The sequence below is a fragment of the Cryptomeria japonica genome, chromosome 8 (genome assembly GCF_030272615.1).
Source record: "Cryptomeria japonica chromosome 8, Sugi_1.0, whole genome shotgun sequence".
Classification (NCBI taxonomy): Eukaryota; Viridiplantae; Streptophyta; class Pinopsida; order Cupressales; family Cupressaceae; genus Cryptomeria; species Cryptomeria japonica.
In genome coordinates, this window is record NC_081412.1 from 314,378,636 (window position 1) to 314,450,724 (window position 72,089).

Here is a 72,089-nt window from a genome sequence, read left to right on the forward strand (position 1 = left end):
TTCTATGCTTAAACATTTTGCATACATGTTTGCCACGACTGTTGCAACTATGCCATCTGACAAAATCCTTTTACTTTATGATAAATAGTGTCATGGTATCATGCTCTGCCTCTTCCAAAATTAGTTGTGAGGTCCCGAGAACGAATCATGTTATCTCCATGATGAAGGAATGAATTTTGAGCCCATATGTGGCTACAACCATAGTGTCTCTCTATCTTTTGTTCTTGATCAAAAAATGCCAAGCCTCTTTTGGGTGTGTATTCTATGAAGATGTTATCTCCAACTTATAAAACCAACAATAATATGTATCACTATAAAAGAAACATTACTAAGAATGCAGAAAATAATTCACAATTTTTAATTTTTTATCAGCAACCTCTAGTTTCAATCTTACAAACGAATAAGAGACACTTTTAATAGAGTTGCCAGATATGCCAGGATATCCTATCTGGGTATATTTCAATAATAACCCATATCTAGGTCATATCCAAATGCCCATATACAGGACAATTTACCATTAAGAGTGCATTGATATGGGTATTAATGAAAAGTGGTGTGTACTAAAAAAATAAATAAAAGATATTCCAATTTGATAATAAATTTCCCCCCATGGCAAACAAAATATGAAGGATCGGTAATTTTTAGTCACAAATTTCCTCAACATGAGAAAAATGAAGAAGATTGTGGTGAATGATAAAAAATATTGGAAAGCATGATGAATGCAGGAAACCAAACAATGACCAATGGAAAGTGATGTGCAAGGTCGTTGGTGTCACAAATCGCATCATTTAATTCTTTTAATATAAAATAGGGTGTGTCTTGGAGCTGTATGCGATAAGGATGAGTTTAAGTTGGGGGGTTTTTGCACTGAGAACAATGACTTTTGCTTTGGTCATGCTCTATCAAGAGCTCTCAAGATCTCTCCCCAAGAACTAAATCCTATGCTAATGACACTTGTCTAAAACTGAACCAAAGATACGAAATTTGTTCTAAGGAAGACTCTAGTGCTTTAGGTGCAATATAAACAAGACGTTATTAAAACTTAATTCATGAAATTATCTAACATATCAAACTACAACATAAATTCAAATTCTATTTTACTTATTGAAAAATGAAATCTATTTTATGCTTGTAGGAAAATGAAATCTATTAGATACGGAACTTTTAAAGCAAACTAAATCCCATCAAAGAGTTTAACAAAGCCTTTGTCTTAACCATAACTTTAATCAACATTGTCGTTTACTCTAACAAGATTAATATGAAACTAGAATTCATCCACTTAACAAAGTTGATCTTAACTAACAAAGCATGAATCTGAACTTATATTAATGAATTGATCTATTTTAGAAAGCTACTAAATATGAGTAAATAAAACTACTAATTGCAATTAATTTTTTATTCTTCAAATTACCATGAACGCACAGAGAAAATGTAACTAAATTAACATGCAGAATTGAAATGAAAAATAAATCAAACTAGGATCACCTCCCTTCAGTTGAGAGGGCCCTGCTCTTCCTCTGGTGGGATCCATGAACACGGATATCTCATATCAACTTCAAATTTTCATTGCAATTGGCTCCTAGGAGGGAGTGAAACAAGTTTTGGAATTACAGACAAATGAAACTCTAAACTGACGACTAACTTATGATCTAGCTAACTCCCTTTCTAACGAAAGTCATAGGATTTATATACATATCCTTATTTAAATTCAAACAATGTTACCCACCTAGAATGAGTAACAACTACTAACTTAAACTATAGAAGAATTTACAATGCATTTATTATTCAACTCGAAACTTTAAGTTTCTTAGAACAGCCAATGAAAACAGACTTGGAGAAAATAGAGGAATCATCCACCTAGAGCGATCAAGAGTGACCAAGTATTCCATGTTGTTTGAACAAGAAGTTCATGATTCCACGTCTCACAATTACTTTGATTGATATCTGAAACATATCCAAGAAAGACAGTATGAGATATAACAACAAAAATTCAAAAGATCAGTTGTTTCTTCATTAATTGATCATAAAGTAATACATTTACACAAAATATTATTTTTAATATATATCATCTAATTAGAAGAATATAAAGGCAAAAGTAATAAACATGCATGCATATAGTCTGCTCCCAGGAACATTAATTAACAAAATATTAAGTGTTTTAAAGCATAAATTATTATTAAAAATGTCAGATTCAGGCACTCATTATCCTCCCCCTCCTATTGTAAATCATATCCTCATGGTGGTGGATCTGGTAGATCTCTGTTTTGTACCTCAATCGAGAGGACTAGATCAAGCCAATTAAAAGTATACTCATGGTAGGGTCTAGAAGGAACACATCCATTTCATTCTTCCACTATGTCTGTCCAGTCCCTTAGAATTTCTCCTACAAAGCTAACTGGTGCATTCAACCTTGGTGATGGCATAAGAATCAACGGTGTTCTAAATCTCATCCCTATCCAATCTATTTGTTTCTCTTCTATAATTGCAACTACTAATATCACTCTAGTCAAACTCCAGGTGATATTATGAGGCTAAATAGGTTCCCTCCTTCTTAATTGAACTGGAATACTACTATAACTCACCCTAGATGCTTGTAGAGCTCGATAAGGAAGTTGATTTTGCATATCCCTAAAAGATTGAACACTTGCCACAATATTTTTCTTGTAGATTTGTTTTACCTTATTAAGCTGAGAAATGGAAGTAAATTTACTCGTGAATGTTATAGATCTAAGTGTTTTATCTCTGATGGGGAGGCCTAATTTGTTTTGTGCCTCTCTATATTGATTTAACCCGTTCTCCCACTAAACTTGGTTTTGTAACAAAGAGACAAATGCCCTGATCTAAATTTCTCAGCAAATATATTTAGGAAAGATTGAAAAAAAGTGACCTAAAAGAAAACCATGCAAATGGTAATCACACATTTTATTTTGGTAGCTAGGGTCACTTCTATAGAAGTCCTCAATAAAATCATCATATTCAATTTTTCTGCCCAACACTAATTTATTGATCTTTCATTATAAAAATCTTTCCATTAAAAATAGAGCATAAATTCTAGAAGGTTTTCTCATTGCCAGTAGTGTTGAGGATAATTCAGACACCTGTTCTAGTCTTTGTGTGGCATCAATTTTCTGTTTCTCCATTTTTGCAAGTTGCTTAATTAATTTAGAATTTTTTTGTTTGTACTTTATAGTAGTCAAAGAGAGATATCTAGGGGTAGCAAAAGAAGTTGAGGCTTCTTGGTCATGAGTCTGAATTATTTGTCTCTTCAACTAATTTTCTTTTTGTTCCAATTCTTCTCTCGCCTTCCTTAATTCCTGAATATTTCCAATTCTTGAGCATTATCTTGGCAGATCGCCTCCTTTGTTTCCATTATTTTCTTTTTCAAATTATTTTATTTTTCATCTGTCTCTTTCTAAATTTGTTCTGTTTGTTGAATAGTTTTCTGAAGTTCTTCATTTTTCTATCTTAAACTCTCTTCAAGGAACCACATTTTTCCCTTGGCTTTAGTGAGCTTAGCTTCTACTTTGGACAATACCATTGCTTTCACCAACTCCACATCTTTCTCCATTCTTCCCTTATTTGTTTCCACTAGAACTTCTTCTTCGACCATAACTTCCTTACCCTCCCTTCTAATAAATGACTAAGGTGATGAAGGTGGTAGGGTTTGGTCTAGAGGTTGGGAAGGTGATGACGGATTTTGACTTGCTTCAAATTCCTTAGGAGCTTCAAGTATTTATGTTCCTACTCCTAATGGTGAGGAGGACTAGGGTAATTATTGCATTTCAAAATCATCTGAAGATTTGTCATCAATAGAAATAATTTTAGGTTGAGATTCTTCAGGAGGAATTTTATTTCTTTGCTCAGCAAATGTCACATCAGCAGTTTTTGATTTAGGAGCATGAGTTGATATTGGTTTTTGAAATTTAGTAGGCTGAGAAGCATCAGGGGTTTGTGAGATAGGGTCACAAGGAGTTTGAGAAGATGGGGCATCAAGAGCTTGTTGGGTGGAAAGAGTAGGACTATAATTTTCTTCTATATGCTCCTGAATTACCCTTTTCATAAAGCTACGAGTAATTCTAGTAGTCCTAGACTCGTCAATTTCTATTTTTCTTTTCTTGTTTGATGTTTCCCTTCTAGTGGGCCTAGGATTTTCAATTTCTATTTTTGTTTTCTTCTCTAAGGTTTCCCCTTTTTCCATTTTAATTTTAACATGGGTCTCTTTTTGCCCTTTTTCTTTGTAGGAGAAGAGAGAAATTCCAACCACCCTTCTTTCCTTGATTCTTTTCTTAATAAATGATGTTTTATGATTAGATGAATCAGACCATGATATCTAATTGAATTACCCTTATCCTTGACCCTAGATATCATAGTGGAAATTTGAGAAAATACGAATGCTAGAAGATCAATTCTAGCCTCGGGTTAGGTATTTACATACCTCAAATGTGTCAATAGTTGCATACCCGTTCCCAGCACTGTCTCATACTGGCCCTCATAGGTGTAAAATTTCATCAACCATAGTACGGTTGTCCTCCAGGGTTCTTCCAAGCTATTTTGGCTTACTCTCTTAGTGCTTTCTTTATGGACCTGCAACTCAGGTTGTCGTTCATTACCCTCATGAAATGAAATAATTAGCTCTTCAAAGTTAATTTGCACTTTATTTACTAGTTCTCCTTCTATTGGAATTCCTTATAATTCAGTGATAACTTGAGGGGTAACTTCTATTACTTCTCCACCGACTCTGGTAACATTTACATGAAAATTTCTTACAAACTCCTCCACCATGTCTAGCCCAAAACTCTCATACATTCTTATAAAATTCAGCTAGACTACTTCTTCTAACAGTCTCTCTGTTTGAGGGTCTAAACTAAAATTCTTTAGCTTTGTTTTTCTTTTTTTCCCCACTTTTAGCTCTGCAACTTTCAAAAGAATGCTTCTATGACTTTGGATGTTCAAACTTGATTACAAAAAAAAATGATTAATTTTTGCTTTTAAGAGCCAGAATTTTAGCACAAGTAATGGTTTATTACACATGTTCTCTCATTAATTTTAGATTTAACTGGATGATCCACATACCACCTTTGTAAGCTCTTCTTTAATTTTATAGGTTGGCGACAGTCATGGCATGTGTGTAATCATTTCACAATAATCATTACTTAGAATTGAAATGACAAGTGATGTCATTCAAATTTAAATCTTTTTCTCTCTATCAATCATTAATTTGGTACTGGAGGTTTCTATTCAAATAATATTTACAACTTCTACTTTATCCCTACTAAATTAGAAAAAGAATACTTTGAAATTAATACTTGCAATAAATGTATACCTTTTTTTCATATTTGATGCACATTCTGTCAAGAACTTCTGAGCATAACTGATTAAATTGTGTTAATTAGGAGCTATCATGCAGTATTGACCATTTTGCCAAAAGACAGTGGCATACCGATTAAGACCCATCAAGAGCATATATATCAACTCAATCGGTAAAGAACCAATAAGCTGATTAGGAGTTACTCAGGGCTCATCATACATTGACTAAATGATGCATTAAATAATCTGGGACAATCTTCTTGAAAAAAGAGAGATTCCTTCCTCTAAGGGAACAATCCGGAGCATTTTGGAGACATTCATTGAGATAGATACCTACAAAAGATTTATTTGAGGATATTGGGAGCCATTAGAATCATCAAGAGAAAACTAAAGTTGATTTGGGTAAATTTACCGTTGTCAGTTTTCAACTTTACTATATCAAGTTCGGACCGCCATTTTTGATTTTCAATTCACCTCTGGGGTAGATTGCAATTTCTGGTTTTCAATCATCCCTTTTTTTCTTTTTTCTTTTTTTAGGAGATGAACTGCGATTTCTGGTTTTCAATTTACCTCCTTTATTTTGGCTTCTTGCTAGATTCACTCATAATTGAATTTCACCACAAAAGTGATATCTTCCATGATGAAATGTTCGATTTTGGATTGCAACTATAAAAGAGAGTCATCTTTGGAGGTTGGTTTATGATTAATTTCAAATGATGACCATTAACCAGCATAGTTCTTCTTTCTCCATCTATAGGTACCAATTGAGCTGATCCATTATCAAAAACTTGATCAACCTCATATGGTCCTAATCATCTTGTATGAAACTTCCCCTTGAATTCTTGGAATCTAGAGTCAAATAGTAACGCCCAATCTCCTTTTTTTAATTTTCTAGAAGCAATATGTTTATCATGGCATACTTTTCTTTTCTTTTGTACCATTTTTGTGTGTTGCAAAGCTTCCATACTCATTTCATCCAATCTATTCAAATGTAGAATTATGGTCTTCTCTACTTCAAATAAATCAATTCCTACTTCCAATGTTATTCTTAATGTCTACAATTCAAATTCAATAGGAATAACAAGAGTCTTTCCATACACTAACTCATGTGGAGAGAAACCTATGGTAGTTTTCCATGTTGTATTGGAGAGAAACACAGTCTTATGGGAAACTCAATGTTAGGGAACTTGCACGTTTTCATTGAGTAATCTGTGGGATTTTAGAAGTTGACTCTTCATTCATTGAGAAGGAAAAGGGAAATAAGGAACATAAAAGTAAATATAATCTAAGGTGATACGCCTGAGTTGGTATTTATGTCAAACAACTAGCATAGAGAACTTCAAATACATGCGATTCTAAGGCCCATTCAACAATCTACATGTCTTGTGGACAAACATTTCTCAAGATAAATTTAAAGATTCTTTAAACATCAAGCAAGGCACACATAAAGCATCTACCAGAATGAAAGAGTGTATAACATGATTCAACTAGCAAAGCTTAAGTATACATTACTAGAGTTAAGATTGAATTTGAAATTGCATAGAAAACTATCAATGTGCGCTGAACAAAATAGTCCAAAAGGCCTGAAGCACAATTTGATTAATTCAGAAGAATAATGACAACCTTGAGGCTAAAAATCCTATCTATAAATCTTATTTGTCTTCTCTAGAATCCAAAATTTTTGAAGCCCTACTCTTACAAACATTTCCCCTTAAATAGAAGAGGGCCTAACTGCCCGATACTTAGGAAAACAAGAACGCATCATATTATAACACCAGCTGGCACCCTATCATCACTCTATGCAAACATCAAAAATATTGAAAGCAATAACCATTTTCAGCCCCTAACATAGACCATTCACCCACAACAACTTCTTGAACATATCTGGAACAACGCCCCAAAATTGGTTCCTGATTAATCATTACATTGTTTGCCTCACGAGAAGTGCCCTGCCATAATTTTGTTAATCAAGCATGTGGAGCTACCAGTAACTGCCTTGGAATGACACGTGGTGGCAGGACGAGGAGTCTCTCCTTGAGGCAAAACTACAACCAAAAATATCTTGTGAGGCTACCACGTGTCTTCAAATATGCATCACACCAAACTATGGGTAAGGCTTCACGGGAAAGAAAAGACAATGTCACATGTCACCTGGGCGGGGCTCCACGGCCAATAGAAAAGAAAGCCATCAAAAAGATGCATCATTCCAACACGTGGTAGGCACGCACAATTTGCAGCCCAATGCATCTTCGACCGAAAAGAAAGCCACACTCAAACAATGAAAGGGAAAACCTTTGTAGAGGCAATGTGAATTATAAATTCATAGATTTTTGGTGACTTATGGGGACCCAAAATTTTTGGTTTTGCAAACCAAACTTACGCATCTGCTCTAAAGAGTTGATCAAGGGCCCCCTGCAATGGTGCAATGAAAGCTAATCATCTTTTGAGGGTAGATCCTGGTATTTAAGACTGACCATTCTGATCCAACTCGATGATTTCCTTGAAAGGCAAATCACTTAGCTCATCATGGATTAACTTAAAGAGAGTGTAGAGCCAAACTAGTGGGTGGATCATTTCCTTAACTTCGCCTACATTAGGAGGATTGCTTAGAGCCTTGATATATGACTGATCTCATTGTTGCTTCTCTATCAGGTTTATAACTTGCTTGGTGCTCATGATTGAATCATCAGGAAGAAAAGGCGAGGATAGGCTAAGACTTAGGAACCGTTCAAAACGTTCCCTTATATGCGTGGCTGAGGATTTCAACATTGTCAAACTAGACATGGCCTTCATTGTCTCTCTATTGCAATTTAAGAATTCGTTATCTTTCCTAGCCACTTCTTTGTGATATCCAATTCTCACAGTAGCTAATTCCTTATCAGAGGCAATATATAACCAATTTACTAGCTTCTAAGAACTAGGAACTTTAGGTGCAATGGACTGCATGACCTGATCAATAGTGTTGTTTGCTTCCTTGCATAGGGACTGGGCGTCAGCTAAGAACTTAAGGGCCTGCTGCAAAAATGGAAAGAATTGCTTCAATTTCTCTCAATAAGAAATGTAGAGCTCCTATATTATAGGGGTAAAGTCAACAGGGGGGCAGTAGAGAGTGCAGAGGGCTTCAAGAAGAGATTGACCGTTTCTTCTTTTGATTATATCTTCTCATACAACTCTTTCATCTTCTGAGTTGCATTAGGCACTTGATGTTGTAACACTATGACCTGCATGTCTTTATCCTGCACTTCTTTCTACAACTGCCTGTGATTGCTACGTTCATTCTGCAAAGCTAGACTTCTGAAGCTCTTTATCAAATTGGACCTTCTTGTCTTGTAATTCTTGCAATGCTTGTTCTTTTACCCTTTTCTCTTCTACAAGGAGAAGTTGCACAGTATTCATCTCCTGATAATATTAGTCCTTTTCTGTAATGGCGATCTACAGTTGGACTTGGATTTGGGTCATATTCAAGAAACTTGTCTGAATCTATAGAAACTCTTATTCCTTATCATGGAACTCTTTGGTTAACTTGTTTTGTGTGACTTGATCGGCTTGCAACTAGGTTGCCAAGTTGTTCAATGCACTCTGGAGCCTTTCTTTTTCGACTTTCTCTTGTTGCACGGTAGACTGGAGTCAAGCGATTTCTGCCTCTCTAGCCCTTTCTTCTTTCTACAAACGCTCGACTGTAGCTTTAACCACATCCAATTTAGATGTGACTTTATCCAAGTTTGAATTCTGCTTCAAGTAATTAGATGACACCACTCTCCAAGTTTCCTCCATGAGTTCCACTTTATCATGTGTCCATGCCTGCTTTAAGTTGATGCCAACAGCATGCACTGCATAGTCTTCCAGCTGCATTTGTCCCGCCGATTCGATGATAGGCATCATAGTTGCAAATAACGGATTTTCATGATCTTCACTATAAAGTGTCTATATGCTAGGCTCAATAGGCTTTTGATAATCTTTTTCTTTTCTTTTATGTGCCCTTTGAGCTCGAGCAAGCTCAGCAAAACTTGCATGCTACATGAAATCTGATGGAGAAGGGATTGCTTGCCCCATGAAGGGAGCCCCGGGTGAGAGAGAAAATGGAATTGGGGATATAGGGTCTCACGACTGAGTCTGCATGGGCAAGGTGAGAGTAGTAGTAGAGAATGGAGGGATTCCTTGCAGAGAGCCAATAGGAGGGGAGAAAAGTGGATCAACACTTGATGATACCATAGGCATTGAGCTTGCAAAACCTAAAGCTCACGCTACTGAAGGCACAATTGTTGACTGACCTGGGGTCATTGTAGATAGGGAAGCACTTACTATCGTGTTTGATGTTGCAACACTATGCTGGGAGGAGACAACAAAGCTAGCAGATACAAAAGTTGATTGGGATTGCATAATGATTGTAGACAATACTATCACGATAGGGGAACTGGATACAACAATGAAAGCATGCAAGGACGAGGCTGCTAATAAAACTAGAGACTGAGAAGAGAGAAGAGGGGGAGAAAAGTGCACCTGAGCCGAAGAGGCTATTGATGCGGTTGAAACTTGGGTTGAAGTATGTACTTGCATTTGAGAGTCTCCCAGAACATTTTTTGTGTTCTGTCTCTTCCCCTAGGGAACCATGTCAGCACTTGGAGGACTCTAAGACTTGAATGTCTCATTGGGCCACTTCCTCAACACTTGAGAGTAGGTCCTTCTTATAGGTTTCTTTATAGCCTCATATGTAGTCATAGGTCCACAGACTTGTGAAGATGGTCTTAATTCAACCTACTTCCCTTTTCCCTTTTGCAACCCTACTTCTTGTAAAATAACTAGATCTATTGGGTTAGTGCTAGCTGGTGGAGGACTATAGTCGGCCTCTATACTTTCATCACCCTTATACTTTTGCCATTCTTCCTCAAAAGTTGTGTTTGACTTGATATTGCCCATTCCTGTTCTGAGTTGTTGAATTTCTTACCTGTACGTCCAAAAGGCTAATCTCTTTTCTTCTAGCCAACTATATTCATCCTTTTTCCTCTATAGAATGAGAGGTAACTAATTTGCAGGGTCTACTCTCCATGTTGGTTTATATAATTTCAACCACGATGGCCCTCTGCTATGGGAATGAGATCCAGGTTCACATATAGCTTAGGATCTTCTCGAGGTGGATTTATCCAGGCCTCCTAGGATTCGCGTGACACATGCACTATGGGTATCTTCCTCTTTGAAAGGTAGCCATTTAGATCATAACTCCATCTATCATCAATAACTACGAATCCTAAATGAACTAGCTTTGAGGAAAGAACACCTTCTGCTTGAATCCTCTTCTCAAGAACAATTGGCCCTAAAATCTTACTATCTTGAGTTATGTTAGTTTCATGTCTTCCTACACCTATGTGGAGATCAACTATAACCAACTGCCTAAAAATTTCCAAAGCTAATGTACGTCTAGTGACGTAGGTTGGGAGGCGAAAAGGTTCTATTAAACCATGGACTTTGACAAAAGAGAAATCCTGACCCTAGAACCAGTCACAACGGGGTTGGCATGACATCATCCAACCAATTTTTTCTTTGGAAAAGAAGATAACAGAATCTAAGTCTTGCTTACCCAAATCTTGCAAGGCGAGAATCAAGAAGGAATCAGAGAACACATATGAATGAATGCATAGCAGACAAAATATGGGTCCAGACAAATCTATATACTGACTAATTAACTCTATATTTTAGTGTAGAAACATATGGACCAAAAATAAGGTGTACCCCAGCCTATATTACTTAGTGTAATTCACCAATTGCTTTGAAATCTCTTGAATGAGGATGTCTGCAAAGTCATACCAGAAAGGCTCCCGTTGTTTCTAAAATTTAAACAGAAACCCCATTTGAAAAGGATAGATACTAAAATCATCATCGATACCAAAAATATATGTCAGGATTGAGGAGGCGTCTTGCATGTCCTTTTCATTCAAATCACTGTATGATAAGGGAAACTTTGGAAGATCATCGATAGCTTGGTCTCTATCCTTGTGTTTTTACAAAAACTTACAACATCTCTCCTTCCTCACTAATATCCTTCTAATGTTTCTTTGCAAAAAATATTTGTGTTCTCATTGAGCAGTGGAATGCACAATATATCTTTGATAGCATCCACACTTATCACCACTCTCAATGAGTTTTCCTAAATGATCGTCGGGTCCAGCTTGAAATTCATATCACATGCATCAATGAACTCAAGGCAATGAGGGACCATTGGCACAGTGTATTTTGGGAGGCTAGAGTTCCAAAATTTGACTGTTGGCTTCGACTTTGAATCATTCTTCTTCTTATGGACCAACATCCTCTAGCAAGCACCTTCTCAGATATTATTTGGATGCTCATGCAGATCTAGGTCATAAACCTCTTCATACCTATCTATGACTACATAGGGGTTTTTGGTCATGCCTTTCACCTTCAGCTTTGTTCTCGCATGAATAGGTTTTGGGGACATGACATTAGAAGCATAAGATATGTCTCCAAACACGTCCACAAAGGAATTAGCTATGGAAGAGCCTATGATATCACCTAAAATGCTTTCCTCTGAAGCCATCCTTATGTTCTCAGTTTCAAACCTCTTTACTTCTACACAAAAAATTTCTTGCAGGATACAATGCTTTGCATGCACACCTTTCAAACCTGTTAATCTTCTTCAATATGCTACAACCCTTAATTTTTGTATTGAACGTTGTGTTAATCATGCATTTTTCCTAACACATGTGCCACCTAAGACATTCGTGCAAAATTAATTTGTATGATGCTTACACGACTACCACCTCAGCAAGCCGAAAAGCCACTACGCTTTTGCCGCCACCATCTAAATAGTCTGGACACCTTCCTTGGGAAAAGCACATTCTTCACTTGTTGCACATTTAAGACAACTTGCCAAATTTATATGAGTGAGGAGATACTCAAGATTTGCCACAATAAGGAAATTTAATGGATGGACACATGGCTCAAGCTCATGCATCGCACACTTCCCCAACATTTGTATAGCCAGATTATATTTTTTTCTTATATCTTTTCACTTGTTGTAAAAACAATTGGCACCATGGATCAACTTGCACTGATTAATGAGCTATTAATCTCATTTTTAAATCACGTCATTTCACTTCTATAAATATCCTTCAATCAAATAATCATATTCATTATGGTTTCACGGCTAAGCATAGAGGCTATGGATACTTTCATTAGGCTAGTGAGCATTAGGGCACAAACAACTTTCTTAGGCAATATTTTCAACCGTCTCCTCCACAGAATGATTGGGCATAAGAACCAAGAGCTCATTGCTACAATTAAATGGGTTTTGGGGGAGGATTTTGTGATTTTTGAAGACTGATACCATGTGAACATAGATATATGCTCATGGTTCATGGCTTCATTGCTAGATAAATCTCACCAAAGTGCTCTTCCCAGAGCTATATTTGGGTGGGTTGGAAGAGGTCGTTAATGTTGTCGTGCCTTACATGGGAATCCCCATAACCTCGAACCTAAGGCTCCTTTTTTATTGCAAGGAGGTAGTTCCATGGCTTTCTTTTATGTCTGGTTTTAAAACCATAACCTTGGCACAACACCAGGATAGAGTGTCACACACCTCTAACTTCCTACTATGTCTACACTACTTGCTGCCTTCAGATGACATTGCTTGGTATGCAAACTTCAGGGACTATATCTTCCTAGGAATTTTGACTCCAGATGAACCTCTAGTGCTCATGATGGTTATTCTCTTCTCTGACTCTGAATCTGACTATGTGGAGGAGGAAGATGATGAAGAAGATGATGACTAGAGCTCAATTGTCGCTACTTTACTTTTCTCTTTCTACTTGCAAACTTACAAGGGCCTAAGAGCCAATTTTGCGATGTAATATGTAAAGAAAAAATTAATACATAATATAATATAATACTTCTGTTGTATTTACATTAGATGGCTCTTTGCTTGAAATGTATGTCTCCCTATTTCATCATTTTACTTTATTTTTACTATTCAAAGACTCTAAAAGGCTTAAGGATAAAAAACTTCGGATTATACACTAGGACAAAAATGCGGCCTCAAGGCAAGTGAAAACACATGTTATTAACAATATTTACATACTTATCTTAAAAAGGGGGTTAATTGAAAGGCTTGAGATGGATTCCATTAACAGGAATCCCAAGTGCCTCAACTTGCATATTTTCTAGCTCAAAAGCATTAAATTCTTTGCATTCGTAAATGTGGAGAGGACCTTCCCAAAGGTTGTCAAACTTAGCATGCTAGCCTAGTTTAGCACCTTATTAGTTATACTTTAAAACAAGGTCCCCGCACTTGAAGTTGGGGTTTGAGATCCTCTTGTCAAACCATTTCTTAACAATTTGTTTACTATTTTTAAAGGAATTGAAAGCATTCTCCCTTTCTTCTTGTAATTCTAGAAGTTCTACCAATCAGACTTCCATAGGTTCATTCTCCTCTAATTCTAAAGACTTGAGCAATCGTAGAGCTGGAATCTCCAAGCGAATCAGAAATTGAGCTCCTTTTTCATAGATAAGATCATAGGGAGAAGTATTTAGTATCTACTTAGGAGTTATGTGGTCTTCCCAAAGTGCACTCCTCAAATGTTTGTGCCATTCTCTTTTGTATTATACCCCTATTCTTTTGAGAAGTCAGATCAGATTCTTATTTGTTGACTCTATTAAACCATTCCCTTGCGGGTAATAGTTAGAAGATATTTTTAGATAAATTCAATGGTTGAGGGCAAATTGCATGACCTGAGAACCTGTGAATGCTTTAGCGTTATCTGAAATGATAGTTTTCAGTAGGCCAAACTAGAATACAAGGTCTTCTAAGAGACTTAAGATCTCTATTTCTATTGTAGTTCTTATAGGAACCAATTATGTCCACTTGGTGAAATAATTCAATGTAGTAAGGATCCATTTGTGACTTGACAATAGATACCAGGTTGATCATTCCTATAAATCCAACCCCCACTGGGTGAAGGGTTCATCTAACCACTATCGGTCTCAGTGGCATGACTACATTTCTACACTTACCAACATAGAATTAGAATTCTTTGCATGCACGAACCAAAGCATGAACATCATTGAACAGGGAAGGCCAGTAATATCCTGCACGGGTGATCTTGATATTCGTTGTCTGGGCTAAAAAATGACCTCTGATGGGGCCACTGTGAAACTCGTGCAAGATCTTTTCTACTTGTTCCTTGTCTACACAATGGAGAAGAACTTCATCAAAGTTTCTTTTAAACAAAATCACTTCAACCAAGTGGTAACCATTGTTCTGCAACCTATATAACCTTCTCTTATTATGGGGAAGATCAGAGGGAAATCTCTTGGTTTGCATGAACTCCATCCTATTAGTGATCCAACACTACCCTGATGTAGACTCATGAAAATGGACCATTTCATCTTGTTCCTCTTCATGAACCTCTATTTCTTGTGCCAAGTATTCATAGAGACCTTTTCCCCAGACTGCTTTGGTGGGTTGGACATCAATATCATATTCCAGGATTTTTGTGATCTAATTGGCTCTTTTCATTGTGATATCACCTTCCATTATGTATTTCCAGACACTCGAGTGAGCTACATACACCGGGGTCTTATTACACATGATGAAATGTATGAACTTCTTAAATCCTTTAACAATAGAAAATGCTTTCTTTTCCATGAAGTTATACCTAACTTCGTAATCCTTCAGAGTCTTTGAATGGAAAGCGATTAGATGCCCTCATTTTCCCTCATCATTTTTCTATGTTAGTACCACATCAATGCTAAAATTGCTAGCATAAAAATACATGAAAAAATCTTTGGATAAGTCAAGATTAACTAGAATCGGGGCAAATGAGATGGCCTCCTTGATATTTTTGAATGCCTCCTTAGCCTCTTGGGTCCACTTGCAATGCAAATATTTTTTCAGCATTAGAGTGATGGGTCTAACCATTCCGGCGAAGTCAGATATGAATCTGATAATAAAATTGATTTTGCCTAAGAATGACAATGCCTTTCTTATTCACGGACAGTGGAAGCTCTTTAATATCCTTTACATGATCTGGATCAATGGATACCCCATCTTTGGACACCACATGTCCTAGTAGCTTTCCTTTAGGAACACCAAAGATACACTTCTTCAGGTTGAGGGTGACTCCAAACTAATAATTTATGAAAGGCAAGCTCCAAATGATCAAAATGGTCCTCCTTATTCTTTGAAAACATAGTTAAATCATCTAGGTAGATAAGGATGATTTTATTTATGAGCTCCTTAAAAGCAATATTCATTTCTCTTTGGAATGTGGCTCTGACATTTGAAAGGCCAAAAGCTATTTTGGCATATGTGAACATTCCCCACTTCGTAGTAAACATTGTCTTATGTTGGTCTTCCTGCTTAACCAATACCTAGTTGTACCCAGAAAAGCCATCGAGCATGGAAAACATTTTGGATCCATCTACTGTGTGTAAAATTTGCTCCATGGATGGAAGGGGGTAATGATCCTTTAAAGATGCTCTATTTAGATCCCAAAAATCCACACAAAGGTGGATATCCCCATTCTTTTTGCTAGCCAACACTAGGTTAGAAACCCATGTATTGTGCTTGATCGAATAAATGATCCAAGAATCAATCAACTTTTGGAGTTCCTGGGACATCAAGGACTCAATCTTAGGATCAATCGACCGTTTCTTTTGTCGGATTGGTTTTGCTCCTTCATCAAACTCAAAAGTGTGTTGGATTATGGTGAGATCATAACCTTTAAGCTCATCATATGACTAGGAAATTACTCCCTTGTATTTATCAAAGAAATGGACTAGTTTATCCTTGTCCCACTAAGGAACATTCTTACTGACTTTACGCTTTTTTCCATCTCTAGCTTGAAGCTCAGTGTAATCTCCTTTATCAGTAGCGAACTTTATTTTATCATTTCTTGCATCATCACAATCAAAAAGGTTCTCTAGTGTGATTAGACCCTTCAGGAGCTTGTTTGATTTCAGTAGAATAACCTAATCACCATATGCTTCTGCTACCTTAGGTTGCAACTATTAAGAAAACTCACATAATTGATGTATGAACATTGCTATTGGTTCATCATCCTCAAATACTTGACAATTTAAATCATTGTTTGGTATGGTTGGCCTAACAATTACTCGGACTGAGTGTTTGTTTTCTAATAAACATGAAACATGATCGAATTGGGACCCTATTGTATCCATATGATCCGCAACCTCATTCTACTTCCAGGGAATCCTCTGAATAGTGAAAGCTTCAAAATTTTTGATCAAATAGAAAACCCTGTGATTGTACGAACGCATACAGACATGATTTGCAATAGATACCTCGAACTTGCTAGACTACTAACTCGGAATCTCCCAAGACTCTTAGTTGTCTAAAGCCCAAGCATTCTGCAAGGCTTAGTCCGTGGACTAATCCTTCATATTCTGCTTCATTTTTTTAGCAGCCAAAATGGAAATGAAAAGACGTAAGGGTTTGTTCCCCAGACAAAGATGCTAGGAAGATACTTGCTTCGGATCTTGTTTTGCATCTTGCTCCATCAAAGAGTAAGGTCCAGAGCTTTGAAGTTTGGTCCTCTTCCTCTCTTTCTCTGTCTTGTGACTTTTTTGACACTTTGGAAATTATCTGATCCTCGTCAAAGATTATGTAAGTTCCAAGTCCTATGGCATGGTGATTTCCATAGGGATCTTTATCTTTGAATTCATTAAGGAAAACCTCCTAGTCCAGGGTCCGGTCACTAGTTATTTCTTTGTCTTCAAGCAATTCAACACATTTCATTTCATTTCCAGAAATGGAGGTATGAGTTGCTTCAATATTAATAATGGCCTCATTAGCTACAGGCTCTGTATGTAAGGGTTCAGACAATATTTTCAATTTAGCTCCATGCTTGGTTCTAAGGATAAGGTGAGACCAATCCAGGGAGAGGTATCCTCCTATTTTAGCAGTAAAATCTCTAGATACAAAAAGGCCGAAAACGGGGGGAATATCAATGATCACCACTTGAAGAATTGTGATGCTTGGGCAAGCAAATAAAGTAAGAGGGATGTTCTTAATTAAACCTATAGCCTAGACTTTGTTCCCATCAAGTTGCATGGCTCCTCTATTTAAGGGCTCTACTAGCCTCAAGACTTCTACTATTTTCTTAGGCATTACTGTGGTACGAGCTCTAAAATCTATCATAGAGTTATGGAGTAGTCTATCCCCTACAATGAGAGTTAAAAATAAAGGGGTAGGTTTTGGTTTACCTACCTTCCCATTATCAGGAACCTCCCCCTCATTAGTGAGTACTTCAAATGGTTGTGACTGATTTTTGGACTCTAACCCCTTGCCTTTTTCATGTGATGTAACCAATGTAGATCTGGTTATAGGCTTTTCTAATTCCCCGAGAACTTCCCATAAATGGGTCTTCTGCTCTAGAATAGTGAGAATTGTTAGGATTCCTAAAGATACTAAGAGGGGGGGTGAAACAGTATCTAACCGGTTTATGAATTTACTTGATTTAAAACATGTAAATCATATCAATACTGTGTATCGGTAAACCAAAAATAATGTAGTAAACAAGAATAACAACAACCACATGAAAAGAACACCATAACATAGTAGTTTAACGAGGAAACTAGGTGTGGGAAAAACCTCGATGGGATTTGTGACCCATAATATTCACTTACTGGCCAATAAGGGAATATTACTTTTACAAAAGGGGCCTACACATGCAGGAAGGTCAAGTGCCTAGAGCAAACTGCTCAATTACAAAAAGGAAGTCACACTGACTTACAAAAATGGATTGTATCAATCCAATGTCTTGTACTGCTTCAAAATAGCATCTGCTATGCCAGATCCAGTACCAGTTTTAGCTCTGCTTCATACATAAACCCTTAACCTATAATTCGCATATTAGGTCTGCATAATTTTGCCTATCACCTTATTTCAAAATGTTCTACAATGATCTCATACATATATGAGTCATATTACAACTCGTCATGTCGGCTTACAATGATTTTACATTTAATTACAAAATATATTATCAACAAAATTCCTGTCGGCTAGAGTGTTGGTATCCATCCTCTCACTGTCAGTGTTCTGTGTGTCGGTGTAGAGCTTGTCATTGTCGGTGCCAATATATTTGTCTTGCCGGTATCATATGATTGCAAGGTTGCCATCAATGACAAAACCTTCAATCACCTACAATTTCTCATTGGAGTGTGCATTTTCCAATAATCTCCCCCTTTGGCATTGATGGCAACACTCATGAGAAAAATCAAAAAGTGTCCAAAACTGATATCCCCAAAAAGTTTGCCAAAATTGTTTTTACCAAAACTATGTTACCAAAAAAAATATGAGCTCCCCCTGAGCTGATGGTGTCATCTGCTGATCATTTTTCTCATTGCCTTTACTCCCCCTTTGACATCAATGACAAAGGTTGTCATTTGCTATCAGTGGAGTCCTGCCTAGATTCTTGTAACGAGTGGGTTACAATCTGAAAAATATCTGTCAAAATTAAATTTATGTCATTGCTGAATGTTTTACTATCTTTTATAGCCTCTTGGGTTCTCTGCACTGTACCGATGAGTATGTGCATTTGCTCTTCCGGTGTCTTTAGTCTGGGAACCAGAGCCTCGGATATTTCTTTTCTCAAACAAATAAGATACTCTAGTCTTGGACCAAGTCTGCATTTTAAGTCCTTTGCTTCGTCTTTTATTCTTTGTTTTTCATTTTCCAGTTTCTTGATTTTCTTTTCCTGCTCTGCAATTTTCTTCTCTAATTCCAAAAATGAGTCTGATGTTCCAATCAAATTATCAGCAATATTATTAATCTTATCCTGTGATTTTCTGATTTCTTTGTCAAGATCCTCTGTTAATACATCCATTTTGCAAGTGTCCCTATACAATTTCTTGAAGTCAAAATGATTTCACTGAGTTCCGGTAAAAGAGTATCCATTTCCTCTTTGTTCTGATTCACAATTTCCATAAAAAATTTCTCTTTCTCTTTTATCATTCTTTCCTTAAATGTATCCTCATTTATTTTGTCCAGTGTTATTAGGTTGACGGTTATATCCTTAGACAATGTGTCTAATTGGCTCAAAGAATCTTTGTTGTCTATGTTACACTTTGGAGCTATCATCTTCAAAATTGGTAAAGTGTCATCTATAGCCTTATAGGCTTGTGCATTGCACTTTGTTATTTTCTTTATTGAATCTAATAAGACCTTAGTTACATTAGTAGGTCTGAATTCTATCATGGCTGTACCAGATGTTTGTCCAACAATTTTTATAATCTGTAATCCGTCGGTTGTAGTTATAGCTTTGCTTTCCTTTTTCTCTGGAGGATCTATTTGAGTTTGCATTTCTACAAACAAAATTTTAGGCTTTTCATTTTGGGTCGGTGGCACTGTCTCTATCTGTACCTGTGCTTCAACCTGTACCTATGAAGGAGCCTATTGCTGTACTTGTTTCTCTATGTTGTCCACTACTGGTTTTTCCTCTGTGCTGCCTGTTGCCGGTGACTCAGTTGGTTTTTTAGTTTCAGTAGTTGCCAGTGGCTCAGTGGATGCATCAGTATGCATATCTATGGTCTTTGCCTTTCTAGTGTCTGGGGGTTCACTTGATCCTTCAGTTTGTTTTAGTTCCCTAATTTCAATGTTTTCTACTGCAATATTTCCTACCGATGGCTCTATTGCCACATATGATTTCTCAGTTGATTCCTTATCCACCACAATATTGACTTCCTGAGTGTCAATGTTCATTGTATATAACACCTTAGAATCAGGATTTGTATCCTCATGTAGTGTGTCCATACTCTTAGTTGCCGGTTGATTGTCAGTAGTGTCTACCGGTGGAGTATCTAGAGGCAGTGGGGGTAAGTTGTCTGTTATCTTTATACTGGGAGGTCCACCTACCTTACCTTTTCCTTTGTCCCTATCTTTTGATATACCTTGAAGGTTTTAGGTTTTTGATACTCTTCCTGTTTCTCTTTTTCTACCAGGAATATGTCCCATGCATCTGTTGTTTCCTCTATTACCTAATTCACTCTTCCTGCCATTAGTGATACATGTTGGTGAGTAGTTTAGAATACTGACCGATTAGCCTCAGAGATTAATTGATCTATCTCATTAGGTGAGTTAACAGGGTGCACTGCAAGTAGTTTTTCAATCTTTATTTTCTTATCTAGCTCAATAATAGCTACTCTTCTAGCTTCTAGTCTATTATATAGATCTGTTGGTATTTCATCAACAACTTGCATCAAAAATTTCTTGAAAATATCTAAATATAAGATTACATTGCTCTCTACTTTCTCTTTGTCATTAGCGGATAGTGTGTCATATAATTTGTTGATGTTCTTCAACTTTCCATCCTCTGTAATTTCACTGAGAAGTTTAAATGGGAGCAATAGTTTGTTGTGTCTTCTTCTTAGGAGTCATCTTCTTTTTCTTTGGAGTTAATTTCTTAGCTGGGGGCCTCACTGCCTGTTTCTTCTATCTTGTCCTCTTTGGTGTAGGAGAAGGTGTCGGTGAAGGTTTTCTTTTCCTTTCAACTCTCTTAAATACAACAGGTATGTCACTTTCTGAAGAAGTTCCAACCGGTGAAAGGTGAGTTTCCGGTTGAAGTTCTTTCAACTCACTTTCAATTATACCAATTTGTTTTAGCACATCTTCTTTAATAGTTTTTTCCTGTCGGGTTCCTTTTCTAACAGTTGCCTCAACCTTCTTAACTTTTTTCCTTGATTGAATTTGGCTTTCTATAGTTTCAGCACTACCAAATACTTTTTCTTCAGGTTCCTTAGGAGCTTTCAGGAGGGCTTTTGCATAAGTTTCTATTATGTTGTCATCAGTCTCATACCCCATTTCAGTTACCCAGATGGTTCTAGGAATAACTGCCTCCATCCAAATTTCATCTTTCTTTATCCCAAAATAGATATCCTTTTGGTACTTATCCACAATAGCTTGTGATAGCCTTACTCTTGTTTTCATTCAAGCATTTAGTGCTTGAAAATGCTCATTTATGTTTTTCTCCCTGTTCTCTCCCATATTGTTCAACAATTCTGATAGTTGTTTTCCTATCAGTATATCAAATCCAAAATCTTTGGCACCAATACCGGGTACTTGTTTGGTTATGTATAGCATCAGACAAACAAGTAGGTTTCCAAATCTGAATGTTCCTTTCTTTTCCCTTTTGATCTTTCCTAGATTGTCTATTAGCTCATCTTTAAGCCATTCACATATGTCTATCCTTGCATTATCATTTACCATATCATAGGCACTTTTAATACATAGGCTAGAAACTGAGTTTAACCTATTTGCATGTGTAGCCTTATAACTAAAGATCATACTGATAAATATGATATTTACATCCTTTAGTTCGTTTACCCTTAGTGATCTCTTATCAAATGTTGCACCTGTTAGGTTTGTCACTAAGTCATTTGAGACCCTCTTAGTTTTGTCAGGTTTGTTGTCGGTGGAGGGTAACCCTATTACTACTTTTACTGCTTCTTTTGTGATTTTGTGAATAGAGTCTAACTAGAAGAATTCACCATGTACCCTGCTTAGCACAATCCTTATGATATCCTTGGGAAAATATGGGATACTAAGAATTTCTGTGAAACCTAGGGTTTCTACTATCTTATGTTCAGGTTTGACATTTCTGGATTCATCATAGATTACAGTTTTATACATATTTTTAATTTCATCATCACCTAGTTCATCAATATGACAATGTATATACATTCTAGGGTCTTCAACATATACTTCTCCTTTAGGGATTTGAGAGAATGCACCTATGCTATCATCTTTCTTAGCAATTTTGGGAACTAGCTAAAAATTGGGTCTAGGTCACTTAACAACTTCAACAATAGTAGGGTTTGCAATAAATTCAGGAGTGGATGAAGATGCCATAGCTATAAATACCTTGATCTGCCTTAAGGATGAATGATTTGATATATTGCTTCACTTCTTTTCTTGGAATGCCTTCGCTTGGGAATTTTTGCGCTCTCAAAGATTTGAATGCTTGGTGAATGAAAAATGGAGCCAAAATACTTGCTTTATAATGTTATTTTCACCAACTACCACATTTAATGCTTGCCAGTTAAGTCATTACTTAACTTATCTGCCGATATAGAAGTAATTTCAACTTTTCACCATCAACCGAGGGAATAATAGCATGTATTTCATTTGTTGCTAAACCCTCAAAGGATTTTTTTTCAGTTAGATGAGGAGTCTCCTGCTGGTGGAGTGTTACTCTATTCTATCGGTGGAGGAGTATTCTCATCAACATTCTGATCTAACTTTCTGATCCATTGTTTTGAGAATTCTTGCTTTACCTCTTCAACCTTTTCTTTACCTAGTTTGTTATTTGTCGGTGAGGGCTTGCTTCTACAAAATTTAGCAATATGTCCAATCTTGTTACAAGCATAACAGGTCACATTGTTTTTCTAAATAGCTTTTCCATATCCTATGCCGGTATGTGTTCTACATTGATTAGATAAGTGTCCAAATATCCCACAAACATAACATCTTACATTCATTCTGCAATTTTTTGAATTATGACCAACTTTGTTGCATTTAGAACATTCACCAGTGGGTGTATTAGTGCTCTGATAATTTCTAGATCTACATTGATTTCCTCTATGACCATACTTGTTATAGTTAAAGCATTTGCCATTAAATTTATAAGCATTTGGTTGCCTTACTAGTTTGCTATGATCATGTGTGTTTGCAGTACCGGAGCTTTCACCAACTTCAAAGCCAAGGCCAGTAGTATCACCAATAGGTTTTTGATTCTTTAGCATGTCACCAAGTTCTTCTAAGCTTTTCTTGAATTTCTCCTTGTATTGATTTGCAGTAGCCAATTCTCTTTCCAAGATTCCTTTATGTCTCATGAGTTCCTTTGAGTCATTTTGTGTATGTATCAAATCTGTCTTCAACATATCATTTTCATGACTAAGTCTTGTGTTTTCATTTGCAGCATCATTCAGTCTTCTAGTCAATTCTTCTTCATTTTTCTTCCTATCTTCAATTTCTTTGCAAAATCTCATAGTCATATCCTGCATCTCATTCTTTGTTGTATTGTTTTCTTGTCTTAATTTGTTTACCAGATCATTAAGAATTTCCTTTTCATCATTCTCATTCTGCATCTTTTCACAAAGTTCTCTTCTCTTATTTCTTGCAATGGTAAGATTTTCTTGAAGCGCTTGAATAATATCCTGAGTAGCCTTTAGATCATCTTCAAGTTTGATATTTTTCAACTTTTATGCATCATAGTCTAAAAGAGTTGTTTCCAATTGTTTCTTCAAGTTTTCCATCTCTACCGGTGTCAAGATCTTCCTCAAGCTTTTAGGCTTATGAAAATAGAGGACCAAGCTCTGATACCAATTTTTAGGATTCCCAAAGATACTGAGAGGGGGGATGAATCAGTATCTAACCGGTTTATGAATTTACTTGATTTAAAACATGTAAAGCATATCAATATTGTGTACCGGTAAACCAAAAATAATGCAGTAAACAAGAATAACAACAACCACATGAAAATCACACCATAACACAGTAGTTTAACGAGGAAACCCAGTGTGGGAAAAACCTCGGTGAGATTTGTGACCCATAATATTCACTTACTTTAATAAGGGAATATTACTTTTACAAAAGGGGCCTGCACATGTAGGAAGGCCAAGTGCCTAGAGCTCATTGCTCAATTACAAAAAGGAAGTCACACTAACTTACAAAAATGGTGTATCAATCCAATGTCTTGTACTGCTTCAAAATAGCATTTGTTATGCCAGATCCAGTACCGGTTTTAGCTCTGCTTCATACATAAACCCTTAACCTATAGTTCACATATTACATCTGCATAATTTCGCCTATCACCTTATTTCAAAATGTTCTACAATGATCTCATACATATATGAGTCATATTGCAACTCGTCATGTCGGCTTAAAATGATTTTATATTTAATTACAAAATATATTATCAACAAAATTCTTGTCGGCCAGAGTGTCGGTATCCATCCTCTCACTGTCGGTGTTTTGTGTGCCGATGTAGAGTTTGTCGTTGCTGGTGCTAGTATATTTGTCTTGCTAGTATCATATGATTGCAAGGTTTCCATCAATGACAAAAACTTCAATCACCTACAATTTCTCATTGGAGTGTGCATTTTCCAACAAGAATATCCCACAAGGACACATTGGCAGGAACCTTCTTTAGCTATTCTACCACATAAAGAACCATAGGAATGGGAGATTTTGATTCCTTTGGCTTGTAGGGTGTGAACTCTTTGGGTTTCTAAAAAGTAGAAGCTACAATGGGTTGTTCATTAATCTTATTTGGATTCACCTCCGACTGTTGAACCATAGGTTCTCCCATGAATCGGCGCTTCAAGTGGAGGTTATAGTCAGATTGTACCTGAGGCATCTTAGAAGATGATGCAGAAGCATCATTTGTAAACATCGCTTCTTTTCCCTCCATGCATGAGAAAAGGGTGTGATCTAGGGATATTTCCACTTCTTTCTCCAAGGACATACTCTACATTTGAGTCGTAAGCATAACATCTTCTATCCCTGGGGAAGTGTATACTCCAACATCAGGATTCACTCCTTGACTTTTTGGTTCTGTGTGGGCAATTTTGTGGCATATGAGCATCATTGTAGGGGAAACACTAAAAGTTAGTATCATCTGCCAAGTTATTGTGACCCGTCACCAATTCCCTTCTTTGATTAGGAAGTATGGCTTGCAAAGGGGTTAACACAAGTACAATCTGATTATTTGGTTGCATCTAAGCAGTCTTCGCACCTCCCTGAAACTGGTTCTGTCAATACAGGGGTCTTCCTCCTTGATAATTTTGGAAAGGGGGACTAGCAAGTGTTGCTTGTTGCCTTTTGAGGTTATTTATTTCATTCGAAAACATCCTTAGTAAGTTCTGCATGTCACCCACTTCAGCAGCTAGGGAAGTAGAAGCAGAGGCACTAGTTTGTTGGGCATTGTTTGGGTAGACATACATGGACTGTGGCATGGATGTACTTGGGGTTGCTTATTCAGGTGCTTGGCTTGTTAATTCAGGAAATATTGGCATAGGTCATCTTGGAGGGAGTTTTCCTACATCGATAAGGTTATTTTATGCTCAGATTACATGCTCATAGGCATCCGGGAGGGTACTACCACCTAAGGGTTTAATCATAACAAATATATTTGAATTGAAAGCTTCAAGGATGAAAACAAAAGCCACATCTACATAGGTATCCTCTGCCAAGTTTTTTGGAACCTGTTATTAAAATCAGTGATAGCCTCCTGAGGAGCCCATTTAATAGTTATCAACCATTGCAACAAAGAAGATCTATCTCCCTTCTCAGTGAAACATGCAAAAAAATGATCTCCTAACTGATCCTAGTCAGCTATTGAGTTTGGTTGAAGAGACCTATATCAATCCTGAGCCTTTCCTTTGAAAGAGGTTGTGAGCAGCCTCAATGCCATATTCTTCTATGTGACATTGTGTACAATACACACATCAACTACATCCTTCAAATGCTCTTCAAGAGTTTTTAAGTCCTCTCCAGTAAATTTTGGCAAATATTTTAACACAGAGGTTGGAATAACATCCCACTGGTTAGGAGGGGTAGGTGGAATAAGGGGACTCTCACTATTCCACACAACAAAATTTTGAGTAGGAGGGATTTCCATTTGCACAAGGGCATGAATTTAGGCTTGAATACCCCCTCCTAAGCTTCTAGCTTGGACTGCTACCAAGGGTGGAACCAACAGGTTTGGATTTAGAGTGGTTTGAGATTTGGTAACAAGCCTATGACTCATACACCCACTTTATTTAGAAAAAGAACCTAGTCCCACCGGTTGTACTAGAAAAAAAATTGTCGATCTCTAAAATTGCTTCTAGAAACACAGTCTTATGGGAAACTTAGTGTTGGGGAACCTGCACATTTTCACTAAGTAACCTCTAGGATTTTAGAAGCCAACTCTTCATTCATTAAGAAGGAAAAGAGAAAGAAGGAACATAAAAGTAAATCTAATCTAAGGTAATACGCCTAAGTTGATATTTCTGTCAAACAACTAGCACAAAGAACTTCAAATACATTCAATTCTAAGGCCCATTCAACAATCTACTTGCCCTGTGAACAAACATTTCTCAAGATATATTTAAATATTCTTTAAACATGAAGCAAGGAACACATAAAACATCTACCAGAATGAAAGAGTGTATAACATGATTCAACTAGCAGAGCTTAAGTATATATTACTAGAGTTAAGACTAAATTTAAAATTGCACAGAAAAATGTCAATGTGTGCTGAACAAAATAGTCCAAAAGGCCTAAAGCATAGTTTGATTACTTTGATTTAGAAGAACAATAACAACCTTGAGGCTAACACTCTTGTCTAAAAATCCTATTTGTCTTCTCTAGAATCCAAAAATTTTGAACCCCTGCTCTTACAAATATTTCTTCTTAAATACAAGAGGGCCTAACTGCCCGGTACTTGGTAAAACAAGAAGGCATCATGATATAACACTAGTTGGCACCTTGTCATCATTCTGCACAAACATCAAAAATCATGAAAGAAATAACCGCTTTCGGCCCCTAGCATAGACTGTTCACCTGCAACAACTTCCTAGGCATATCTGGAATAGTTCCCCAAAATTGGTTCGCGATTAATCATTATTTTTTTCACCTCACGAGAAGTGTCTTTCCATCATTATGTTAATCAAGTGCATGGAGCTCCCAGTAACTGCCTTAGAATGACACGAGGTGGTAGGACAAGGAGTCTCGCCTCGAGGTAAAACTGCAACCCAAAATATCTCGCGAGGCTACCATGTGTCTTCAAATATGTGTCCTGCCAAACTGTGGCAAGGCTTGACAGAAAAGAAAAGACAAAGCCACGTGTCACCTGGGCGGGGCTCCATGGCCAATAGAAAAGAAAGCCATCAAAAAGATGTGTCATGCCAACACATGGCAGGCACGTGCGAATTTCTACCCATTGCATCTTCGACTAGAAGGAAAGCCACACTTAGACATAAATGAAAGGGGAAACCTTTGCAGAGGAAATGTGAATTATAAATTCACAGTTTGTACAAATCGGAATGTAGTGATGTCCTTTTGAAGGTGGATCAACAGGTCCCACAAAATTAATTCCCCATTTTTCAAATGGTTCAAGAGATAATTGGGGTTGTAGTAGCATCTCCATTGTTGGTGTAGGTCTTCCCATGTGCTAGCATTCATCATAATGTTTCACATAAAATGAAACATTTTTGGTCAAGGAAGGCCAAAAGTAGCCTGCTCCCAAGATCTTGTGAACTATCTTGACCATAGAATAATGTCCTCCTTCTGGTTCATTATGACATGCATGTATAATGTCATAAACGATTATTTCCTGCACACACTTGCAAAGAACATGATTGGGTTACATTTTAAATAAAATACCATCTATCCATTGAAATCTAGAACTTTCACAAATAAGCCTTTTCTTTTGTATTAAGAGTAAAATGATTTGGGCACTTCCTTGTGCCAAGATAATTTGCAATATCAACAAACCAAGGTGGCTAAAGTGAAATAGAAAACAAATGTTCATCTGGGAAGTGTCATCCACTGGCTCATTATTACCCTGCAAAATCATTCTTGAAAGATAGTCAACAACAACAATATCTTTACCAAGTTTATCCATAATAGTGATGTCAAATTCTTGTAAAAGTAACAACCATCTTATAATTTCACCACCTACAACAATTATATTCATTAAATAGTAGATGGATGCATGATCAATGTGGATAAACACTTTATAACTAGTAATATAATGTCTAAACTTATTAATCATGTATACCACAGCTAAAAATTCCTAATAAGATGTTGTATAGTTTCTCTCTGTGGGGTTCAAGTTTTTGTTGACATAATAGATAGCATGCATTGCTCCATTTTCATCTTTTTGTCCTTGAACTGCTCCAATGGCTAAGTTGGAGGAATTCATATAAATGTGAAATGGTTCTCTCCAAATAGGTCTTTTAATAATAGGAGAAGTAGTTAAGGTATGCTTAATATCTTCAAAATATTTCTAGTAGTCGGGTGTCCACAAGAATTCTACATCCTTTTTGAGAAATGTAAACAATGGTTCAACAATTTTACTAAATCCTTCAATGAATCTTCTATAATACCCTGCATGTCCTAGAAAGCTTCTAACATCAGTTTGAGTTTTTGGGATTTCAATTTGTTCAATAACTTCCACTTTTTTCAGATCAACTTTAATTCCCTCCTTAGAAATATGATGTCCCAAGATAATCCCTTTTGTCATCCTAAGGGAATATTTTTCATGATTCTATGATAATATGTGATCTTTATATCTTTGCAATACTTTATTCAAACTTTCCAGTGCTTCTTCAAATTTCTTTCCATGGACTGTGAAATCATCCATATACACCTCAACACATGAAGTAGTTAAATCCATAATTATAGCCAATACAACTCGTTGAAAAGTGGTTGATGCATTACATAGTCCAAATAGTAAGACCCTATATGCACAAGTTCCCCAAGGACATGTAAATGTTGTTTTGTCCTGGTCCTCAAGAGCTACTTGTATATGGTTGTAACCATTAAAACCATCAAGAAAAGAGAAATAACTACTGCCAGCTAAGTTATCAAGCACCCGATCAATAAATAGTAAAGGAAAATAATCCTTCTTAGTGACCTTATTTAATTCTTTGTAATCCACACAAAAATGCCACTTAACATTTTTCTTAGGTATAATAACCAATGGGGAAACCCATTGACTATCAGAAATTGGATAAATGAACCCTACTTGAAGCAATTTTTCTATTTCTTGTTTAACAAAATCTCTCAAAGCTGGATTGATTCTTCTTTGTCCTCATCTTATAGGTTTAACATCCTCAGTGTAGATATGATGTGTGCAATTAGAAGGGTGTATTCCTCTCATATATTTATACTCCCAAGAAAATGCTTATGTATGTTTCTCTAAACTGAGCCTCAACTCCTCTTCTTGTCTTGGAAGCAAAGATAAATTAATAAAAAAAGGTTTATCTTTAGATACTGTAATCAATTTAGTTTCACTCTTCCCTTCAAATGGATATCCTATAAGTGTATTAAAAGGACAAGGGTGTGAATTATCATGATGTAGATTCATCTTGAAACTTCCCTCTTTAACTTCTTTAATAAAGGAACATCCTTCATTCACTTGATTGAACTTGTAGTATTGTTATTAAGTTCCTCCCCTGTTCTACATACTCTTCATATTCCTCAACATGTTTTGTTAAGGTAACCATGGCTAACTTGACTACTCCATCCTCTTCTAACTCCATTTCATCATCAACCCAATATTGAGTGTCAAAATGAAATGTTGGTTTAGTTGGAGGATAAAGTGTCAACACTTCTTATTTCTGACCATTGGAAATAGTCATACTACCCAATCTGCAATCTATCAATGTTGCTGCAGTTGCTATCCAAGTTCTTCCTAGTATGATTGGATATCCTGAATCCTTCTTCCTTTCTCTGAGTACCAAAAAGTCAAATGGATAATCCCATGTGTCACTTGTGACTATTACATCTTCCAGAACACCTTCAAGTTTGGCAATAGATTGATTTGCCAACTGAAGTATAGTTGTTGTAGGCTGGACCCCTGTCATTCCGAGCATTTATGTGGTATCAACAGTGATAAAATTTATAGATGCCCATAAATCAATCAATAGATTAGGTATCTCAACTCCTCCTATGCTCAAAGTAATTATAGGACTCCCTTGGTCACTATATTTTTTAGGAAGCAATCTCCCTAATAATACATCAGTGAGCTTGGTTCCTATTTGGATAGTAGAAGGAAAATTCCTTTTTCTTTCAGGCATTTTTATATAGTGACTTAACAAGTTGGTTAATTTATAGTATGTCCTTAATGGCTTGCAATAGAGGGATCTCTATATTGATCTTTTTCAGCTCATGAAGAAGTGGAGAATCTGCCATGTCAAGACGATTGGGTCAGGAGGAATCAAGAGCTACTTGTGTTGTTTTAAAATGTTTTGGATAAGGTGCTTCACCAGTTACTTTATTTATCAAAACCTTGATATTTTCCCTGAGCTTCCTCATTATTCTCCCCCTCCTTGTCTAAAACATCATATTTTGAAGGAATTTTACGATTCCTTAATTGAATGCCATCAACTTCTATTAAATTTAGACGAGGAGGATTAGAATCAACGGTAAATATTTGCTGAGGATGATTATTCTTAGGGTCTGGAACTAGTTGTGTTGGTATCTAAGGTTGATTCACTTTCTCATTAGCAATATTTGGTCTCGTAATAAGAGGTGGGGGTTTTCGCCGTGGTCATTTTGGGCCTTGATTCTACCAAGATTGAAATTGAGGTTGGGTTTGCTTCCATGCTGGTGGATTGGACTGCAACTATGGTTGCCACTATGGTTGGTTCCATTGTTGTTGGTTTAATTGAGGACTAACCCTTTCTGGAGGTCCCCAAGATGTAGGAGGTGGTTGAATTGTATAAGGAGGGGTCCATTGATTAACATTCTGCCATTGATTCGAATTCCAATTATTTCTAGGGCCATATTGTGCTGAATAAGCATTAAACCTTATATTATGAGATCTTTGTCCAACATAATTAAACTCTCCTTCCACAATAGGAGGTTTCTTCAAATGATTCTTAATCTCTAGTAAGAGATTACAAGAGCTTGTTGCATGTGGCTTTTCACAAATTTTACAAAGATCAATCTAATTCCCTCAAAAGATGTTTTCCCCTACATTTTGAACTGTAAATAGCTAAGGGCTTGGTGTTTTTCTTGTCCACCTTAGTATTAAGATGGAGGAGATTAATTTTCAAATTTTCTATTTCCTCCATTACTTGAGATACATTAGGTCCTAAAGCTTTGTTCCTTCTAGAATCCCTAGTTCCAACTCTGGTCCTAGAGTAATTTCTGCATATACTAATAATGTCTTCCAAATGAATCTTATTGATATCTCCTTTTCCCATAAAATTAAAAGCTTCTATATATTCATCATCAATTCCCCTTAAGAAAATTGTCCTACTAATATCATCATTTAGTCCCTCAACACATCTTTTATATACAATAGAAACCTATCAGCGTAATCTTAAAAACTTTCATCTTCCATTTGCTTCATTTGAAACAACTCATTGTTTCTATCTCACCCAACAATAATCTTGGTATTTATCCAAGAATATAGTTTCCATCCCTTCCATGTTGAGATTGAACCAACACGTAAACCCATAAACCATCAAAATGTTGAATCTTTCAAAGTAGAAGGAAATAACTTCAACTTTTGATTATTAGATGTGTAATCATGTCTGATAAAGGACATTAAATTCAAAGAGAAACTAATCAAGATCTTCATAATTTTTTCCCTCGAAAGTAGGTAAAATTGAAGGTGATATATTTTTCATCTAGGGGGCTCATTATCTCTCACATTCAAATTAATAGGATATGAAAATGTCCTATTAGGTGGGGGACCCTTAGCTACTACTCAATCACCCATTTCTTCTTCTTGTTGATGGTTAAATTATTCTTCCTATTCTTCAATATCATCTTGTTGTTCTTCCAAAAATTGATCAAGATTATAGTGTCTTGGAAGAAATCTTCCAAAAGGATTTCTAGCTCTTCTCATCAACTGCTTAACTCTTTTATTACCAATACCAAGGGTTCAAACATTGGTAGCCAGATCTCTTAATTCCCCAACAATGATGCCAAAATTGATGGGCAAGGTCGTTGGTATCACAACTCGCATCATTTAATTCTTTCAATATCGAACCATGTGTGTCTCAAAGTTGTATGCGATAAGGATGAGTTTAAGTTGGGGGTTTTTGCACTGAGAAAAGTGAATTTTGCTTTGGTCATGCTCCGTCAAAGAGATCTCAGGATCTCTCCCTAAGAACTAAATCCTATGCTAATGACACTTGCCTAAAACTGAAATAAAGATACTAAATTTGTTCTAAGGAGGAATCTAGTGCTTTAGGTGCAATCTAAACAATACGTTATTAGAACTTAATTCATGAAATTATCTAACATATCTAACTACAACATAAATTCAAATTCCATTTTACTTGCTAAAAAATGAAATATATTTTACGCTTACAAGAAAATGAAATTTATTCTACAGAACTTTTAAAGAAAACTAAATCCCATGAACAAGTTTTAAAAAGCCTTTGTCTTAACCACAACTTTAATCACCGTTATCGTTTACTCTAACAAGATTAATATGAAACTAGAATGCATCCACTTAACAAAGATGATCTTAACTAACAAAGCATGAAGATGAACTTAAATGAACGAATTCATCTATTTCAAAAAGATACTAAATATGAGTAAACAAAACTATTGATTGCAATTGATTTTTTATTCTTGAAATTACCATGAACGCATAGAGAAAATGTAACTAAATTAACATGCAAAATGGAAATAAAAACTAAATCAAACTAGGATCACCTCCCTTCGATTGAGTGGGCCCTTCTCTTCCTCTAGTGGGATTCGTGAGCATAGATATCTCAGATCAACTTCAAATTTTCATTGCAATTGTCTCCCAGGAGGGAGTGAAACAAGTTTTGGAATTACAAACAAATGGAACTCTAAACTGACTGCTAACTCATGATCTAGCTAAATCCCTTTCTGACGAAAGTCATATGCTATATATACATATCCTTATTCAAATTCAAACAATGTTACCCACCTAGAATGAGTAACAACTACTAACTTAAACTATAAAAAACTTTATAATGCACTTATTATTCAACCCGAAACTTGAAGTTTCATAGAATAGTCAATGAAAGCAGACTTGGAGAAAATAGAGGAATCATCCAGCTAGAGTGATCAAGAGTGACCAAGAATTCCACGTTGTTTGAACAAGAAGTTCATGATTCCACGTCTCATAATAACTTCCATTCATATCTGAAACATATCCAAGAAAGATAGTACGAGATATAATAGCAAAAGTTCAAAAGATCAATTGTTTCTTCATTAATCGATCATAAAGTAATACATTTACACTAAATATTATTTCTAATAAATATCATCTAATTAACAGAATATAAAGGCAAAAGTAATAAATATGCATGCATATAGTCTACCACTAGGCACATTAATTAAAAAAATATTAAGAGTTTTTAAGCATAAATTATTATTAAAAATGTCAGGTTCATGCACTCATTAGAAAGCAGTAAAAATCCAAGGGTTCAAATGATTTTATTTGTCTTGCATCCCTTCTCGTAAATCCTGAGTTGTGCATGTCTAAATTTGGTCGATTCACTTCATAGAGGGAATTCCTTCGACATAATAAACAATTAAACTATTACATTACAAGTATTACACAACAAATATTTCTATTAAAAAAAATAAACCCAAGCATGTATCTTTTATAATTTTAATTTTGTATATTTTCTTTTGAAATCATTCTACTTTTTATTTATATTTTTTTAAAACCATGATTTTCTTTTTAATCATTTTACTATATACAATAAGTTTATAACATTTAATCATAAATTTAGATATTTTTCATTTAGTCATTAGAAAATATTTATTTTCACTTTATTGTTCATATTATATAATTTTATAATTATTAATATTTATTTTATTAAGATCAATTATAATTAATATTGTATAAATATAATTAAAATAATATTTAATATTAAACTAATTATTAATAATTAAGTTTAAGGTTGTAACTACATTGGTTGCAGATTTATTTAGAACCTTGCAAGACTGTCGGTGGAAGGGCTCTGCGACTCCTACCTGGCATTCAACTGTTAGGGTTTGGTGAGGGGTTGACCCATGTGTGTGGAGGAGGTGGTAAGGCCTCCTCCACACTAGTTATGTCCACGTTCTCCCTCTCTCTACCTTTCTTTTCACATTTAATTTGTTTTGTGTGTTTGTTGTTGTCTTCTCAAACTGCGTGTGCGTCCATGCATGATCCCCAATGCGAGACGACTTTGAAGGACTGATGTTTAATGCTGGGTGGTTGGATGCCTTGCGGGACAAGGCTATTGACTTTAATGGCAGGTCTTTCAAAGAATTTTTGGTTGAGTCAGAATTCTTTGTTCCATACACACCCAAATTCATGTTGGTAAGTTCTTCAGACTCAGAGAGCGATGGTGAACAAAGGCAACAAGGTAATTTGCCCTAGCCCTCCCTTGTCCTCTTTGGCTGTTGTTCCTAATGATTTAAAGGCTAAAGTCGTAGATATGGGAAAAAATAGGTTGAAGGATATAGCTATTTTTTCTTTCGCTGTTGATGTTGGTAAATGTCCTGCGAGGAAATTTTTAGATGTTTGGTTTAAGATTATCTGGAATAAAAAACTAGGGTTTCACATCTCCTTTTGTTGCATGATTTAGAAAGGTCTTTTTATTATTTTCTTCAAGGATCATAAATCTCAGGTGGAGGTCATAAAGAAGCAATTTTGGGTGGTTGGTAAATGCACATTTTGTGCCCTCAACTGGTCTCATGATGCGGTTAGCAATGAGATATTGGCCCTTTCATGCGCTAGGTGGTTGCAGATTACAAATATTTGGCCTCTATTGTGGAAATTCATTCCTCAAATTGTTGAACCTATAGGGAGAGTTATTAGAATAGACAAATCTCCCAATATCATCCCTCATTTGGATGCTAGAGTTTTAGTTTCTATTGACCCTGGTCGTGATGTTCCTAGATTCATCGATATTAAAATCAATGAGGTACCTATTTCCTGCCTCATTGAAACACTAGGTGGGATTAATGCTTGTTTCCTTTATCAGAGAGAAGGGTACATCAGGAGGAATTGCCCTATCTTGGTCTCCAGAAGAGGGACTACAAAAATCCCCAAGGACGATAAGATGATTTCAGATGGCCCTAAGAAGGACCCTCTCCCTTCTGCCCCCAATTCCGATGACTCTTCCTCTCTAATTGCCAAATTGGACTCCTTGAGGGAGACAGTCAACAAGGTGATTTCTGAACCTCCCAAAGAGCCTCCCGTGTTGAACAACAATGCAGACTTTGGCACCTTCAATGCGGACTCTCCCCCCCACTTTGGTGTGTCTGAAGTCATTTCTTAAATGGTTGAGACCCAAGATGATGGTTTTAAACTTGTTGTTCTCAAAGCCAAGAGGAATCAAAAGAAGAACGCTCAATAATTGGCTCTTGAGAGGATTTGGAATGCTGCAAATCACAAGGAGGAAAATTCCATAACCAATCCCACTATGTAGGAGCATATCACAACCCCCATGGATGATGATGTGCTTGACGCTCCACTTGAGGTTAAGTTTGGAGGTAAAACATCAATGAGATGGGTAAGTGTGGGAATTCCACCCCCCCTGGGGGACCCAATTTCTGTCAAGGTCTCTAATAAATTCAACATCCTCTCTGAGTCTCCACCGCTAATGGCAGAGATGGGTGAACCAGGTAAGACTTTGGATCCCCGTAGAGAGGAGGGAGTTCCCCTCCCCACTCCCCCCATTGATGCTACAGTACTTTCCTCCCTGTGAATAACATTGCTGATAATGCAGATTCTGCTTTCTTTGAGATCATTACTATTGACCCCACTATTGGTAAAGCTAACCCTAATAATGTCCCTACCCTCTCCAGTCTTGGCATTTGTGATGAGCATACTAGTGTTTATGATCGGGATTCTGAGGTTGAGTTGGCCTCCAACTTCTCGGTTGCAACTGGGGAGACTGACCAGGGTGAGGACTCCCTCTTTGATGGTGAAATTAAAGGAGGTGAGTTGGAGAATATGGATAGTGGAGGGCCTATCCCTTGGCCTAGGAGAAAGAGGGGATGACTAAGAGGATCTAAAAACAAAATTTCTCCCCTTCCCAAAAAGATTGATGGGAAAACTGAGCTCCCCAAGTGTTTCAATAGCTTTAGAACTGCCAAAGAGACAAAATAGTTTTCCCTTTTGTTGATGAAGTTCATATCATGGAATGTTCAGGGAATTGAATCCCTTTAGAGAAAGCACATCATTAGGAGATTCCTCAACCAGCATAGAGATCTTGATCTGGTTATGTTACAAGAGGTTAAATCTATTAATTTCACACTTGAAGTAAATCTGGACTCTATTTGGAGAGACGTTATTAAAATTTATTCCAAACATGACTAAGGGAAAGGAGGGACTACGCTCCTAATCAATGCTAAATGGAGAGACTCCATTCTCAATTATGGTCATTCTCCTTGCAATAGAGCAGTGTGGGTCTCGTTTAAGATTAATATCTCCATCTTTGGAGTTTTCCTTGTTTATGCTTCTAATGACTATCAAGACAGATCAAAATTATGGAAATGGGTGTGCACCCTTCAAAACATCCCCTGGGTTCTGGGGGGGAATTCAACATGATAGAGAACTAGGTAGATAAAATGGGTGGAGTTGGTATGGAGTGGAAAGGTGGTGAAAGGTTACACTAGGATAGGATGAAGAATATTATGATGCAGAGCCCCAAGGAACAAGGCTACTTACACACACTACAAAATTAGACCCTCAAGCCAAGGTCTCAACATTCATGAGTTCTTGACAATCTTGTCAACAACATACATGGACTCGCCTACACTCCTCTTTGCTCCAATGGGACCCTTTGATCTAATAGCCACTCACTGAGATACAACTTCTCACAACAAATCCTCTCTTGACACCAACTCCCTCTTTGGATCACCTATGACCAACTTGAGTTATAACACATCCACCATTGCAGAGAAGGTGTGGAACCTATAAAACATCTTGTCCAATCCTATAGACATTAACTAAAACTAAGAAAACAACCCTTTGTTCCCACAAGTTCATTCAAAGTAATTTGTCTCTACAAGACAACTATTCCTTGTAGCCCGGGTTTTGGACTTTTAAGGCACAACTTTGAAATCCTTCAAATGACAACCCAGACTCTTGACACCTTTAGATACCTTCTTTTGTGACACAAAGCTCTCCCAAGTCTCATACTCTAACTCTTTCATTAACTAGGTCAAAATGTTGTTGTTATAATAGGCCTAATAGGGCTTTTAGGCTACTTTTACAAAGCAACCACACCTTAAAGGCTTGATATAGTGACACCAATGGCTGGGAAAGGTCTGCACACATCCCAAAAGACCAAATCCACCGTTACATAGGGTCCACCATTTAATACCCTAAAAATGGACACCTAAACCATGGGCCCCTAATCTCGACAACATCACCAAGGTCCTAACCAAAGGCAATTAAATCAACTTTGAGCACACAATTAATTAATTCCTCAATCATTAAATGTCACATGGCAAGTGAATTATTCAATATCAATTAAATATTTATTTAATTAATTAAATCATTCCAAGTAAATCATTTTGATCAATTATCCTATTTAATTTATTAAATATCCTAGCATATTTAATTAATTAATAAATTTGCCATTTAATCATAAAAATGAATTAATTTATTACAAAAGAGGAATTAATTACAAAGAAAGAGTTAAATTGAAAATAAATAAAAGAATTGAATTGAGAGATAAATCAAACTTGAGATATTATTTTTTCTTCTAAATTGAGATAACTTGAAATCAGAAAAGTAATTAAATTGAATTATAAATCTTCTCTAAAATTGGAACTCAAAGCTTTTGAGAAAAGAAGTTCAGTTGCATTGAAAAGACTCTTTTCTTGAATAAATCAAAGAATATGCATGGAATCACCTATTTTTATCTCAAGTGCATGGAATTAATTGAATTTTATCTCCAATGCAAACTCGAACTTATAATCTAAATGCATTTCAATCAAGCTATAATTGGAATCTATCTCAAGATTAACTGAATCTGATCCCTCAATTATTTCAATTATCCTAAATTGTGATTTTTCTTGAATAATCTCAACTGCTCCTTGCTAATTGATCTTGACCGTTGGTCTTTCTTTTAATTCTCTATAAATTCAGCCTTAATCTCTCATTCAAAACACCCTGGAGATTTATTGTTATTATGCAGTTTTTGCTCTGGAGTCATTGAAGATATCGTGCTTTTTTGAGATTATTGCATTTTAGTTTAACTTTTTGCATATTTAGTTCAATTGTGACTTCTTGAATTCATTTAGCTTACTATTCATTCATCTAGCTTAAATATTGCATCCATCTTGCATCCATTTAACTTAATATCATGCTCATATAGACTAAATCCTTCATCTTGGTGTAGTCTAGTCACTGGTATTGGTTATACAAATCTGAGAGCAAGTCTATACTCGCATCTTTTAGAAGGCAATGGGTCAATTTGTTATGGTTTTATTATTCATTCTTATATCTGTCTAACCATACATGCAATGACTTAATTGAAGTGTTGTGTCTTACAGCTTGTAGATACTTATTCCACTTTTCATACACACATTTCTGGCGCCCACTCGTGGGGCAGAAGACTACATCTTTCGGCCTCGTAGACTAACTTTTTCTTATTTTTCAGATTTATTTTTCGGATTTTTATCCGTACAGTTACTGCGAAATCTCGTAGGAGTTTTCCCACATGCCCACACGATAAACTATAGGTATTGTACGGTCACATATGAATTATTGTGCAGTTTGGTGAGAATTGTCGTACGGTATTTTGTATTTTTGTGCTAAAAACATACTGCATTCTTTAGGTTCTTTATTGAATTTTGATCATACTAGCGCTGATCCTGGCTAGTTGTCTGTTTGTCTGAGGAATTTTCACAACCTAATCAGTTTTTGCAGAACGCTTATCGAAGAATATGCTTGTTAAACAAAGACAATATGACTACTGATTCATTGTCTTTGTGGGTTGCCTGAGGAGATTCAAGTAAACATCGTGTATTCTTTAAATTTATTTTTAGGCACCTAAATTGCTATATGGTTAATGAACAAATATGTCTTTTGTGTTTTAAGAAAATTCTAAGAGGTAGAAGAGTATGCACTTGTCTGCACAGACAATAAAAAATCCAGACCCTTGAGGCTTTTTCTAGATTTGAGATTTGTGTACCTTTAGCGGGCCTGTCACAGTGGAAAAAGTAATCACTCTATGAGAACGACCCAATTGAGTACAACCAAACTCGAGCATTCTAACTCACTATAATAAATAGGCCTCTAGTGATTAAAGTCTCAGAGGATAGGATTATTTGAGTTTTCTCTTTGAGATCTCTCATATCGAGCATTTTGTAGGGCCTCACAATCTTAATCACATTTACGTGACTACAGCTTGTTTTGGTACCTTGTCGAGCTATAGGCCTCAATCATCCTTGCGTGACTTTAAGGGGTAATTTCGAACGAAATTCCTGACTAAGAACTATAAGATAGAGGCTACTCGATTCACCTTCGAAAGGGGGGATAATCTTTGTGCAAGAGAGATAGTAACTCTCCCAAGATACTTGTCATTTCGTGTCCCCATTAGTGTTTGGAGTCGGCTAATACGACATTGAGAATCCATTGCGTGAGACTTAGTGATCGTATTTTGATTAGCTATTGGGTGTGTACCTGAGTCTGCAAGCAAAGGTTTTCTTCTCTCACCAACTTCCATAGGGTTAGCGTGTTGTGATTGAAGTCATTATACATATTGTGTGTTTACTGTGTTTTCATCCCTGAAACTAAAACTGGAATACCAAAACTGGAGAAAACAATAAACAACTTAGTGATCAAAACTCTTCCTGTATCAAAAAAAAAAACTAGTCTACCTCAGTCGTCCAAAAAAACTCAGTCCATCTCAAAACTAGTCGTCGTCAGTCATTGAAAACTCTATCTGTCAGAATCTCGTCTCTGTCTAGTAAACTATCGTACGAATCTTCTAAAATATCATCCTACCACATATGTATTTTCGTACGAAACTTCATTAATCCTCACAGTTTTTCATCTAGCCCTTTATCAATTGTCATACGAGTTCTAAGAAATTATCGTCCTAGTTAGGGAATTGTCATCTGAGACTATGTCCTATATCGTACGAAAAATCATCATATTCATCAGTTTATCATCTGAAATCTACCCACTTGTTGTACGAACCTAGGCAGCAACTCATACAAAATATTGTTTTCATCATCCTAAAATCATTAAACTGTCATCTGGTTCTTTAAACCCTGTCATACGAATTCCTGATTTTGTTAGTCCAGAACAGTAAAACTTGCCTAAAATAGTCTACAACGAGCATAAAACTGGTTATCATCATCCTGAGCATAAACAAATCTAAATAATATAACTATGTCATTGTGTTGCACGATTTTGTCGATCATCTTTCAGCTAGTTCAATCAACTACTTATCAAACTTAAGTCACTTAGACAACATCTTACACAGGATAGATCGTTCCTGAAATTAGACTGAGTCTTAGTCACTTCTCTCAAACCAAACTAGGTAACTTAGATAAACATCTTATATAGGATAGATCATTCCCAAAACCAGACTAAATCTTAGTTGCTTCTCTAAAACAACATGTTAAATGAACAGCTAGCTCCAAATTTGATCTTGACTTCTACATCACATATAGCTCTAGGTCACATCAGTCATAAAAATTCCTACTCAAAATAGAAGTGCTCGTAAGAAAGTTGATAGAGGAAAAGGACCATCCTTTTCATATCAACATAATCCATTTTACATAGAGGACCCTGTCAGTAATAAACCTTCATCATCAAGTATACCAATTTTTTATCAACCCTTGTCTCCCACCATATCTGGAGCAAGGAGAGAAAGACGAGCTGCTAAACATGATGCTTCTAATAATCTTAGTATTCATACCACTGACAGTGATTCCTCATCAGGTGATTCTGAAGCCTCTAAACCTATGGAAACTGTTATAAATAAATTTATAAACGATAAACATTTTTGAAATATGATGAAGATTATCATGTCTAGAGAAAAAGAAGACTATTTTCTAGAACTAGCAAAACAAGGCGCTAAACTTCCTAATGATTATAACATTGAGACCCTCATCACTAAAGAGGAAGAGACACCCTTAATAATGGTAAACAAACAATTAGAAGTGTTACAAACTGAGATCCCAGAACTGAAAAACAAGGATAAATCATCAAAACAATATTCTTTGGATACGATATGCCCATTTCCATTTGACAAAGACCTTTACATGCCTCCATTTCCTTCATGAGTGGAGATTCCAAAGTTTGACAAATATGATGGTAACTCAGATCCTCAAGACCATGTCAGATAATTTTGTGCTTTATGTATGGAATTCATGCACGAACAAACATATATCATGCGCCTTTTCCCGAAAAGTTTAGGAGGGAAAGCTATGGAATGGTTCTATTTCCTACTTAAGGGAATACAAACTTTTGAAGAATTAATCCAATTGTTTCTATAACAATACTCCTATAACATTCGTCATTCAGTCACTATGATTGAGCTTTTTAATACCACACAGAAAACAAGAGAGCCCTTTCTCACTTTCCTTCAACATTAGAGAAAGATGGTCTCTAGATATTCACGGCCTATTCTAGATTCTGAGAATATGGATATCTTTGTCAACAAATTGATCCCTGAATTGAAATAGAGTATCCAAATGCAAGTGTACCCTTCATTCAATAAAATGGTAGATAGTGCCCTCAGAATGGAATATGTGCTTATAAAGAAAGGAGATATGTCACTTTGGAAAGAAACACAACAAGGTTCTAGTTCCAAAGAAAAGAACAAATATTGGAAATATGGTAAAGACAACAACAAAAAAGTTGTTAATGATAGAGTGGTAGACACTGTTAAAGAAAAATCAAAATCCATAATATTTAACTTGGCTAGCAGCACACAAGCACTCAAAGCAGCTGAAACTGCAGCAGAAAATCCTCTGAAGAAATTAAAAGAGTGGTTTAAAGAGAAACCTTGTCTTTCGAAACCTAAATGTGACTTTACTCCTTTGGAAGAATCATACGAATTTGCTTTTAAAACTTTATCAGCAAATGCTTTGATAAAATTACCAGACAATTCTACGCCATATGATCTGGAAGTTAAACCAAAATGGTGGAGAGAAAACGAATACTGTGAAAACCATCGAAACAAATGTCATAACACAAACAACTGCATGAACCTCAAACATGAGATTCAAGATCTCATTGACACTGGCAAAATAGTCGTTGGAAATCACACAACTAATGTTGATCACAAAGCTTTAAAAGATCCCTTACCTATTTACGAACAAGGTGATTCCTCAAAATCAAAAGGAGGTGCCAAAGTCAATTACACCTACATTAATAATGACAATGTGATCAACATGATTGAGTCTTCCCAACTTGAATATTGCAATGTGATCATAATCAAAGATAAACAAAATGAATCACAAAATGCAAATGTTGTGACCCGTGCTCAAAGGAAGGTTACTCTCCAAGGAGCTAGTTCCTCAACTCCTTCTCAAACAACGTCAAACCTGCCAACTTCTTCAAACAGACAAATAGATACAACCATGGCTAAATCTAAACAACTGGCTTCATCATTCTCTCCTGGTTATAGCATTGTCGAACAATTGAAAAGAACAAACACTCAAATCTCCATCTTCGAATTGCTTAAAATCTCTTCTGCTCATAAAGAGATCTTGGACAAAGCTTTGCTCACCACTAATATCCCAAAAGATTTAGATGTTAATCGGTTTCAATCTATGGTGGATCACCTAACTTCGCCTTATTATCTCACTTTCTCTGAAGAAGATGACAACTCACTGCATCACCCACATAGCCAGCCATTGCATATTGAAGCTATGATCCATAAACATCGAGTTAAACGTGTTTTGATAGATGGAGGCACAGGGTTGAATATTTGTACCTATAATTTGCTTACACAGTTGGGATTTTCTGAAAATGTCATTGATCCGGCCAAGAAAATAACAATCAAAGCCTATGATGAAGAAGAAAGAACCTCTAAAGGTCTGGTACTATTACCGATCAGGGTAGGACCTATAGAAAGAGATGTTATTTTTTAGGTGCTTGATCTCCCTCTTTCATACAACATCTTACTGGGCAGGCCATGGATTCACGAAATGAAGGCAGATCCATCTACATATCATCCGTGCTTAAAATTTCCTTATAACGGAGTTGAAGTCAGTATTCCTGTTGATACAAACCCCCCTGTAATGCATTGATAAAGAGTGCTAATACCTTTGTGCCTCATAATAGAGTAGCCTCTACAGCTGAAAGTTCAGAAACCTTGACGAAGGATTTAGAAAGGAAATTGAAAATCACAGATACAAGCATGGATGGATATAAGATAGAACCAATACTTTCACTAATCTCTCTTCCTCCCTCACCAAGACAGTCGGGAAAACCGTCAAAGGCTATGAAGCCACAAACTTCAACTCCAAATGTCATATATGATGGTCTCTTTGTATACTTCCCTTGCAGATCAAATAGAAAAGGATGTTGTTCTCAAATGGCTTTTCAAAGAAGATAGTAAAAACAAAGAAGTACAATATTGTGAGATTTCTCCGACACAATACAGTCCAGGCTATAAGATGATTCAATGCATGGGATATTCAAGTACCAGTCCTCTGGGAAAACATCAAGAAGGTATTGTTGAACCTATTCAGCTACAAACTAAGTCTACAAATGATAAGGCTGGACTAGGATACAATCCAAGAAAGACATCAGACTAGAAACATACTTCCCATCAGTCTAAGTGGAGGAAAAAGATATTGCCTTCAACATCACATGAAGTAAACACTCAAAAGACTCAAGAAGAGTATGAAAAAGAATAAGAAGAACTAGTAATCAAGAGAGAGGAAACAACCAGTACTCAAGTTCCGATGTTATCAGCCACAACACTACAAGGAGTAGAAGTCCCAGAGGATATGAGAGGAGAGGTAGAAAGAATCAAAGAATTGTTTGCACCACTAAAAATTCTAGGCACATACATTGGTAGACAACAAGTAGATGATTCAGAAACTGACTCAAATGAGTATGAATGGGGTCCAGATCATCTCTCAGATACATCTACTATAGAAACTCTAGAAGAATCTAATGATCTCATAGACGACGCACAAGAGCTGATACACTTAAAGCTGCAAAAGGAGATAGAGGAAATCAGACTAAAAAGACAAGAAGACTATGAACAAAAGTTGAAAGAAGGAAGAACACAAGAAAATTCTCCACCTACTATATCTCCCTCTAATAAGATAGAGCAAATTAGGTATCAAACTACACAAGAAGAATTGGAAGCTACATAAACATAACCAGTCATTAGTCCAGAAGAAGTTGAATGGAGTAGAAGACAGAGATTCACAGAGCCATCAAGGTTATGTCAATAGGTATGTCAAATACAAGTGATCAATGAACCAGATCACGAAGGGACTTGCAACATCAAAGATGTAGGTATTGACACTATACATACTTTTACTCAATCACTTGAAGAAGAGTCAAAAACTTTATCCTATGACTTTGATGACTCCGACAACAATTCTATTTATGACAATACCTATTCAACATCAAACTCTGACTCCTCCATCATGAATGTCGAGAATCTGTCTACTGATCCTGTTACTGTCGGACCACGATATGTAGTCCAGTATGGCATAGAGAACGATGCGAGGAGTAGGTCTGTTGGATTTGATCAACTAAATATTAACGTGCACTTCAATGATCATGTTGTAACTCTTCCTGGTCTCAAGACATTTACACAAGGTAGTCTTCTGGAACTCAACTTGTCGGCCTGAGGTTATGATGATAATACCATGAACTCCCTCAAACCTGTTCAAACTTTATCCTTGGTACATCCTAAACTAATTGGGTGTAGTCTACAAAACCAACCTATGAATGTACCTATCTTTGCCAATGACTACATGTTAGCCTACTATCTTAATGCAGTTGAACCAATGGACTCTTCCACTAGTGAGAAAAGTGGGAAGTGGAACATGACTACAACAGATATCAAGTATCTTAGTCGCAAAAATAAAAAATAAAAAAAAGAAAAATAAAAGATCTGATGGTGAAAACCACATTGTGGCAATGTCAGAATCAAAAATAGAGAAAATAAAGGACGTACCTAAGGGTGAAAACCTGTCTGAGGCACCTAAAGGTGAGATACTTGATATACTGCCAAGTCACTTCCAGGAAAGGTCTTGTATATTGATTGAACCAACTCAGCTAGTAAATATTGGGAGTCAAGAGACACCACATATCATCCACTTAGCTCAATCACTATTAGCGAGGGAGTTAAAAGATTTCAACAATCTCTTTTTAGAAAAGAAAATCAACTTTGCATTGACATACTCCAATATGCCAGGCCTAGATCCTGATCTTATCATGCACCATCTTTCTATTACACGAGGAGTTAAACCAATCAAGCAAAAACTCTGTAAGAGCACCTTATGTGGTACTGCTAGTCAAGGATGAGCTAGAAAAATTGCTAAAGTTGGGTTTATCAGAGCTATAGACTATTCATAATGGATTTCAAACATAGTACCTGTATCAAAGGCAGATAAATCTATTAGGGTTTGCATAGACTTTAGAGATCTTAACAAAGCTTGTCCGAAGGACGATTTTCCATTACCTAACATTGACATGATAGTGGATATGACTTTTGGGTATGAGATGTACTCACTAATGGATGGATTCTCTGGTTATAATCAAATCAAAATAGCTCATGGGGATCAAGAAAAGACAACTTTCACCTGTGCATGGGGAACCTTTTGTTGGAATGTCATGCCATTTGGGCTAAAGAATGCAGGAGCAATAACTACTATCTTCCATGATGTGATGCATAAAAACATGGAAGAGTATGTTGATGACACATTAGTAAAGACCATGAAGAGATCCACACATATTCAAGAGCTAGGCCTCATACTAGATAAAATGGAAAAATTCAAGCTTCGGCTAAATCCTAAAAAGTTTGCATTCAGAGTGACATCGGGGAAATTACTTGGTTACATTATCTCAAAGAAAGGAATTGAGGTTGATACTGAGAAGGTCCAAGCTATAATGGAAATGCCACCTCCAAATAATATTAGTCAAATGGGAAGTTTACAAGCACGTCTCTAGTCAATAAGATGCTTTATTTCTCAGCTAGCAGATAAACCTCAACCCTTCACAAAAGTATTAAGGAAAGGAGTAACATACAACTGGGATCAGGAATGTGAACAATACCTTCAACAAATCAAAGAATACCTATCTAATCCACCAATATTGATGCCACCAATTTAAGGTAAACCATTGATTCTATACATATCAGCACCGATACATCACTAGGGGCACCTTTGGCACAATAGGATGAGAATAAAAAGGAAAGAGCTATATATTATATAAGCGTAACTTTGGTGTCTTATGAAATGATTTATACTATAATAGAAAAAGCATGTTTGGCATTAGTCTTTGCATCACAAAAATTGAGACACTACATGTTAGCACATTCAATCAAGTTGGTGGCTAAGATTGATCTGCTCAAATATCTTCTCAGCAAAGCAACACTTACAGGAAGATTGGCTAAATGGGTCATGGTTCTTATAGAATTTGATATTGAATATGTAGAACGCAAAGCCATCAAAGGACAGGTCATTGCAGATCAACTTGATGATGCTCCACTTGAAGACAGTCAACCTTTGCACATGGAATTTCCAGATGAATCCATCATGCACCTTACTCAACATCATGGAAGATGTTATTTGATGGGTCTTTCACTCAACATGGTTCCAGTGCTGGAATACTTTTTATTACTCCTCAAAAATATTCAATCCTGAAGGCTTACAAGATTCTCTTCCCTTGCACAAACAACATTGTAGAGTATGAAGCTTTGGTAAATGGGATCAAGTTGGCTATTGAATGGAAGGTTCTGGAATTACACATCTATGGAGATTCTCAACTAATCATCAACCAAATCAATGATACATATCGGACTTGAGATGAGAAAATAGTGCCTTATAAGAGAATGGTTGATGATCTCAAGAAATATTTTACTTTTGTATCATTTCAGTAGATTCCCAGATCAGCAAACAGAGCAGCAGATACTATGATCACCTTGGCATCTATACCAGAGTTACAAGAATCTAATTTTTTCTTTGAATTCCTGGTGGAAGAGTTACATTATCCTACCTATGATTCTCCTGAGTCCCAGATGGTCTATTCTATTATCGGACATGACTCATCTCATTACAACCACATTTACTCTTACCTGTGTGCCAAATTATTCCTGCTAATCTTACCCGTAATGAGAAAAGGAACCTAACTCGAAATGAATCACGGTGCATCATCATCTCTAATGATCTATTTAGGTGAGGTTTGGATAGTACTTTCCTTAGGTGTCTAGAAATTGAAGAGTCCCAACGCACATTATCTGAAGTCCATGAAGGTATTTGTGGATCTCATTTAAACGGTCTAACTTTAGCTCGAAAACTACTAAGGGTTGGCTACTACTGGCCAGATATGGAGAAAGATGCTATAAAGTTTGCTAAAACTTGTGAGAAGTGTCAGCTACATTGGAATCTCATACATGCTCCAACAAGGGATCTCATACCCTTCATTAAACATTGGCCTTTTCAACAATGGGCATTTGATCTCATTGGCCATATATATCCTGCATCATCTAACGGACACAAGTTTATCATAACTTCCACTGAGTCCTTCACTAAGTGGGTAGAAGCGGTTCCGCTTATCAAAGCAACCAATAAACAAGTAGCTATGTTCATCCTCGACTATATCATCTGCAGGTATGGTATACCTTCATCTATTGTGACTGACAATGGAGGGAAATTCAAGAATAAAGATCTAGACGAGATCTGTGAAAAAATCAAAATTAAACAACACCAGTCATCCATATATTACCCTCAAGGTAATGGACAAGTTGAAGCATCTAACAAAAATTTGTTGACTATCTTACACAAAACAGTAAATAAATCTGGAAGGGATTGGCATCTGTAACTCAATCCTGTACTATGGGCTTATATAACAAGTATCAGAACACCTACTGGGGCTACACCTTTTTCTTTGGTATATGGATCCAAAGCAGTCTTACCTATTAAGGTGGAAATACCATCTCTAAGAGTTTCTTTGCAAGGTCTCATTACTGATGAAGACTACAAAATATCTAGATTGCAAGAACTCGAGTTACTGGATGAACATCGGCAAGTGGCGTTTGATCATCTGAGAGTGTATCCAAAGAGAATGTCTAAAGGATATAACAAGAAGATTTGACAATGAGAATTTCAGGTTGGTGACCTTAATCTGAGAGAAAATCCTAAAAATCAACAGTTTCGAGACAACAAAGGGAAGTTTGAACCCAACTGGTTGGGTCCCTACATCGTTACTATAGTTTTTGGCTCTGGTGCCTATCAACACTCAACATCGGAAGGAGAACAACTCTGTGAACCGATCAACACCATCCACTTGAAAAAATTCTTCACTTAGTATTCTCTGCTCCAACAATCTGTACAGCTAAAATGTCTTGAAAAAAATCCTAAAAATCTTAAAATGTCCTAGAAAAAAAAATAAATAAATAAAATTTGCCAAGCAGGTGGAAACCTGGAAAACAGGCGCCTCTTGTACTCAAGCTCTCCATCTATCAACGTAATGTTGGCATTCCTGCTTTCCTACATTTTTTGCTTTCGCTTGTACATATCTCTTAGTCACTTTTGTGACATCCTGGTTCTTTTGGAACCCTCATGGCTTGAAACTGATCAATGTCCTAGTCTTAGGGTAATCGACTGAGAATTTTACGTGTCCTGAGTAGTATCAACCAAGTCATCTTTCTGTCAGTGATACCCAGACGTCTAATTTGAGTCAGTCACCTGTCTCCTAACTACTGAAGAATTTTATCATTGAGTAAACAAGCAAAACAACATTATTGAAAACAATCACTAAACAGTTTGAAATATGCATGAAATTTTCTATGTGTTGTCTTTTATATTGGTTTTCGATTATTATTCCCTCTGAGTAACTCAAGGAAGTCTATCTTGACAGGAGCAAGGATTGGGGGCATAATATTTTCTTTGTTTTCTCTTGTAGGAATGATTCTGATGATCTAGAAACATCTAATCAGTTGGGTGTCTGTGATAAGTGCCTTTACATCAAGGTGAAATCGCCACACATACCTTGACTCTGCTTATTTGTATGCTACAGGGAGGTTGACATTATTTATTTGTCTATTTTGAGGGAATTTATTTAATGTGCAATCCGGATGCATGTGTAATATGTCCAAGGATATGAACGAAAAAAGGGTCATTGCAAACAAAATAATTAATATTGTACATGAAAAGAAAGGAACTCTATTATGCTTGCTATGTTTGTAAACACTCAGTGATGAAAATTAAGCATTCCAAATCCAGTGAATAGGTTTAGGTTGCCTTCATTCTACATTTTATGCATTTTGAGTGATTTCTGCATGATAACAGTGATCTCTTTATCTTCTGAATGAGAGTTTGAAGCATCATCATTTCTCAGCTAAGTGGTCTCTTTTTCATCATTTCTTCGATCGAGTACTTATGTATTGAGATGTTAGTTTCATACATAAGCATCTTATATGGATCCATATATTTAACTATACACATTCATTTGCATTCATATTATTGCATAGATTTTTTTTGATTTTTTTTGCATTACTAGTTACTCATTTTCATCATTTATTTGCATATGAAAAGAAACAAAAAAAGAACATTCATATTCATCTGCATTACATACATCCATATTGAAAAGATATGTATGCATAAAGAATAAAGCATATAGAAAAACATATCATAAATCAATCAACACAAGTGCGATGAAATCAAATTAAGATCTTGTATATATATATATCATAAAAGTCTCAGAGTACAAATGATATCAACTGTCATATACAATGTCTCATCGAAGCAAGAATCGTATAGGCTACAAAAAATGGGGTATATAACAAAATCTAGGAGCTATAAAAAATCTAGCTCTCTGCCTCTCCCTCATCGCCAGGTGGTGGAGGAGGTGGAGCCTACTGACCAACATCCTTCCTAGGTGCCTGAGCTCCCTTAGATTGAGCCATATACTAAGAATATGGGACAACCTATTGCACTACTGGAATTGCTACGCTATATGCTACAACATAAGAAGTTGCTCGACTAGTCTGATGCAACACCTCCTACTAAAGAGCGTTTTGCTCTGCCCTCATCTCAGCGAGATGACGATCACGCTCAGCTTTGACCTCCGCCAGCTCTTGATCTCACTCTGCAAGCTGTGTCTGAGCCACTATCAACTGTAGACACCTAAAATTGTCCAGTCTAATTAAATAAATATTTTATTTATTTAATTATCTAAGCTTAATTCTTCTATTAATTAAATAAATCTTTATTTATTTAATTAATTCATTTATCCTCTTCTAGCCTTATTTCTCATTTAAATAAATACATTTATTTATTTAAATTATCCTTTTCCTAAATTAAATAAATATTTATTTATTTAATTGATCTCATTTCTTCTATTAATTAAATAAATCTTTATTTATTTAATTAATTCATTAACCTTTTCTACCCATGACACATGTCATTCATCTCTTAATTCCTACACTACCTACCTCTTTCATTATTTTACTATTTCTTTTACCTACCCTCTAATCATAGCCGACCTCCTTTTACACCTCTCAATCTTATCCCTCCATTTCTTATAGTGTCTTCTATATAAGGAGATGCTTCCTTCATTATCAAACCCTAATGACTTAATGCCCTAATCAATCATCTTAAGGACTTGACTACACTACGATCCTACTTGCAACCACATTCCATTCTTTGTTGAGCTCTTGTGCACATAAAATCTGAGAGCAAATATATCAAGCAAGATCAATGGAGATAGGAAGAATGGAGATCAAAACCCTATTGGACATGTGATGGTATAATCTTTGTGATTTCATGTGATTTGCATTGTCTTAGGTAATCTTCATATGTTATGGTGGATCTTTGTTGTTGTTAGGCTAGGGTTTTGTGGTTGAATTCATTTATCCTTTCAATATTGTTATTATTGTTATCCATTTTCACCATATACATTTTGGCACGCCCGGTGGGACACTTGTCCCTTTGCATTTAACCTCCTTGTTGCAGATCTTGTGTTTTTGAAGTTGTAGATCGGACATTTTCGGCAGCATTTTCGATATTTTCACGTCTGCGCACTTTTGGAACGCGTTTTTTATTTTCAGGCGCGTCTGTGACAACTGGATCCGCGTCTGTGTTTTGTCAATATTTCATTTTGCAGGTTCCAGGGAGGCGCGTCTGTGTCATTTCTACCCGTGTCTGTGTTTGGAAAGAGCGTCTGTGATTTTTACTCACGTCTGTGTCTCACAGAACCGCGTTTGCGTCTCAGAGCCGCGTCTGCGTCGGGGGTAATCGCGTCTGTGTGTGGCCTATTTCAAAATTTTGAAATTTTATTGATTCAGTTTTCGGATTTTTGCATGTAGGGTTTCAGATCTGGTTTATTTTGAGCTAACATTTTCAGATCTAGCTAACAAAATTGGTGCAGCTTGTCTTGGAAGCAAAATCGTTTGGTTGAAGGCCCCTATTTTCACAAAGTCTTTTGGGTTTTAAAATTTACCTAACTTGTGTGCTTGCAGGAAGGGGTGATCATTTGAAACAACCCAAACTACTAACAAGTCTTTGTTGCAGGTCCTTGGCAAGGGTTTTTTGGATTTTTATTATGTGCCTTGTTTTCATAGACTAGCAAACACTTCCATTGGTGCACTAAAATTGAATCATTGTTTTTTGTGTCTTGAGCAATAGGCTCTTTTTGTTTAATTCTTTAGAGGGCCCGTCTTCCCGTGTGATCATTAGGACTACTAGTGAGAAGAGAACGACCCAAGTGGTAGCAAAAGAAAAGCCATCTTCTTCCGAACCACTATAAATAAATGTATTCATGGTGAAAACTATGAATAACGTGTGCTGATTAGTTCATACTGACACTATGTCTCCCCATAAACCCTTTTGATCAAATTTATTTGATCAGTTGTAGGGCGTAACCCCTACCGGCTGGGAGCCTTCTGTATTTACAGAGCTAAAAGTGTCGCATGTATGGCCACACGAGCGGATGCCCTTACTAGCACCTTTTTGTTTTAGAAGCCCAAATCCTTCTAGTTGTTGGGGCAGGAGGTCGGACCTCTGGTAGCGGCCCACACACATACGGTTCTTAGTAGAGATACAAAGTTCGCCATGGGGAGTTTTCATGGGGACTGATGCTTGGCTGACCCGAGAAGTGAGTGCCGAGGGTGGAGCCATGAGGTCAAGCATCTAAGTATCCGCTCTGAATAGCATAGCCTCGGGGGTAAAACCCCATGTGGGATCAACAACTATTGTCTTGGCTAGCCATAAGAGTTGTGCTTGACTTATGTTAAACATTCAAACATTCAAGACCAAACAGCAAAACATTGTGTCTTTTGTGTCTTCAAGTGTATGCAAAACAATTTTACATCAAACAACACACTTTTCTTGGAGTCATTTTGAGTCTAGACACTTGCAAACATTGGGTCTTCATCAACACTATGTCCTCTTGTCACGAAAATCAGTCAAACAGTCAGATTGAGTCACAACAAAATGACTTCACAGATTGGAAAAAATTGCACAAATTTTACAGAAACGCATCTGTGTCTGTTTTAACCGCGTCTGTGTTGTCTAGGCACGTCTGTGAAGGGCAGAATAGCGTTTGTGTTTATAACAGCGTCTGTGTGGAATATAAACATGTCTGTGTCGGGTAACCGCGTCTGTGAAGTATACAGGCGCATTTGTGTCCAAAATTGAAAAAAAACTGTTACAGTCCAGCAAACATAAACAAGAAAATCTCAGAAGCGCATCTGTGTTAAACAGAGTAGCGTCTGTGTCAGGAGACCACGTCAGTGAAGTATACAGTCGCGTCTGTGTCCAGAATTGAAAAACTGTTACAGTCCAGCAAGCAAATACAGTCAGTTTCGGAAATCTTGAGCTTCCTAGGTCATCTCTCTAAGGTTTCATTTAGAATTCAACCTGTCCTTGGGTCTCACAAAGTCCATCATTGCTTTACATCTCTCATTACATTCACACTTGTCTAAACTTGAGTCAAAAGGTCACTTGCTTGTCCTCATCATACTTTGTCAACACACTACATACAACAACACTTTGCTAGGTGGTCCCTCATCAAGGTTTCTTACCTTTGGGTCTCATTTGGTCTTACTTAGGGTCAAGGTCAGCTTACCTCATCAAGAGAAACTATCCTCTCTTTGGAAGTCACACCTACTCTACTACATACATACTTGGTCTTACACTTTGGACATTGCAAGTACACTTCAGATTCATTTACATTTCATCCAACTCTTGGTCTTCCATACTCTTTCCACTTTTCATCTAGTCTCTCACATCTTGGTCAATACCTAGTTCATGGTTGAAACCCATCTTCAAAAATCTAGGAGAGAAACTAAAGAGGCTCAAGAGTCCGCAAACATGAGTTCTTATGAGTATGACCATGATATCTTTTTCAATTCTGATCATACTACATTACCTGACATGGATACCTATAGAAACAATCCAAATGTTGAGAACATGGACACTATAAACAATAATGCTACACACAATGACAATGTGGACAACTTTTCAGTACATTTAGCAGATGTGGAAGAATCCATTATGAATCCCCATTTCAATCGATTGGTTGAGGAAATAATGAAGAGAGATAGACAATACTTCTTACACATGATGGCACAAAGTGGAGCCAAGATACCTCATGATTTTGACATGTCTCAAATAATGGAACATAGACCTTTGCAACAACCTCACTCCAACATGGATCAAAGGAGACCTAATAGTGGAGGAAATAGAGGACCACACATGGTACCTGAATCACCATTAGCTTTGCTTCAAAAACCAGAGGTCCCACATACACATGGTCAAACATATGATACTCACCTTCGCAGACCATTATGGAAGTCTTATGGAGAAAAATATGTTCAATCACATATCAATGCTAAGGATCAACCACCAAAGCAAGGGGATATTCCAAGGCATGCTCAAAATTTGGACACAAGGAAACCTCATGTCAAATTTGGGGGCAACACAATAGAACATGACATGCCTGTAGAATATGGTATACATGCACAAAATAGATATGGTGTTCCTCAACATGAATCTATACCAAGTGGTCCATATACACAACATCATTACAGACCTCCTCCATATGAACATGTGTATGATCAATATCATCCATATATGCAACATGCTCCTCCTCCAATTGGTGCCTCAAACATAGGGTATGGTCCAAGAAGTCGATCTCCACCTAAGAGCAATTTGGAGCAACAAATCAGGGACTTACAAAAGAAAATGGAGGACATAAATACACCGAAGCCAACATACACAATGAGAGACATATGTCCCTATCCATTCGACAAGAACATTCCAATGCCTCCATTTCCTACACATTTTGTGACGCCTAAATTTGATAAGTATAGAGGAAAAGGGGATCCTAAGGTGCACATAAGACAGTTTTTCACAGCTTGCATTGAGGTAGCAGCAGAAGAGACATATTTGATGAGATTATTCCCACAAAGCTTAGGTGATCAAGCTATGGAATGGTTCTCCCAACTTCCACCTGGTATTAAGTCATGGGGTGACTTAGCAGAGGCATTTATTCAACATTTCTCCTACAACATAGAGACAGACATACCAGTCACTACCTTGTGCAACACCAAGCAAAAAGAGGGAGAATCTTTTGCATCGTTCTTACAAAGATGGAGAAATTTAGCTAGCAGATGCTCTTGTGAAATTCCACAAAAACAAATGGTAGAAATGTTCACCCAGAATGTTAATAAAGACATTGGCTATGATCTAAGGAAAGCTTGTTTGTCCACATTCAAGGACGTCATTGAAAAAGGCTTAGCGACAGAAAATGTCCTAATTGAACAAGGAGTCATTAAAATATTCAAAGAAAACAAAGATGACTTTAAAGGAAAAGACAAGCCAAGATTTTGGAATAAAAACAAGAACACAGTCAATGATGGTGTTGTTGATGCCAACACAGTGCGACCCAAAGTCATCTTTTCAGGATCAAGTTCTACAAACAATCAAGTGAATACTCAAACAACTTCCAGATCACGAAGGAAGTACACCCCATTGGGAGAACCACTTGAGTCAGTTTTCAAGAAGTTAGTGGCAAACAAGGTGATCACAATTCCAGATTTCCCGCCATATGAACCAAAGGTTAAACCAAATTGGTGGAATGATGATGAGTATTGTGAATTTCATAAGAGCAAGGGTCATAAGACAGGAAATTGTCATAGACTAAAGAACATCATACAAGATCTCATTAATAGAGGTGACATTGAGATTGAGGGACATTCGTCTAATCAAGAACATGAGATGTTTAAGGAACCATTCCCAAAACATGACAAGGGAAAAGCTAAAGCCACAGATGACCAAGCCAACTATACTAGAGCACCTTACAACTATGATTCAACTATCAATAATAGCTCGATGGACAATTACGTCTCTACTATTATCATCAAGGACAAAGCATCTGAGAATTCTACTCAGAGACCCAAGATTGTCCTAAAAGGTGTTGGATCTTCTTCCGAACATACCTCTGAATGTCACGTTACAACCCGTCGAGGTAAAATTACTTTGCAAGGTGCTCCAGCTAAAAACACCGCCTCTTCATCAACCAAACCTGAGTATGACCTTGTAGAACAGTTAGGGAAGACACCCGCGCTCATTTCAATCCTTGAACTATTACACATATCTCCCGCACATAAAGCCATTCTTGATAAAATCTTGAGAGATACTGCTGTTCCTACTGATCTAAACATGGACCAATTTCAAGCCATGATGGGATACCTTTCCATTCCACACTCTCTTACATTCACAGAAGCTGATGACGCCTCTGTAAGTCAGCCGCATAATGCACCCTTACACATTGAAGCCTTCATACACAAACATCGAATAAAACGAGTCCTGATAGATGGAGGAGCAGGTCTAAACATTTGCACATTAAGCACTATCACACAATTGGGATATTCTGATAAAGTTGCAAATTCTACAAACAAGATCACCATTAAGGCATATGATGATGAAGAGCGTTCATCCAAGGGTACAGTCATCTTACCTCTCAGAGTGGGACCAGTTACAAAGGATGTGGTATGTCAAGTCCTGGATTTAAATCTCACTTATAACATATTACTAGGACGTCCTTGGATCCATGAAATGAGGGCAGTCCCATCCACATATCACCAATGCATTAAGTTTCCTCATAATGGAGTGGAAGTAACAGTTAATGGCGATCCTAATCCATTCATATATTGCAATAACCTGAAATCAAAGACTGAGACCATCATTCCTAGTAATCGGGAGGCTGTTCCTTCGTCGGCATACATTGATCCTGAGTCATTAAAACCTTCGACATCCAAACAAGGTGAGCTTAGAGGCAAGTTTCAGGACAAAGGCATGGGGGAATATACTTTCAATCAGACCATGTACTTAAGACAAGTCATGAGTTCCCCAAAAGAATATGGAAGACCACATCCTAACAAGCAAATCTTCATCATGACGCTCAAATGGGATCCTACTACCTTTCAAAGATGGGGTGAACTAGAAGAGGAAGGTTTATACCAAATGCTTTTCCGAGATAATGAAGAGGAAACACAAGATCATGTCAATCTACGATGTGAGAAATATGGCAAAGGCTTCAAAATTCTACAAAAATTTGGGTATGATGGAAAAAGCCCTCTGGGGTTACGAAAGGAAGGCATCATTGAACCTTTACAACCTGAATTGACTTTCAAGAAGGAACGCTCGAAAGGACTTGGTTTCTTAACTTCCAAGGTCCACACCCAAAGGACAGAAGAAGCCTTACAAATCAAAGCTGCCAAAATTCAACAAGAGAATTGCTATTCCACATATTCGAACGAATGGGAATGGGGTTCCGACAAGTCTTCCAGTGACTACGAGCTCACCGAGACATTCAGAGAGCCAGGTGAACCCACAGAAGAAGAGGAGTTTTATAACAAATTCAGAGTTGGTCAAGAAACAACCCATGAGGATTCCACACAGTCTTCGTCTCAAGGTTCTAGGTAGAAATCACATAGGATGAGAACACCTGTTCCGGAATGCGCTACTAGTAATGATAATTTGGATTCGTTCGCGATCGAGACTGATGAGGAGAGTGCCATCGATGACCTCGATAATTACCTTGACATACCCGAATATAACCACATCTTCACTCTTAGCCCCGCTAACTTTGAAGACATTAACGGCCTTCCCCTTGTTCACCACCAACTCATTGACTGGGATCATGAAGGACCTGCACAGTTGGATACATTCCAAAACGATGAAGCTTTTATTGATTATCTAGGCATACGAGACGATCTTCCCCCTGGAGACCATAAAGCGGGATACACCGTAGAACTCAATAACGTGGCATATTTTGGTGAGGGTGTCGGACCTTCCAGTCACAAAAATGTGAAAATAAGAACAAATCAAGGGTCTTATGGCGAAAACCACATTGTGGCGCTATCTGACCCCAAAAAAGTAAAAAGAAAGGACGTGTCTGAGGGTGAAAACCTCTCTGAGGCGCCCGAAGATGGAAGACTCGACATTCTCCCATCATCATATGAGGAAAAATCATCCATGTTGGTAGAGGAGACTATCAAAACAAACATCGGTACAGAAGAGGTTCCACACAACATATTCCTAGCTCAATCATTGACCGAGTCTGAAAGGTCAAAATTCATAAATTTCTTCAAAGAGCGACAAATCAACTTCGCCTGGTCATACGCTGATATGCCTGGATTGGATCCGGATTTGGTAATGCATCATCTGACAGTCAAACCGGGGGCAAAACCAGTAAAACAGAAATTAAGAAAAATGCATCCACAAGTGGCATTACTAGTCAAAGCAGAACTTGAGAAATTACTCGATGTCGGATTCATACGCCCAATTGATTATCCTGAATGGATCTCTAACTTGGTACCTGTCAGTAAACCAGATCGCAGCATCAGAATTTGCACAGATTTCAGAGACATCAATAAAGCTTGTCCAAAGGATGACTTCCCATTGCCAAACATTGACTTGATTGTTGATCTCACAGCAGGTCATGAAATGCTATCATTAATGGATGGATTCTCTGGTTATAATCAGATAAGAATTGCACCCGAGGATCAACACAAAACATCATTTACTTGTCCATGGGGAACTTTCTGCTAGAATGTCATGCCTTTCGGGTTAAAAAATGTAGGTGCTACATATCAAAGAGCCATGACTACTATCTTTCATGATCTCATGCATGTAACTGAGGAAGATTATGTTGACGATCTCTTGGTCAAATCAATAGACAGAAATACACATTTGGACATACTTTCAGTTGCCTTCGATCGGTTGGAAAAATAAAAGGTAAGATTAAACCCTAAGAAATGTGTCTTTGGAGTAACCTCCGGGAAGCTCCTAGGATTCATTGTATCTAAAAGAGGAATTGAAGCGGATCCAGCAAAAGTCAAAGCTATCTTGGAAATGCAAACACCAAGAAATATCAGTCAACTTCGATCCTTACAAGGCAGACTCCAGTCCATTCGAAGATTCATAGCACAACTGGCAGATAAGTGTAATCCTTTTCAGCACCTGCTACATAAAAACATCAAATTCAAATGGGATGACAACTGTCAACAGGCTTTCCAGACGCTCAAAGATTATCTTCTAAATCCGCCAGTTCTGATGCCACCAGTTCCAGATCAACCACTGTTATTATACATATCAGCTACTCCAACAGCACTGGGGGCACTCTTAGCACAAAAAATCGTTGAAGGCAAGGAAAAAGCAGTATACTATATCAGTCGCACATTGGTGGGCTACGAGCTAAACTACACACCAATTGAGCGCGCATGTCTTGCTGTGGTCTTTGCTTCATAGAAATTACGACATTACATGCTCACTCATAAGACTAAGTTGGTTGCAAGAATTGATCCATTAAAATACCTTCTCAATAAAGCAACACTTACTGGGCAACTGGCCAAATGGGTAATGATCCTGAGTGAATTCGACATCGAGTATGTGGACAGAAAAGCAATAAAAGGACAAGCCATCGCAGATCAATTAGCAGATGCTCCCATGATAGATGATGTTCCTTTACGTTCAGAATTTCCAGATGAATCCATTTTAACAGTATCACATGCAAAGCCATGGCAACTGTACTTCGATGGCTCATACACACAGCATGGGGTAGGAGCTGGCATCCTCTTTATAACTCCTCAAGGGGATTCTATACCAAAATCATACCGCTTATCATTTCCTTGCACTAACAATATAGCGGAATATGAGGCATTAACAACAGGATTACGAATTGCAGTTCAATGGAAGATCCAGGAACTTCGTGTTTTTGGAGACTCCCAACTTGTTATCCGTCAAGCAACTGGTGATTATCAAACAAAAGATGAAAAATTAATGCCTTACAAACAAATGGTGGATGATCTGAAACAATACTTCACAAGGATAGATTTTGAGTAGATACCAAGAGAGCAGAATCGCGCCACAGATGCCATGGCTACAATTGCTTCATTGATCGATTTACCTCCAAATGAGACTCGCTATGAGTTCTTGGTGGATAACCTTTTGGTTCCTTCATATGAGATCACTCCTACTGAAATGATATGTGTTGTTGGTCCTGAATCCCAGTTATATGGTTCCATCTTCACATACCTTCGCGACAATATACTACCTCCTAATCTATCAAATAACCAACGCCGCACCTTCATTCGCCAATCCTCTCGATATGTCATTTTAGCTGATATCCTATACCAGCGAGGTCTAGATGGCACTCTTCTTAGATGTCTAGAAAGCGACAAAGCTCAGATTGTGTTACGTGAAGTGCATGAAGGGATATGTGGTCCACATGCTAGTGGTCCTACCTTGGCCAAGAAACTCATCAGGACTGGATATTACTGGCCCAATATGGAGAAAGACTCATATCAGTTTGTCAAGAAATGTAAGCAATGTCAAGTTCATGGAGACCTCATACATGCACCAGCACAAGAACTACAGCCACTTGCGTCTCCTTGGCCCTTTTGTCAATGGGGACTCGATCTCATAGGCAAGATTCACCCTCCTTCTTCCAATGGTCATAAATTCATTATCACTGCCACAGAGTATTTTACAAAATGGATTGAAGTCGTGCCTCTCACACAAGTTACTGGAAAACAGATTGCTACATTCATCCTCAACTATATCATTTGCCGATACGGTATTCCTGTTTCCATTATCACTGATAACGGGCGTCCCTTCAAAAATCAGGATGTTCGCGAACTCTGTGACCACTTCCATATCTCTCATCGTTTCTCCACACCATATTACCCCCAAGGCAATGGCCAAGCTGAGGCGTCTAACAAAACAATCCTTAAAATCCTAAAGAAGACAGTCGACGATGCTGGCCGTAATTGGCATATCCAACTCAATCCTGCACTTTGGGCCTACCGCACAAGTGTCCGTACACCCACAGGAGCTACACCCTATTCACTTGTCTATGGCGCTGAAGCCATCTTGCCTATTGAGGTCGAGTTACCCTCTTTACGGGTCTCTTTGCAAAACATCATCACTGATCAATATTACAGAGTCTCTCGCTTACAAGAACTGGAATTGCTAGATGAACGGAGACAAATTGCTTTTAATCATCTCAAGGCTTACCAACAATGAATGAGTCGTAGCTACAATCACAAAGTCAAGCCTCACACATTTGAGGTAGGTGACTTGGTTCTCAGAGAAAATCCTAAAAATCAACAAGACAGAGAGAAGAAGGGCAAGTTCGAACCAAATTGGCTTGGTCCTTACATCATCACAGCAGTATATGGCTCTGGGGCATATCAGCTCTCAACTACAGAAGGTGAACCTTTGGAGGATCCTATCAATAGCATGCACCTTCGCAGGTTCTACACATAGCTCTTCGGAATATCCTAATTCAAAAATACAAAAAAATCAAAAATTTCAAAAATACAAAAAAAATTATAAAAACAAAAAAAATTGTTACTTGGTGAAAACCTGGCAAACAGGCGCCTTGTGACACAAAAAAATCAAAAAAATCAAAAAAAGTAAAGAGAAATAATTTCATCCAACGGTGAAAACCACTTCGGTGGTGCCCTGGGCAAGTACCATGGTGAAAACTGGGTCACCAGCGCCATGCGTAGAGACATTGCTCCTCCCTCCTTCAGGATTCACTTTCATCCTTTCACTTTGCACACACTCACAACCTATCCATCCATAATAAACGTACCCATTCCCATCATGGCTTGTTATTGATCTACCCAAGATTGGTTAGCCATTCATAATAAACATTCCTTTTCATCCCTTTCCATCCATAATAAATCAGATCCTATCTATGGCTAAGGCAAAATCCTACGTCTAGTAATGGGTGTGGAACTGAGAACATCACATGTTTCGAGGAGTACAGTTTCTTCCAGCTTTCTTCAGTCTATCCGCGCACAATCCACAATAAAGCAACATTTGCATCACAGATATGCAATAAAGTTTCATCTTCTCCATAATAAAGTATCAGTTTCATGGATTCAGTCAGTTTTAGATGAGACACAGCAGCAACAATGGGCTTCAACAAATCAAATCTTTCAACAGACTCAGACAATATTATGGTTCAGTGCTATCTATCCTTTTTGTGAAAGTAAACATTGTGACCACAATCAAATAAGACTTATACAAGTGACAAGAGACACTAAACTTGAGGACTACAGTGGATGTTGGTGTCGAGTCTTAGTTTTCTTTTGATTTCATCTTTTGGTGACATGTCTTTGAGCTTTTCTAGGATGTCTCTGACTAGAGATTCTATCTCCAGGATGTCTTTGACTAGAAAGGCAAGGATGGGGTATCGTCACCTATTTTTCTTTTGCTGTCTGTGGATTGTCTCTTAGTAATACTATGACTTGTCCAAGGATATGAGGACACTGTGAGTCTAGTATGAACTGGGGCATTCCTTGTTTGTGACTGTCTTATCTCCATGCAAACAAGTACAATGACTTTCTGGGTCGAACATATGCCTCGATTGTCATAACCTACTTGCCATAATAAAGCTCAATGATGATAACGCACAAGAAGCTCTTTCACTTTCATATCTTCTATCTTCCATCCCCCTTTCTTGATTGACTTCCATCGTCCTTCTCGAGTCCGCGTAGCCTACTATCACATGACTGAGTATAATGACACACCAAAAACATTTGCATTTCATGTAGTTGCACCTGCATTACCACATATACGCATTTCATACATACATATAGATATCACAACTACATCACATCCTACACACAACACCTGTTAGCACAATTTACATTTGCATTATCATATTCATCTGCATTACTTACATTCACATTTGCATCATGCATATAAATATAAAACATAAACGAAAAAAAATAAAAAAAAATATTGCATTACATCATATACATATTTGCATCCATATCATAAGCATCACATAAGAACATCTCATCACATAGGCACACATGCATATAGCTGCCGCAAAGATGAATCATCTCATATATATATATATATAAAGTGTCATGATACAATGATGTCAAAATCATATGGCTACAATCACCCGCAGGTGTCTACAATACAAAAATGGTACAAAACTGATACAAAGGGAGCCCTCTAAGGCTATGATGAACTCCCTCCCTCGGAGCCGCCTGGCCTCGGTGGAATCTGAGCCCCTGAAGGACCCACCCCAGGATCATCCTGCCTGTCCCCTCTATCTGGTGGTGGTGGAGGACCCATGACCCCACCACTCGATGCCTGTCTCCTCCAGCTCCCCCCCGTAGCTGTCGTTGTACGCGACGGTCTATGGAAGCTCCTCGCCCGCTGATCTGTCGGCACTGCACCATAGTAGAGGTCCCTCCAGTAGCCTATCTCCTCTCCGGCCCATAGGACATATGCATATCCTGCCCCTGTGTCACCCCGCAGCCCAATCCCACTGACCCGTGATAAACAAATTGATGCAGCTCGTAATACAAGTGTGCCAGCACACACGGTCCCCAGGCATATCTGGTATGCTGTGTCATTAGCGTCTCCAGTGCTCCCCCCCAGCCCACAGCCAACCCCCGTGTCGCCCTGTCTGGACACAGGAACCCACTGATAGCTCCTCCGATCACTGCCGATAATGCTAACCCTGTGGCTGTCATGGTGTCCCATGCCACGTGTCCTGCCCTCATCTCTAATCCAGGGTCCTGGAATACTCATCTCAGGGCCTCTCTGTCGCCATCTCAATCATATGGGATCAACTCCCCATCGATCGGCACCCGCAGAATCCTGTATACATCCTCCAGGGTGACTGTCATCTCACCCATAGGCAAATGGAACGTGCACGTCTCAGAGTGCCATCTCTCAGCAAGCGCAGTCAGCAAACCCATGTTTGCCCGAAACTCAGGCACATATAGTACATGTCTCAAGCCCATCTCCTCGATGGCAGCTCAGTCCTCGAACGACAACTCCGGTCGCAACCTCTGTGTCGACGGGAATCTCTCCCGTGACTCCAGCATCGGCAAATACTCCTGCAGTCAAGCAAATCAATCATGTCAGTTATAGTGGCATTCACTGTTTATCACAAAATGCTACTTTTTATCTAAATGCATATGGCTATCTACCCTAGTGACACTCACTGTTCATCACAAAGTGTTGCTATTTATCCTAGTGGTACTCCCTGTTCATCACAAAGTACTATGTGTGTGACACTCCCTGTTCATCACAAAGTGTTACTCACATTTGCACTCCCTGTTTATCACAAAGTGCTGCTCATACTTCGGGTACTCCCTGTTCATCACAAAGTACTCTATCTTGGTACTCACTGTTCATCACAAAGTGCCTTGATCTATCCTAGTCTTCCTAGAGGACCTGCTTAAGTGTATCCTCTCAGCAGCTTATCCAATCGACAACATATGTTCATCATAGAACTGCCGATTTGACCTAGAAGACCAAAACTTGCATTTTTTCAACACAAACGCGCTTAAATTACATAAACGCGCCTACAGACTGCACAGACGCGCCTGAACAACACAGACACGCCTGTATAACACAAACGTGCTTATGCAACACCTCCTACTAAAGAGCATTTTGCTCTGCCCTCATCTCGGTGAGATGACGATCACGCTCAGCTTTGACCTCCGCCAACTCTCGGTCTCACTCTGCAAGCTGTGTCTGAGCCACTATCAACTATGACTGCAGACCTGCTAATCAGGCTCTCATGGACCATACTGGGTCCGCTGCCCCTTCTCTCTCACAGGCTCTCCGCCTCCATCTCCACCCTGATCATCCCTCCGTTGTTGCACCTGTCTAGGAGCTGCTTGCTCCTCCTTGCCTCCACCCTCCACTACCCTGGCACCACTAGTCCCCATACCAATATCTCCAAGGGATCCACCCTCTCCTCTTTGCTATTGTCTCCCCCTAGCTGGTACCCTGCTGTTGCTAGCACCAGGATCACCTCTTACCCACCTAGGAACCGCCGCTCTCCATCCCTGTGCCTGTGCAGGGGCCTCATCCTCAGCCTCCTCTATGAGAGGTGCATGCTCCACAGGATCTGTAAATCTAGGGAAGGGATGTCTCTGGAACCAATCCCTGTACTAGGGCAATACCCCAACATCTGCAATATCCTCCATATAGTCCCATCGTTGTCATTGCAATTCGACTAGCTCCTACATGCTCAATGCATAGGACAACCTAGGGGTCCATCCTCATCTCTCCTCCTCACCATATCGAGCGTAGGAATTGAACTCTTGTGATATCCCCCGAGGTCTACCATACTGCCTCATAACCCTCGATACAATGAATCGCTTAATAATGGTCACCGATCTGCCAATAAGAGGATGAGTCATGAAAATGTCTCTCCATTGAGCTCTCCAGTCATCCCATAGCTCCAGACCCCTATATGGTCTCCATACTACAATGACCAGATCATCGAGCTATCGTCTCCAATACTCTATCTTGCCCAGATGGGGTTGAGTAACATATCCAGAATATCTATATACAATCGGATGGTGTGGATCTCTGGCATCATCAATAATAGGTCTACAAACTGGGATATGCTCCCATGCCCATATCTGAAGAACCAAGACTCCTACTGCCATGCTCTTCCCATCCCTGTATGCAATCTCGTGCATCTCACGATACATGTGGGCTAATAAGCAAGATCCCCACCCTAATCTCTCAGGCCCAGTCAGTAGTCTCTCGAGCATCCTAGCCCAACCACATAAAAATCCCTATTGTTCCCTGTCCGGCATAATGAAACAACCAATGAAACCTGCTAATACACATGTCAGCGGAAACTGCTCACTTTACCTAGCCATCATATCATCCCAAGTGATAGCCCACTCAAGAATGTCCTCATCGTGAAATATGTGTCTCAAGGCTAAGATACCAGGTCCTCGAGTAGAATCATAGTCAACCTTATCCCCAGCAAACAGAATCCTCAAAATCCTGTACACATCCTTTGGTGTAATGGTCATCTCTCCAACTGGTAGATGGAAGGTATTATGCTCTGAATGGAAATGCTCAACTAGCGTAATAAGCATCTCGTGATTCACATGGATATCAAGCATCTCTAAAAGGTGACTAAAGCCGTACAAATCAATATGTTCTCTATCTATATCTGATAGCTCGCAAACTAGCCTCATCGTTCAAGGATAGACACACCGAAACAAGATATGTGGCAATCAAACCTACAAAAATCAAACAACAAAGCATCAACAAGTCATCCAAATTGTGCTACAAAACATGTTAAACATCATGCAAATCCAAATACACAAAATGCCAAATCAAAATTTCATGTTTTGACCCTTACAAATGCTCATTATTTTCCATACGAGTTTTCACAGTGAAAGCAGAAACTTGTACGAGTCAGGAATATATGTCGAACGATAAAAGATTCTCATACGACATATGGTATACTATCACACGATAATATGGGCTATGAAGAAAACTCTCATACGAGACATGGGATGACTCCACACGATAAAACATATAGGCTACAACGATAAACCATAAGACACATAGTTTTTCGTACAACAGATAGTGTCTTATCGCACGATAAAACGACATTAAACGATTTTCAATGACTTTAAAAAGCAAAAAACTCAGCAAAAATTCAAATTTGATGAAATGAAAAGGCTTAAGATTGATCACTTACCGTTGGCTCATAGTTCTGTGGTTGGTTATGTCATCTCTAGCACTCAAATCGATGCTCTTGGATCAAAATGGCCATTTTTCTTCGCAGAAGGCTTTTCAAATTTCAAACTTGGAGAGGTTAAAATGAATTGAAAATGACACTTGGACCCCTTATATAGCCAAAACCCTAATTTTTCAACTTGCTCCAATGGACATGAAAATTGTACCCTAAGCTAATTTGCCCATCCTGATTCCATTTTCGGGATTGAAATCGAAATCTGAGATCATTCTCCTAGTCAATTTTGCACAACTTGAACCACTTAGCGGTTTCATCAAATATTTATTCTTTCTTCAATTTGCACTCAATTTCTCATCAAACATCGCTAAATCTTCAAATATTCCTTTGAATCATTCTTCATGCTCAAATAATTATCATCACCGAAAATTGCCTAACATTATCATGTACCCTCACTATCTTTCGATTTCTCTCCCAAGGGGGCATACTCATGACCTCATGACCTCACATCTTCAATGTTGAGAAAAATTTCAAATCTTCATCAAAAGTCGAGCAAAAATCTTTTTAACTAAGGAAAATCAAACAAATCCTTATCGCTAAGGGCATCTTAGCTTCATTGATTCATATCAAGTTGAGATCTCTTGATCATCTGAATTGAATCAATCGCTAGGGGCATATCAGTTTCATCGCTTTAAATCAAGCTGATATTGTCTTCATTTGAATCGGTCTCTTCATGTTAATTAGTTTCATCGCTTTTCATCAAGATAATTATTCGTTTAAACTCAATCAAAAGTTTAAAGAGTATCTTTGATCGCATACTCAATCTAAGCAGGTGTTCAGTTTTATCACATCAAATCAAGCTAGACAGTTTATCTTCGCTCATCGTGTCTTGATCCATCAAGTTCAAGATCAATTTTATCTTTTCTTACTGTGTCTAGTTCAATCAAGTCCTAGATCAGTAAGATCTACTTCTTGATCACTCAAGTTCAAGTTCGGTATCTTTGCTCTTCATCGGTCCTAGTTCAATCAAGTTCGGGATCGGTATCGCTTTAATCAACTCTGTTTAGTTTCATCACTTCAAAATAAGCTAAACACCTTGCTCTTCATCTGGTTCGTGATCAATCAAGTTTAGAACTGGTATCTCCTAGACATCAACTATTCTTTGAACCAACACACCGCTCGCACATTAATTCAAAGAGGGGCAAATGCAATACCCTAAAAATGGTCACCTAAACCATGGGCCCCTAATCTCGACAACATCACCAAGGTCCTAACCAAAGGCAATTAAATCAACTTTGAGCACACAATTAATTAATTCTTCAATCATTAAATGTCAGATAGCAAGTGAATTATTCAATATCAATTAAATATTTATTTAATTAATTAAATCATTCCAAGTAAATCATTTTGATCAATTATCCTATTTAATTAATTAAATATCCTAGCATATTTAATTAATTAATAAATTTGCCATTTAATCATAAAAAATGAATTAATTTATTACAAAAGAGGAATTAATTACAAAGAAAGAGTTAAATTGAAAATAAAATAAAAGAATTGAATTGAGAGAGAAATCAAACTTGAGATATTATTTTTTCTTCTAAATTGAGATAACTTGAAATCAGAAAAGTAATTAAATTGAATTATTAATCTTCTCTAAAATTGGAACTCAAAGCTTTTGAGAAAAGAAGTTCAATTGCATTGAAAAGACTCTTTTCTTGAATAAATCAAAGAATATGCATGGAATCACCTATTTTTATCTCAAGTGCATGGAATTAATTGAATTTTATCTCCAATGCAAACTCGAACTTATAATCTGAATGCATTTCAATCAAGCTATAATTGGAAGTTATCTCAAGGTTAACTGAATCTGATCCCTCAATCATTTCAATTATCCTAAATTATGCTTTTTCTTGAATAATCTCAACCACTCCTTGCTAACTGATCTTGACCGTTGGTCTTTCTTTTGATTCTCTATAAATTCAGCCTTCATCTTTCATTCAAAACACCCTGGAGATTTATTGTTATTATGCAGTTTTTGCTCTGGAGTCATTGAAGATATTGTGTTTTTTGAGATTATTGCATTTTAGTTTAGCTTTTTGCATATTTAGTTCAATTATGATTGCTTGAATTTAATTAGCTTACTATTCATCCATCTAGCTTAAATCTTGCATCCATCTTGCATCCATTTAACTTAATATCATGCTCATATAGATTAAATCCTTTATCTTGGTCTAGTCTAGTCACTGGTATTGCTTATACAAATTTGAGAGCAAGTCTATACTCACATCTTTTAGAAGGCAATGGGTCGATTTGTTATGGTTTTATTACTCATGCTTATATCTATCTAACCATACATGCAATGACTTAATTGAAGTGTTGTGTCTTACAACTTGCAGATACTTATTCCACTTTTCACACACACACACACACACACACACACACACACACACACACACACACACACACACACACACACACCACTCTTGGTTTTATCTCTGCACAATTATTACCAGTCCACACCGGCTAGTCACATGAGGATGCCTAGCCTAGGGATTGCTCTCAAAAATCACTAGTTCAACGACCCACTCAGAAACCTTGAAAATATTAAAATACATTGTATCTCCTACCATTCCCCTGAGTTTGAGCCAATTTGGCCAGAGGAATGTGGGGTTATGAAAGCATCTTCTTAGAAACCCTGGTTTTGGAGAGTTTTCAAACCACCTTTCACCAAAATGCAGATATCTCGCTTGTTTCTCATTATTTTCCAACCAAATCAAAACCAAAAGAACACCAACACAAGTAGCTACACAAATCAAAGATTTAGCCCGCACACAGAGTCCATACAAGACCATACAAAGAACTGTTGCAGCGAATTTTGTGCAAATTTATGTTTTATTGAATCTAATCACAGTTTTTGCAAAACAATCTCCATCAACCCTTTCTCCTTGACCTCCAAGGACTTAAGAAGGGTCTCCCAAACCTCCTCAACCAACTCCAACCAAAATTTAAATTAACTAGTTGTTGGAGAGAGGTTATTTACAAGTTGACAACTTTTGACAACAAAAGTTGTTATCCAAACTTGACAATGTTGCACACAACTTGACAACCTATGACATGTGCCTATGTAACCTATTAGGACACTTCACAAACCTTACAAATAGGCCACATAGGAGCCAAAATACAATTCTTGCCTCATTGAGGCATTATGAATGTCATTTGACCATGATTGACCAAATAGGTCCTAAGGAGCTCACAATGGCTAATCAAAATAAAATGAATGGTCTTGAAAGACCTTATTACAACTTAAAAACATTCAAGGAACCTAGAAACACTTCCAAGAGCCTTTATTTCTCAAATGGCCTTCAAAGTATTCAAGGCGCACCTGCACCATATTAGAAGGCTCTTTGACCCCCTTGAAGGATTGAATCATGTACATAAAGTTATATGGTTCACATGGTGTAACTACCAAAAAGGATGCAGTAGGATTTATTGCAGGCTTGACAGGTTCTATGCTGACAAAGATTTTTTCTCCTTCACATCAAATAGTCTGGGCAACTCAGTGATGGTATGATCGGTCTCTCTCTCCAATCATCACCCTATTGTTGCAAACATTTGTCTGAGAGATAGCGCCTTGCCCTAGACAGGTCATAATGATAAGTTTATAGTCAACACTAAGTTGTTGGAAGACCAAGATATTCTTGCTGCCATCTTCATTATCAGGTAAATCAATAGGTGGAACTAAGACATACAATACCTCATTAGAAGATGGAATAAGAATGTCAACAGTTGGCAGTGCCTTCTCAAGACTGTTGGTAAAAAGAAGTGAAAGATTACAGATACAAGGAGAGACTCCTCATAAATAAATTGCACAAGGCAGAGGAGTTGATCCAAAATGAGCATAGTAGCCTTGAGTTGTCTCACTCAGTGGTGCAGGCAAGAGACAACCTGAGGAGGCTTCAACAATCCAAGGTGTGGGGGGCTATGATCAGATCTAGGGTGCAATGGTTGCAGCTTGGACATAAAGGATCTAAATTTTTATTCAACTTCCTTAGACATAAGCAATGCAGAGAGAAAGTGGATGGATTATTGGTTGATGGTAAAGAAGTTGCCCAATTGGATGATATTAAAGGGGATTTCCTTCTCTTCTATCAAAAGTTGTTCTCTTTTGAAGACTCGCCCTCCTCCTAGGATGCTAGAGAGATTTGTAGGAGCCTTATTCTGAAGAGAATTGCTGAAGATGATAGTCTGGCTCTTAAGAGGCCTATCTCAGTGGAGGAGATTGAGAAGGCTATCAAGACCCTTAAAGATGATAAAGCCTCGGGCCCTGATGGGCTTCCAATTGAATTTTATAAGGCAAATATCAGTTGGATTTGTGATGACTTGTTGGAGATCTATGAAGAAGCATTTAATCGAGGTTCTCTTGGCATTGACATTAATAGGGGCATTATCAAGCTCCTCCCTAAAGATGGGGATAAGGCTCTGATCAAGAATTGGCATCCCATCACACTCTTAAATGTTTCCTATTAGCCCTTAGACTTGAAAATGTGCTTCCCAAGTTTATCTGCTCCTCCCAGACTAGTTTCATAAAGGGCAGGTATATCCTTGAGAACCTTATCACTAGTTGGGAAGCTATGAAGTGGGCCAAGATTTCCAATCAGGATGATGCTATGTTCCTTGTTGACTTTGAGAAAGCTTATGATAGAGTGGAATGGGGATTTATCTTGATGATGTTAGAAGCCTTTGGTTTTCCCAAGGAATTTTGTCAGTTTGTGCAGGTCCTCCTCAAGGATGCCTCCACGTAGATTGAAATTAATGGTTCCTTGACACAGGCATTCAAATTGGGTAGGTCCATTAGACAAGGATGCCCTCTGGATCCTTCCCTGTTTGTTATTGCTTCATATGCTCTCTTCCACTTGTTGAGAGATAATAACCTCTCTCCCAAAATCAGATCGATCTCCCTTCCGGATAGCTCAGACCTGATCAACATACAATTTGTCGATGATACTGCCCCATTTCTTGAGCTTTCCCATCAGAATATGGACTCCTTGATTTCTAAGATTAGGCTCTTTGGTGAAGCATCTGGGGCCAAAATTTCTCAATCCAATACAACCTTGCTAGGTTGGAAAGATGAACCACTTGACTGGTTGAACCATTATGGCTATCAATGGGGTGGTCCTAACAAACTGGTGAGATACTTGGGAATCCCATTCTCTATTTCCCTTTGCCTAAAGGAGATGTGGATGTGGGTCAGAGGAAAGATTGAGGGCAAATTGAACAAATGGGATAAACATTATCTGTCCTTAGTAGGGAGACTACAGGTTTGCCAGAAGATATTGTTCTCCTACAATATCTACTATGCATTGGTCTGGATGTTTAGCAATTACCAAGTTAACAAGATTCAGAAAGCTATTAGGAGATTCCTTTGGTTGGATGGGAAAGGTAATAGGAAGATGCACTCTATTAGGTGGGATTAGTGTTGTATGGAGAAGAAGGCGAGGGGTTAGGATTGAAGGATCTCAGATTGCAAGGCATTGCCTTGGGTGCAAAATGGATCTTTCATGCCCTAGTAGGCGATGAGCCATGGAAGTTTCTTATCAAGAATAACATTAAGATGGTGGTTCCTCAAGGGTCCAACACTTGTAAATCCCTCCCCTTTTGCAATCTGGTAGCTAGTGGTTTCCTAGTCTCTGTTTTGGGCTCCCTTGTCTTCAAATCCATTTGGAGACCATGGGAGGTTGTTAGGTCCAAGATTTCTAACAATAGGGCCAATAGTAATGACCTCATCTTCAAAGAAAGATCTATTTGGTGGAATATTTACCACAATTCGAAGCCCCTTGCTCTTACTCAAGGTTGTTTTGCCAAAAGGTGGGCTAGCAA